Below are 72089 nucleotides of genomic sequence, written 5' to 3'. Positions count from 1 at the left end.
GTGAATCTCACAGTTCCAACTTGCCAACCGTGGGACCGTCAAGTGTTCAGCACTCAAACCGTAACAGAACCACAGTATCTGCTGGTAACATCAATTTTGCGGAATCATTTCACCACTTTTTTAGCCCATCCTTTGCAAGGCCACAGGAGACAAGAAGTCTGACACATAGTCAACGCCTAGAGACGATGGTACAGGAGTATCTCCAAGTAAACATTGAAGCCACGACTGTGTCACTGGACCCTTGCTCTTTTTGGGCTTCCAATCTGGATAAATGGCCGGAGCTAGCCACTTACGCCTTGGAGATCTTGTCATGCCCCGCAGCCAGCGTTCTGTCTGAACGTGTGTTCAGCGCTGCTGGTGGTGTGCTGACAGATAAGCGCACGCGGCTCTCCACTGATAATGTAGACAGACTCACGTTCATAAAGATGAACAAATCATGGATCCGAAACGACTTTTCTACCCCTGTGTCATCCTGGGGAGAGTAAAAGCTTGATGATTGGTTAAAATCACCCTACCAACCGTTTTAAGCTTTCAAATTACTAATCATGTTTATCTGTATCTTGACTGGAAAATAATTTGGGCTTTCTAGCAGTGTGCAGCACTGATCCTATTAGGCCATCTATACTAAAGCTTCACCAGATTTAAAATTAAAAATAATTTTTAGCTGCATCTAGCCTGGAAAATAATTTTGGGGCTCCGAGATGCGCAAGACACATAAGTGCCTTCTTGCTGCACTACCTGCAGCATGACCCTCATATTGTCAGAATTCGAAGTAATCATGACTACTGGGTTGCCACACTCTTAGATCCCCCAAACTTTTCGATCAACCTTTTCATTTTAATAAAGACCAAAAAAATGGTCATTTTTGAAATTATAAGCATTAGCAGGTTGTTAGAAACTGAAATCAAACAGTTTTCAACTCAAAACTTTATTCTAGGTGATGTTACATTTTCACATAGGACCCCTTGTTCGAAAGGAGCTTCTGAACTCTCTCGTCCATTGAATTTGTCAGGTTTTGGATGGTTTCTGCTTCAATTGTTTTGCATGAGGACAGAATACCCTCCCAGAGCTGTTGCTTAGATGTGAACTGCCTCCCGCCATCATAGACACTCCTTTTAATGATGCTCCAAAGGTTCTGAATGGGGTAGAGGTCAGGGGAGCATGGGGGTCACACCATAAGTTTGTCCCCTTTTATGCCCATATCAGCCAGAGATGCAGATGTTTTATGTGCAGCATGAGATGGTGCATTATCATGCAGAAAAATGATCTTGCTGTGAAATACACGGTTCTTCTTCTTGAACCATGGCAGGAAGTGCTGTTTGAGAAAATCCACATACATTATGGAGTTCATCTTTAGCGCCTTCAGGGATCCTAAAGGGGCCGACAATCTCTCTCCCCATGATTCCAGCCCAAAACATTACTCCACCTCCTCCTTGTTGGCGCTGTAGCCGTGTTTGCGTGGGGTGTCCATCAACCAGCCACCCTCCACTCCATCCATCTGGACCATCGAGCGCTGCACGGCACTCATCCGTGAACAAAACAGTTTTGAAATCAGTCTTCATGTAATGTTTGGCCCACTGGAGCCGTTTCTGCTTGTGTGAAGTGGATAGAGGAGGTCGACAGGATGGCGTATGCACAGCTGCAAACCTCTGAAGGACCCTGCATCTTGTTGTTCGGGGGACGTTGGAGGCACAAGCAGCTTCAAAAACTTGTCTGCTGCTATGACAAGGCTTTTTTGCCGCTGCTCTTTCAACCTGACGTAATTGCCTGTAGGAAAGAGTCCTCAATTTGCCCTTATCAGCACGCACACGTGTGTACTGTGAATCAGCTACATACTTCTTGATTGCCAAGACACTTCATCCTGATCATCGCACAATGTTGATTGTAGTCATGCCTTGACCTAAACACTCCACAATTTGTTGCTTCTCAGCAGCCGACACATCCTTTTTCTTTCCCATTTTGGCAGAAAATGTAGGCTGCTTAATAATGTGAGAGAGCCTTCTTAAGTAGTCTTGCCTTTCATTGGACACACCTGCCAAACTAATTAGCACAGGTGTCTGCAATTGCTTACAGTGATATAAAGAGCCCTGACACACATCACCATCAATGAGTTTAACTGACAAACAAACAAATTCTTCCCTTATCACTCCTAAACACTTTTTGCATAATAATTTGGAACGCGGTGTACATGTGCTTTTCCACAAAACACCAGTGGTTCACGTATGGAATTGTTCAATAAAGGGCCCAAAATTAAGATAATATAGATGGGAGAGGTCTCTATGAATAGGAATTCCTAAGTATTTGATACCCTGTGAGGGCCAGGCAAAGGGAAAGTTGGACTGGATGGAATCCTATATGGATTTAGGGAGGGAGACATCGAGGGCCTCAGACTTCGCTGCATTGATTTTAAAATTTTACCATGTAACAAAGTGATCTATTTCAGCCATAACAGCAGGGATGGATATATGTGATTGAGTGATATATACTAGGACATCATCAGCAAATAGAGAGCACTTGTACTCGGTGCCTCCCACCTCAATCCACCTAATATTGGGGTTATGGCGAATTGATGAGAGCAGGTGCTCCGTCACTAGGATGTATAAGAGAGGGGACAGAGGACATCCCTGCCTTGTCCCATTGGTGATTGTGAAAGGTGATGAAAATGTTCTGACGCACCCCTGGGCCTTGGGACTAGAGTTGAGCCACCCCCGTAGTGTTCGAGTTCGGTTCGGTTCGTCGAACACCCGTGTGTTCGCCGAACTGTTCGTCGAACTGTTCGTCGAACACCTTCGAACACCGTTAAAACCAATGGCAGGCAAACAAAAACACATAGAAACACATAGAAAACACCTTCAAAGGTGTCCAAAAGCTGACAAACTGCTCAGAAGACATAACTAACACATGGAAAAGTGACAAGTACATATAGTCATGCGAAAATAAAAGAGGTGGAGGAGTAAAAGGAGGGGGAGACACAGATATAGGCATGTCATGCCCTTCTAAAATCCAAAAAGTGAGAAGCCGACAAGGCCAGTCCGCTCCTGCCCGTGCCACCTCCATGTCGCCGGGTTTGTGCCAGAGCCGCGGTGAACCCTGATGGCCAGCCCCCTCTCCCAATACTGGTGCCTGTCCGCTGGTGGGTCGAGCGAGCCCCCCCTGTGGTGGAGGCAGCTCTAAGCTTTTTAATTTAAATTGTCTCTCTAATTTGAATGAATACACTTTAAATCCATTTACAAGGATCTATTGGAGGGCAAGTCTCATGCCAGCAGCCGCGTAATTCCAGCTCCAGTAGCGTCCACTAAAGCTGCTGCAGTTAAAAAGCTTTTATAAGGATCGAGCTCGGCTGTCCACCGCAAGGCATCCTACTGCCAGTCCCAGCCCCTATGCCTTGGGGTGCCTCCTGATGCTCTTCACTAAGTATCCCATGGTCCCGAAGCATTTCCTTTGAAAAAATTAAGTGTCTATACTACAGGTGGTGTAGCTTGCTTAACAGCCGGGATAATCCGCTGACTAGCAGACACTGCTACTAGGCACAAAGTATTTCCTGGGCTAGATGCAGTTAAAAATTTGTAATTAGATACTCTCGTTGGATGCTGAGAAAGCATTCCATAGAGTCTCCTGGCACGCCATATATGATTCTCTTAAAAAGCTTGGGGTAGGGGTCTAGGGGACCCTTTTATAGCCAAAATCACGGCCCTGTATCACAATACGTCACCTAGGCTGAAGATAAATGGAACTGTAGCACCCTGAGGGCTCGGTTGCTACAGACGTATTGCACCTCACCCAGAGGTGTGATATCTCACTCTCAGGTAAGGATGGAGTGTGGATCAGGACCCGACACCTGCATGCATTACACCACATTGCCATGGGGCAGGGCGACCAATATGCCCCTGAGATGGGCACGACAGTCCCTGTCCCTGGCTGGAGTGGGGGGAGGGAACACTGAGGAAGGGGAACCCTGTAGTGCAGGAGCAGGGAGGAAGCAGTTCCTGGGTGCATTGAGAAGGGAGTATAAAAGGTGGGCACCATCTTAGTTCAGTGCAGAGAAGTCTGAGCAGAAGTGGCAGGGAGCAGGGGCTCTGCATGAGCTCTGCTCCGGAGGCGGGCCCAGTAACAGAGGCCCAGGCCTGGAAGAGGGAGAAGGAAGGAAGAGGAGCGGAGAAGGCTCCAGGAACGAGGAATGAAGGGATCCCAGGGGTGCGGACGGGCGAGTCGCCACCGCACACCCGAATCCACCTGCGTGGAGGGGTCAGGCCAAAGGGGGAGACCGGTCCCCGAACTAGTGGAGGCAGGAAACGACCCTCAGCTAGAAACCGGAGGCTCTGACATTTTATGTGGCGCAGCCCCTCGCTACATCCGCTAGGAAGGCACCACATAGGGTCAGGGAAACTGGCGCCAAGTTTACCAAGAGGAGGCCCGAGGCAGCCGGACAGAAGTGTTGGTAAGAAAGGCCAGACAAAGGACACACAAAGGGGGTCCTGTGAAGTGCTCCAAAGTTATCTGGGAGTTGTCTGAGCCCCTCACCTGGTGAGCACAGTACGACGTGAGCAGCCGTTACCTGCAGACGTGGTCTGGATAATAAGAACTGTGAGTAAAGGCCCTGAACTGCATCATTGACTCCGTGTCGTTACTGCTGCTGCCCTGCACCATCACCCCCATCCTCCGCATACACTGCCCTGAGGCTATACTCCTCCCGTGGGGAGTTATGCTACGCTCTGCTGCACCCACAACACCAGCCTCAGCGGTCTGCCCTGCAGCGGCGGTTCACTCTGACCGCAATCCACGGGTGGCGTAGTCGGACATTTAAACATCAAAACCACATAAATAGTTCCGCCACTGGTTTGACCGCCCTGAGCCACGGAACCGGGTCGCCGCCACGAAGACTACAACCACCAGCATCCACCAAAAAGGGTCCGGCTCCGGGTGTCCCAAGGCCCAGGGGGTGCGTCAGAACATTTTCATCACCTTTCACAATCACCAATGGGACAAGGCAGGGATGTCCTCTGTCCCCTCTCTTATACATCCTAGTGACGGAGCACCTGCTTTCATCAATTCGCCATAACCCCAATATTAGGTGGATTGAGGTGGGAGGCACCGAGTACAAGTGCTCTCTATTTGCTGATGATGTCCTAGTATATATCACTCAATCACATATATCCATGCATGCTGTTATGGCTGAAATAGATCACTTTGTTACATGGTAAAATTTTAAAATCAATGCAGCGAAGTCTGAGGCCCTCGATGTCTCCCTCCCCAAATCCATATAGGATTCCATCCAGTCCAACTTTCCCTTTGCCTGGCCCTCACAGGGTATCAAATACTTAGGAATTCCTATTCATAGAGACCTCTCCCATCTATGTTATCTTAATTTTGGGCCCTTTATTGAACAATTCCATACAGACCACGGTTGGCAAGTTAGAACTGTAAGATTCACTACGTGAACCACTGGTGTTTTGTGGAAAAGCACATGTACACTGCGTTCCAAATTATTATGCAAAAAGTGTTTAGGAGTGATAAGGGAAGAATTTGTTTGTTTGTCAGTTAAACTCATTGATGGTGATGTGTGTCAGGGCTCTTTATATCACTGTAAGCAATTGCAGACACCTGTGCTAATTAGTTTGGCAGGTGTGTCCAATGAAAGGCAAGACTACTTAAGAAGGCTCTCTCACATTATTAAGCAGCCTACATTTTCTGCCAAAATGGGAAAGAAAAAGGATGTGTCGGCTGCTGAGAAGCAACAAATTGTGGAGTGTTTAGGTCAAGGCATGACTACAATCAACATTGTGCGATGATCAGGATGAAGTGTCTTGGCAATCAAGAAGTATGTAGCTGATTCACAGTACACACGTGTGCGTGCTGATAAGGGCAAATTGAGGACTCTTTCCTACAGGCAATTACGTCAAGTTGAAAGAGCAGCGGCAAAAAAGCCTTGTCATAGCAGCAGACAAGTTTTTGAAGCTGCTTGTGCCTCCAACGTCCCCTGAACAACAAGATGCAGGGTCCTTCAGAGGTTTGCAGCTGTGCATACGCCATCCTGTCGACCTCCTCTATCCACTTCACACAAGCAGAAACGGCTCCAGTGGGCCAAACATTACATGAAGACTGATTTCAAAACTGTTTTGTTCACGGATGAGTGCCGTGCAGCGCTCGATGGTCCAGATGGATGGAGTGGAGGATGGCTGGTTGATGGACACCCCACGCAAACACGGCTACAGCGCCAACAAGGAGGAGGTGGAGTAATGTTTTGGGCTGGAATCATGGGGAGAGAGATTGTCGGCCCCTTTAGGATCCCTGAAGGCGCTAAAGATGAACTCCATAGTGTATGTGGATTTTCTCAAACAGCACTTCCTGCCATAGTTCAAGTAGAAGAACCGTGTATTTCACAGCAAGATCATTTTTCTGCATGATAATGCACCATCTCATGCTGCACATAAAACATCTGCATCTCTGGCTGATATGGGCATAAAAGGGGACAAACTTATGGTGTGACCCCCATGCTCCCCTGACCTCTACCCCATTCAGAACCTTTGGAGCATCATTAAAAGGAGTGTCTATGATGGCGGGAGGCAGTTCACATCTAAGCAACAGCTCTGGGAGGGTATTCTGTTCTCATGCCAAACAATTGAAGCAGAAACCATCCAAAACCTGACAAATTCAATGGACGAGAGAGTTCAGAAGCTCCTTTCGAACAAGGGGTCCTATGTGAAAATGTAACATCACCTAGAATAAAGTTTTGAGTTGAAAACTGTTTGATTTCAGTTTCTAACAACCTGCTAATGCTTATAATTTCAAAAATGACCATTTTTTTGGTCTTTATTAAAATGAAAAGGTTGATCGAAAAGTTTGGGGGATCTAAGAGTGTGGCAACCCAGTAGTCATGATTACTTCGAATTCTGACAATATGAGGGTCATGCTGCAGGTAGTGCAGCAAGAAGGCACTTATGTGTCTTGCGCATCTCGGAGCGCCAAAATTATTTTCCGGGCTAGATGCAGCTAAAAATTATTTTTAATTTTAAATCTGGTGAAGCTTTAGTATCGATGGCCTAATAGGATCAGTGCTGCACACTGCTACAAAGCCCAAATTATTTTCCAGTCAAGATACAGATAAACATGATTAGTAATTTGAAAGCTTAAAACGGTTGGTAGGGTGATTTTAATCAATCATCAAGCTTTTACTCTCCCCAGGATGACACAGGGGTAGAAAAGTCGTTTCAGATCCATGATTTGTTCATCTTTATGAACGTGAGTCTGTCTACATTATCAGTGGAGAGCCGCGTGCGCTTATCTGTCAGCACACCACCAGCAGCGCTGAACACACGTTCAGACAGAACGCTGGCTGCGGGGCATGACAAGATCTCCAAGGCGTAAGTGGCTAGCTCCGGCCATTTATCCAGATTGGAAGCCCAAAAAGAGCAAGGGTCCAGTGATACAGTCGTGGCTTCAATGTTTACTTGGAGATACTCCTGTACCATCGTCTCTAGGCGTTGACTATGTGTCAGACTTCTTGTCTCCTGTGGCCTTGCAAAGGATGGGCTAAAAAAGTGGTGAAATGATTCCGCAAAATTGATGTTACCAGCAGATACTGTGGTTCTGTTACGGTTTGAGTGCTGAACACTTGACGGTCCCACGGTTGGCAAGTTGGAACTGTGAGATTCACTACGTGCACCACTGGTATTTTGTGGAAAAGCACATGTAAGATTCTGCAACAGTCTCTGCTGATACTCCTGCATGCGTGCATCCCTTTCTATGGCAGGAATAATTTCTGCAAATTTACTTTTGTACCGGGGATCTAACAGTGTGGCAACCCAGTAGTCAGGATTATTTGTAATTCTCACAATTCGAGGGTCATGTTGCAGGTAGTGCAGCAAGAAGGCACTCATGTGTGTTGCGCATCCAGGAGCACCAAGTCCCTGTTGTGTTGGTGGCGAGGTAACAATCATGCTTCCTTCCTCTGTCCTCTCCCCCCAACCTCGCACAACAGAAATGTGATCAAGGTCTCCCTCATCTGATGAGTCTTCCATCAGTTCGTCCTCCACTTCTTCCTGGGCTCCTGCACCTTCCTCACTAGTTTGGCTGCTACCATGCGCCCTGGTAAAACCATCTCCCCCACCCTCACATGCCTGCCGCCTTGGTGCTGCCGACCGTCTGGACCTTGCAGATGTTAGCCCTTCCGCATACAACTCCTCCTCCTCTACTTCCTCCACCTCCTCTTGTGCCACCACCTGACTCCGAATTCTGTTTAACATGTGCTCCAGCATGTAAATCACCGGAATAGTCATGCTGATAATGGCATCGTCAGCACTAAACATCTTCGTCGCCATTTCAAAACTGTGCAGAAGGGTGCATAGGTCCCTGATCTGAGACCACTCCTCCAGCGTGATTTGCCCCACCTCTGAATCTCGTTGGCCCAGGCTATACGTCAGAACGTATTGCACCAGGGCTTGTCGGTGCTGCCACAGTCGCTGCAACATGTGCAGAGTTGAATTCCACCGGGTAGGCACATCGCATTTTAGCCGGTGAACTGGCAGGCCCAACGACTTCTGTAGAGATGTAAGTCGCTGAGCTGCGGGATGCGAACGGCGGAAGTGAGCACACAGCGACCGTGCCCTCTGCAGAAGGCCATCTAGTCTGGGATAGTGGGCTAAAAATTGCTGGACAACCAGGTTCAACACGTGAGCCATACAAGGCACGTGTGTGACATTGCCCCGGCGAAGGGCCGCACCCAGGTTTGCAGCATTGTCGCACACGGCCTTCCCTGGTTTCAGGTCCAGTGGAGACAACCATTCATGAAATTGGTTCTCCAGAGCTGACCACAACTCCTCAGCTGTGTGACTCACATTTCCCAGACATTTCAATGTAAAAACCGCCTGATGACGTTGAGCCCTACTGCCAGCATAGTAAGGAGGTGTGCAGGATCCCTTCTGCGCAGTTAGAAAGCTTGTGGCATGACCAGACAGGCTTTGGGTGCAGGTGGAAGACCGAGAGGAGGTTGAGGAGGCAGAAGCAGTGGAGGAACTTTGACATAAAGAGGATTGACGCACAACTCGTGGGGACGGCAAGACTTGGACAGCAGCCCCTTGTCCTGCTGTCACCATAGTTACCCAGTGCCCAGTCAGCGACATGTAACGCCCCTGTCCATGCCTACTCGTCCAAGTGTCTGTGGTGAAATGCACCCTGTCACACACAGAGTTTCTCAAAGAAGCGGTGATGTTGTGTGCGACATGCTGGTGGAGCGCAGGCACACCTTTCTTTGAGAAGTAGTGCCGACTGGGCATCTGGTACTGGGGCACTGCGACGGACATAAGGTCTCGAAAATCCTCTGTGTCCACCAGGCGGAAAGGCAGCATTTCTGTAGCCAAGAGCTTGCAGATGGTGAAATTCAACCTCTTAGCTTTCTCATGGCTTGGAGGAAACGTTCTTTTACTTGTCCACATCTGAGGGACCGAGGGCTGGCTATTGTGCTTAGACGGGGTTGATAAGGGTGTCCCCGGCAAACTGGCAGTCTGTGAGGAAGATGCAGGCGGACATGTTAGGTTGCCTTGATCCAAAGGTGGTGCTATCGATGTCGGACAGCGCTCAACACCAGCTGGTGTTACCACCTCCAAAGAAAATGATGACCTGCCAATCACGCTGGCTGTTGCGGGTAAAGAGGTGGCAGGTCTGCGCCCCAAAACAGGTGTGACTGCTGTCCCCCCAGTCACAGAGGATGAAGAGGCCGCGGATGCACAAGATATGGCAGACGGTGGTTGGCCCGGCCGGCTAGGCCGCATTGTAGCACACTAAGCTTCCCACTGCAACTTATGCTTCATGTCCATGTGCCGGTTCATGCATGAAGTACTCAAACTATGTATTTTTTGGCCTCTACTTAGCTTTTGCTGACAAATGATACAGATAACACGAGTTGCGTCATCTTTATCGATCTGAAAAAATGCCCAGGCTATGCAAGGCTTAGCACCCATGCGACCTGAAGAGCCACCACGACTTGTGGTGAGAGGCAGAGTTGTGTTTGAGGATGCAGTTGTTGACGTGCTTCCAGTACTACGTCTCTGCCCAGGAAGGCGCAACCTGACCTCGTCGTCACTAGCATCTTCCTCCACCTCCTCTGATGACCTCATCTCTTGGCCGACTGTGGGTTGACAGTAAGTGGGATCTCCAACCTCATCATCATCACCCTGTGCGTTATCACACCCGTCGTCCTCAGAGCCAACCTGTTCCTGCCCTGACAAAAAACTAAAGTTGTCGCTCCAATCAGGTATTTGAGTCTTATCATCGTCTTCCTCATTGTCTCCACCAACAGGAGTTACAGTTTGGGAATGAGGGTCTACATTATGGTCAGAACCTTCTGCGTCTGGTCCTGGATCCGACTCATAAAGATTCTGGGCATCAGTGCAGATCATTTCCTCGTCTGGATTCACAGAAGCGCTGGAGTCGACTTCTGATTCCCAGGCTATAGTATGAGTAAACAGCTCTGCAGACTCAACCATCTGTTCTACCTCATACTCAGATGGACAGCTGGAGATTTGGGAGCTGTGAGGAAGCAAGTGCGATTGGGGTGACACCTTTGAGGACTGGAGTATTTGTGATGTTGAAGTTGATGTGGAGGAGAGCCCACTTAAAGGAGCACTTGATATCCGTTGAAGCACCTGCTGTTTTTGTGCCTCATCTGGAATTTGTAGCGATTGGCGTGGCCGTAAGAAAGGGATCTTATCACATTGTCTGCTAAAAGAAGTAGACATTTTAGTTTGGCTGGAAGATGGTCTTTCTTCTGCAGATGTTACTGTTGCTTTAACACCTACCCCACGGACACAACCTTTTTTCCCCTTCCCAACACGCCTATTCCCCTTTCCACCAGCAGCAGGCCTTTTTCCACTCATTTTGGTGGTTAACTAATTCACAACTCTGGAGTTGTTTGCACAAAAAAACAATAGATGGTAACCGAGCAGAGCTGAGTGGCCAAACTGTGGTATTAGGCCAAAACTATTGGCTGGGTTAGATGCAGAAAAAAATTATTTTTAATTTGCAACCTGATGGAGGTCAGTATAGATGGACTAATAGACCAAGTCCCACACACCGCTAGAAGCCCAAATATTTTTTCAGAGCTAGATGCAGAAATTTTTTTTATTCAATTTGCAACCTGATGGAGGTCTGTATAGATGGATTAATAGAACAAGACCCACACACAGCTAGAAGCCCAATATTTTTTCAGAGGTAGATGCAGAAAAAAATATATTCAGTTTGCAACCTGATGGAGGTCAGTATAGATGGACTAATACAACAAGTCCCACACACAGCTAGAAGCCCAAATATTTTTTCAGAGGTACTGTAGATGCAGATAAAAATTATTTTTAATTTGCAACCTGATGGAGGTCAGTATAGATGGACTAATAGACCAAGTCCCACACACTGCTAGAAGGCCAAATATTTTTTTCAGAGCTAGATGCAGAAAAAAATTATATTCAGTTTGCAACCTGATGGAGGTCAGTATAGATGGACTAACAGAGAAAGTCCCACACACTACTAGAAGGCCAAATATTTTTTCAGAGCTAGATGCATACAAAAAATTATTTTGAATTTGCAACCTGATGGAGGTCAGTATAGGTGGACTAATAGAACAAGTCCGACACACTGCTAGAAGGCCAAATATTTTTTCAGAGCTAGATGCAGAAAAAAATTATATTCAGTTTGCAACCTGATGGAGGTCTGTATAGATGGATTAATAGAACAAGACCCACACACAGCTAGAAGCCCAATATTTTTTCAGAGGTAGATGCAGAAAAAAATATATTCAGTTTGCAACCTGATGGAGGTCAGTATAGATGGACTAATACAACAAGTCCCACACACAGCTAGAAGCCCAAATATTTTTTCAGAGGTACTGTAGATGCAGATAAAAATTATTTTTAATTTGCAACCTGATGGAGGTCAGTATAGATGGACTAATAGAGAAAGTCCGACACACTGCTAGAAGGCCAAATATTTTTTCAGAGCTAGATGCAGAAAAAAAATATTTTTAATTTGCAACCTGATGGAGGTCAGTATAGATGGACTAATAGACCAAGTCCCACACACTGCTAGAAGGCCAAATATTTTTTCAGAGCTAGATGCAGAAAAAAATTATATTCAGTTTGCAACCTGATGGAGGTCAGTATAGATGGACTAACAGAGAAAGTCCCACACACTACTAGAAGGCCAAATATTTTTTCAGAGGTAGATGCAGAAAAAAATATATTCAGTTTGCAACCTGATGGAGGTCAGTATAGATGGACTAATACAACAAGTCCCACACACAGCTAGAAGCCCAAATATTTTTTCAGAGGTACTGTAGATGCAGATAAAAATTATTTTTAATTTGCAACCTGATGGAGGTCAGTATAGATGGACTAATAGAGAAAGTCCGACACACTGCTAGAAGGCCAAATATTTTTTCAGAGCTAGATGCAGAAAAAAATTATATTCAGTTTGCAACCTGATGGAGGTCAGTATAGATGGACTAATAGAATGATGCTATGCCCAAAAGATTTTACTTCACTAGGTGCAGTAAAAAAATTGGTATTCTATACACAGGTGGTATATCTTGCAACACAGATAGGCTACTCCACTGACTAACACACTCTGCAATAGGCCAAAAAGGATTAGCTTTGCTAGATTCAGCCAAATGCTGTGAAAAAAACTTGCACAGCACTGGCACAGACCTGCCTGGCAAAAACTGATAGGAACTGATGTAACCTAGTCCTGAAAAGGACTCCAATTACAATTAGTCTTTACTCCCACAATCTATCTATTTAAGAGCACAGACCTGCCTGATAAAAGTCGTAGGAAATGCTGTAACCTAGTCCTTAAAAGGACTGCAATCACAACTATTCCCTACTCCCAAGCTATCTGTATATTTGTGCGAAAATTGGCTTGAAATTAACAAGGTATAGCGCACACAGCAACAGCGGTGCCGTCTAACACGCAGCTGCAGCAGTGAGAAAATGGTGGCGACGGGGAAAATGGCTTGGTCTTATAGGGCAAGGACATGTGACATACACTGCCAATGACACATGCCCTTGCTTGTGTGAAAAAAAGCACTTCGCTCCGTGTGTGCGCTGCTGATAGGCTGACAGATTGCACCTCCCCACTGCAAATGCGGGAAAGAGAAAAAAAAATGGAGATCTTCATTGTTCCTGCAGAGATCCATCCCCTGCCCCTCCCCCCGCCCTGCTGTACACTCAAACTGCGTATTAACATTAATTTTCATCATTACTGAGAAAAAATCCAGTTATGATTTTGGTGCACGAACAGTTATCGAACATAACCTCGAACAGCCGAATTTTTCTCAAATTGTTCGTGTTCGCCGAACGACTCGAACACCGCCCAAAACAGCTCGAATTTGAGATTGGCGAACAGTTCGAGTAGAACAACGCTCATCTCTACTTGGGACACCCGGAGCCGGACCCTTTTTGGTGGATGCTGGTGGTTGTAGTCTTCGTGGCGGCGACCCAGTTCCGTGGTTCAGGGCGGTCAAACCAGTGGCGGAACTATTTATGTGGTTTTGATGTTTAAATGTCCGACTACGCCACCCGTGGATTGCGGTCAGAGTGAACCGCCGCTACAGGGCAGACCGCTGAGGCTGGTGTTGTGGGAGGAGTATAGCCTCAGGGCAGTGTATGCGGAGGATGGGGGTGATGGTGCAGGGCAGCAGCAGTAACGACACGGAGTCAGTGATGCAGTTCAGGGCCTTTACTCACAGTTCTTATTATCCAGACCACGTCTGCAGGTAACGGCTGCCCACGTCGTACTGTGCTCACCAGGTGAGGGGCTCAGACAACTCCCAGATAACTTTGGAGCACTTCACAGGACCCCCTTTGTGTGTCCTTTGTCTGGCCTTTCTTACCAACACTTCTGTCCGGCTGCCTCGGGCCTCCTCTTGGTAATCTTGGCGCCAGTTTCCCTGACCCTATGTGGTGCCTTCCTAGCGGGTGTAGCGAGGGGCTGCGCCACATAAAATATCAGAGCCTCCGGTTTCTAGCTGAGGGTCATTTCCTGCCTCCACTAGTTCGGGGACCGGTCTCCCCCTTTGGCCTGACCCCTCCACGCAGGTGGATTCGGGCGTGCGGTGGCGACTCGCCCGTCCGCACCCCTGGGATCCCTTCATTCCTCGTTCCTGGAGCCTTCTCCGCTCCTCTTCCTTCCTTCTCCCTCTTCCAGGCCTGGGCCTCTGTTACTGGGCCCGCCTCCGGAGCAGAGCTCATGCAGAGCCCCTGCTCCCTGCCACTTCTGCTCAGACTTCTCTGCACTGAACTAAGATGGTGCCCACCTTTTATACTCCCTTCTCAATGCACCCAGGAACTGCTTCCTCCCTGCTCCTGCACTACAGGGTTCCCCTTCCTCAGTGTTCCTTCCCCCCACTCCAGCCAGGGACAGGGACTGTCGTGCCCATCTCAGGGGCATATTGGTCGCCCTGCCCCACGGCAATGTGGTGTAATGCATGCAGGTGTCGGGTCCTGATCCACACCCCATCCTTACCTGAGAGTGAGATATCACACCTCTGGGTGAGGTGCAATACGTCTGTAGCAACCGAGCCCTCAGGGTGCTACAGTTCCATTTATCTTCAGCCTAGGTGACGTATTGTGATACAGGGCCGTGATTTTGGCTATAAAAGGGTCCCCTAGACCCCTACCCCAAGATTTTTAAGAGAATCATATATGGCGTGCCAGGAGACTCTATGGAATGCTTTCTCAGCATCCAACGAGAATATCTAATTACAAATTTTTAACTGCATCTAGCCCAGGAAATACTTTGTGCCTAGTAGCAGTGTCTGCTAGTCAGCGGATTATCCCGGCTGTTAAGCAAGCTACACCACCTGTAGTTTGGACACTTAATTTTTTCAAAGGAAATGCTTCGGGACCACGGAATATTCAGTGAAGAGCATCAGGAGGCACCCCAAGGCATAGGGGCTGGGACTGGCAGTAGGATACCTTGCGGTGGACAGCCGAGCTCTATCCTAATAAAAGCTTTTTAACTGCAGCAGCTTTAGTGGACGCTACTGGAGCTGGAATTACGCGGCTGCTGGCATGAGACTTGCCCTCCAATAGATCCTTGTAAATGGATTTAAAGTGTATTCATTCAAATTAGAGAGACAATTTAAATTAAAAAGCTTAGAGCTGCCTCCACCACAGGAGGGCTCGCTTGACCCACCAGCGGACAGGCACCAGTATTGGGAGAGGGGGGCTGGCCATCAGGGTTCACCGCGGCTCTGGCACAAACCCGGCGACACGGAGGTGGCACGGGCAGGAGCGGACTGGCCGTGTCGGCTTCTCACTTTTTGGATTTTAGAAGGGCATGACATGCCTATATCTGTGTCTCCCCCTCCTTTTACTCCTCCACCTCTTTCATTTTCGCATGACTATATGTACTTGTCACTTTTCCATGTGTTAGTTATGTCTTCTGAGCAGTTTGTCAGCTTTTGGACACCTTTGAAGGTGTTTTCTATGTGTTTCTATGTGTTTTGTTTGCCTGCCATTGGTTTTAACGGTGTTCGAAGGTGTTCGACGAACAGTTCGACGAACACACGGCTGTTCGACGAACCGAACCGAACTCGAACACTACGGGGGTGGCTCAACACTAGGCTAGAGTTTCAACCGAAGGCCATTAATAATAAAAAATGGACTGACTGACCACAGCATTCACACTAGTTGTGAACTGCCTGATTATATTTACGGTAGACTGTGGGCCAACCTCTGTCTTGTAAAGTGAGGAACCCCCTATTCTATTTCATAGAATAGCCTTGTAATCAGCAGTGTAACAATCAATACCGCAATTACAAGACACTGACCACACTATTAAGACTACACTGTGGACTGAATGACCACAGCATTTAAAAGGACTGACAGTCCACAGCGTTTGAATTAGTTGTGGACTGACTGACAACAGCATTTACACTAGTCTAAGGATTGACTGGAAGATAGCAATCACTGGAAAAGGACATCATACTTTGAAGTATAGAAGGAAGAAAGCAAAGAGGAAGACCAGCAGCCAATCCAAAGGATTGACACTATCAAGATAACAGTGGAGAAGACCCTAGTGGACCTATGTAGTCTTTCACAAAATTGATCTTCCTAAAGATCGTTAATTCATCAAGTCGTCATAGCTCGAGTTTCAACCGAAGGCCATTAATAATAAAAAATGGGCTGACTGACCACAGCATTCACAATAGGTGTGGACTGCCTGACTACAGCATTCACACTAGGTGTGGACTGCCTGACTACAGCATTCACACTAGGTGTGGACTGCTTGACCACATTTACAGTAGACTAGACTGTGGGCCAACCTCTGTCTTCTAAAGTGAGGTATCCCCTTTCCTATTTCATAGAATAGCCTTGTAATCAGTGGTGCAACAATCAATACCGCAATTACAAGAGATTGACCACACTATTAAAATTACACTGTGGACTGAATGACCACAACATTTAAAAGGACTGACTGTCCACAGCATTTGAATTAGTTGTGGACTGACTGACAACGGCAATTACACTAGTCTAAGGATTGAATGGAAGACAGCAATCAATGGAAAAGGACATCATAGTTTGAAGTATAGAAGAAAGCAAAGAGCAAGACCAGCAACCAATCCAATGGATTGATACTATCAAGATAATGTTGAAGAAGACCCTAGTGGACCTATCTAGTCTTTCACAAAATTGATCTTCCTAAAGATCGTTAATTCATCCAGTAGTCATGGCTCGAATTTCAACCGAAGGCCGTTAATAATAAAAAATGGGCTGACTGACTACAGCATTCACACTAGGTGTGGACTGCTTGACCACATTTCCAGTAGACTAGACTGTGGGCCAACCTCTGTCTTTTAAATGGAGGAATCCCCTATTCTATTTCATAGAATAACCTTGTAATCAGCGGTGTAACAATCAATACCGCGATTACAAGAGACTGACCACACTATTAAAATTACACTGTGGACTGAATGACCACAACATTTAAAAGGACTGACAGTCCACAGCATTTGAATTAGTTGTGGACTGACTGACAACAGCAGTTACAGTAGTCTAAGGATTGAATGGAAGACAGCAATCACTGGAAAAGGACATCATACTTTGAAGTATAGAAGGACCAAAGCAAAGTGCAAGACCAGCAAACAATCCAATGGATTGATACTATCAAGATAATGGTGAAGAAGGCCCTAGTGGACCGATCTAGTCTTGCACAAGATTGATCTTCCTAAAGATCATTAATACATCAAGTCGTCATGGCTCCAGTTTCAACCGAAGGCCATTAATTATAAAGAATGGACTGACTGACCACAGCATATAGACTAGATGTGGACTGCCTGACCACATTTACAGTAGACTGTGAACCGATTGAGCATAAAATAGACTGTGGACTCTCTGACTACAATTTTTATAATAAAATGCAGACCGACTGACCACAATCTTTATATTTGAAATAATTAATTTTGGCCCTAGAGTGTTATACTTTTTGGTGTGTATAGCATGTAGCAGGAACATATTATCACTCTTTTGAATATTTACAGGTGACTGACGCCCTTTGACATGGTGGGATTTGAAATGTTTCCTTGTGGACTCCAAGAAAAGAATGTGGAAAGTCACATAACAGGTAATTAATATTCATATTAATTACTGATAATAGTCATCTAGGCATAAGTTCTAGACCTGCGGAGGTGTGACAACACCTTTCTGATACATGAGAATATACTGTTAGTGGTTTACATATGTTTATTTTCTATACACAATTCCTAGTATAACACAACTTTATCTTAGGCAGAGACATAAGGAACATTTCTTTTCCTTATCTTCTGTATTCTAAAGTGAGGAATCCCTTATTCTGTTATATAGAATAGCCTTGTAATCAGCGGTGTAACAATCAATACCGCGATTACAAGAGACTGACCACAGTATTAAGATTACACTGTGGACCAATTAACCACAAAATTTACAAGGACTGACAGTCCACAGCATTTAAATTAGGCGTGGACTGACTGACAACAGCATTTACACTAGTCTATGGATTGACTGGAAGACAGCAATTACTGGAAAGGGACATCATACTCGGAAGAATAGAAGGAAGAAGGCAAAGAGGAAGACCAGCAACCAATCCACAGGATTGATACTATCAAGATAACGGTGGAGAAGACCCTAGTGGACCGATCTAGTGTTGAACAAGGTTGATCTTCCTAAAGATCGTTATTTCATCCAGTCTTCATGGCAAGAGTTTCAACCGAAGGCCGTTAATAATAAAACATGGACTGACTGACTACAGCATTCACACTAGTTGTGGACTGCCTGATAATATTTACGGTAGACTGTGGGCCAACCTCTGTCTTCTAAAGTGAGGAATCCCCTATTCTATTTCATAGAATATCCTTGTAATCAGCAGTGTAACAATCAATACCGCAATTACAAGACACTGACCACACTATTAAGACTACACTGTGGACCGAATAACCACAGGATTTAATAGGACTGACAGTCCACAGCGTTTGAATTAGTTGTGGACTGACTGACAACAGCATTTACACTAGTTTAAGGATTGACTGGAAGACAGCAATCATTGGAAAAGGACATCATACTTTTAAGTATAGAAGGAAGAAAGCAAAGAGGAAGACCAGCAGCCAATCCAAAGGATTGACACTTTCAAGAAAACAGTGAAGAAGACCCTAGTGGACCTATGTATTCTTTCACAAAATTGATCTTCCTAAAGATTGTTAATTCATCAAGTCGTCATAGCTCGAGTTTCAACCGAAGGCCGTTAATAATAAAAAATGGGCTGACTGACCACAGCATTCACAATAGGTGTGGACTGCCTGACTACAGCATTCACAATAGGTGTGGACTGCTTGACCACATTTACAGTAGACTAGACTGTGGGCCAACCTCTGTATTCTAAAGTGAGGTATCCCCTATCCTATTTCACAGAATAGCCTTGTAATCAGTGGTGTAACAATCAATACCGTGATTACAAGAGACTGACCACACTATTAAAATTACACTGTGGACTGAATGACCACAGCATTTAAAAAGACTGACAGTCCACAGCGTTTGAATTAGTTGTGGACTGACTGACAACAGCATTTACACTAATCTAAGGATTGACTGGAAGACAGCAATCACTGGAAAAGGAACTTCATACTTTGAAGTATAGAAGGAAGAAAGCAAAGAGGAAGACCAGCAGCCAATCCAAAGGATTGACACTATCAAGATTAGGGTGGAGAAGACCCTAGTGGACCTATGAAGTCTTTCACAAAATTGATCTTCTTAAAGATCGTTAATTCATCTAGTCGTCATAGCTCGAGTTTCAACCGAAGGCCGTTAATAATAAAAAATGGGCTGACTGACCACAGCATTCACAATAGGTGTGGACTGCCTGACTACAGCATTCACACTAGGTGTGGACTGCTTGACCACATTTACAGTAGACTAGACTGTGGGCCAACCTCTGTATTTTAAAGTGAGGTATCCCCTATCCTATTTCAAAGAATAGCCTTGTAATCAGTGGTGTAACAATCAATACCGCAATTACAAGACATTGACCACACTATTAAAATTACACTGTGGGCTGAATGACCACAGCATTTAAAAAGACTGACAGTCCACAGCATTTGAATTAGTTGTGGACTGACTAACAACAACATTTACACTAATCTAAGGATTGACTGGAAGACAGCAATCACAGGAAAAGGAACTTCATACTTTGAAGTATAGAAGGAAGAAAGCAAAGAGGAAGACCAGCAGCCAATCCAAAGGATTGACACTATCAAGATAAGGGTGGAGAAGACCCTAGTGGACCTATGAAGTCTTTCACAAAATTGATCTTCCTAAAGATCGTTAATTCATCATGTCATCATAGCTCGAGTATTAAACGAAGGCCGTTAATAATAAAAAATGGGCTGACTGACCACAGCATTCACACTACGTGTGGACTGCTTGACCACATTTATAGTAGACTAGACTGTGGGCCAACCTCTGTCTTTTAAAGGGAGGAATCCCCTATTCTATTTCATAGAATAACCTTGTAATCAGCTGTGTAACAATCAATACCGCGATTACAAGAGATTAACCACACTATTAAAATTACACTGTGGACTGAATGACCACAACATTTAAAAGGACTGACAGTCCACAGCGTTTGAATTAGTTGTGGACTGACTGACAACGGCAATTACACTAGTCTAAGGATTGAATGGAAGACAGCAATCAATGGAAAAGGACATCATAGTTTGAAGTATAGAAGAAAGCAAAGAGCAAGACCAGCAAACAATCCAATGGATTGATACTATCAAGATAATTCTGAAGAAGACCCTAGTGGACCGATCTAATTTTGCACAAGATTGATCTTCCTAAAGATCATTAATTCATCAAGTCGTCATGGATCGAGTTTCAACCGAAGGCCATTAATTATAAAGAATGGACTGACTGACCACAGCATATAGACTAGATGTGGACTGCCTGACAACATTTACAGTAGACTGTGAGCCGATTGAGCATAAAATTTAAAATAGACTGTGGACTCTGTGACTACAATTTTTATAATAAAATGCAGACCGAATGACCACAGTCTTTATCTTTGAAATAAGTAATTTTGGCCCTAGAGTGTTATACTTTTTGGTGTGTATAGCATGTAGCATGAACATATTATCACTATTTTGAATATTTAGAGGTGACTGACGCCCTTTGACATGGTGGGATTTTAAATGTTTCCTTGTGAACTTAAAGAAAAGAATGTGGAAGGTCACATAACAGGTAATTAATATTCATACTAATTACTGATAATAGTCAGTCTAGGCATAAGTTCTAGACCTGCGGAGGTGTGACAACACCTTTCTGATACATGAGAATATACTGTTAGTGGTTTACATATGTTTATTTTCTATACACAATTCCTAGTATAACACAACTATATCTTAGGTAGAGACATAAGGAACATTTCTTTTCCTTATCTTCTGTATTCTAAAGTGAGGAATCCCTTATTCTGTTTCATAGAATAGCCTTGTAATCAGCGGTGTAACAATCAATACCGCGATTACAAGAGACTGACCACAGTATTAAGACTACACTGTGGACCAATTAACCACAAAATTTACAAGGACTGACAGTCCACAGCTTTTAAATTAGGCGTGGACTGATTAACAACAGCATTTACACTAGTCTATGGATTGACTGGAAGACAGCAATTACTGGAAAGGGACATCATACTCGGAAGAATAGAAGGAAGAAGGCAAAGAGGAAGACCAGCAACCAATCCAAAGGATTGATACTATCAAGATAATGGTGGAGAAGACCCTAGTGGACCGATCTAGTCTTGAACAAGATGGATCTTCCTAAATATCGTTAATTCATCCAGTCGTCATGGCTAGAGTTTCAACCGAAGGCCGTTAATAATAAAAAATGGACTGACTGACCACAGCATTCACACTAGTTGTGGACTGCCTGATCATATTTACGGTACACTGTGGGCCAACCTCTGACTTCTAAAGTGAGGTATCCCCTTTCCTATTTCATAGAATAGCCTTGTAATCAGTGGTGTAACAATCAATACCGCAATTACAAGAGATTGACCACACTATTAAAATTACCCTGTGGACTGAATGACCACAACATTTAAAAGGACTGACAGTCCACAGCTATGAATTAGTTGTGGACTGACTAACAACAGCATTTACACTAATCTAAGGATTGACTGGAAGACAGCAATCATGGGAAAAGGAACTTCATACTTTGAAGTATAGAAGGAAGAAAGCAAAGAGGAAGACCAGCAGCCAAACCAAAGTATTGACACTATCAAGATAAGGGTGGAGAAGACCCTAGTGGACCTATGAAGTCTTTCACAAAATTGATCTTCCTAAAGATCGTTAATTCATCCAGTCATCATAGCTCGAGTTTCAACCGAAGGCCGCTAATAATAAAAAATGGGCTGACGGACCACAGCATTCACACTAGGTGTGGACTGCTTGATCACATTTATAGTAGACTGTGGGCCAACCTCTGTCTTCTAAAGTGTGGAATCCCCTATCCTATTTCATAGAATAGCCTTGTAATCAGCGGTGTAACAATCAATACCGCGATTCCAAGAGATTGACCACACTATTAAGAATACACTGTGGACTGAATGACCACAACATTTAAAAGGACTGACAGTCCACAGCGTTTGAATTAGTTGTGGACTGACTGACAACGGCAATTACATTAGTCTAAGGATTGAATGGAAGACAGCAATCAATAGAAAAAGACATCATAGTTAGAAGTATAGAAGAAAGCAAAGAGCAAGACCAGCAACCAATCCAATGGATTGATACTATCAAGATAATGGTGAAGAAGGCCCTAGTGGACCTATGTAGTCTTTCACAAAATTGATCTTCCTAAAGATCTTTAATTCAAACAGTCATCATAGCTCGAGTTTCAACCGAAGGTCATTAATAATAAAAAATGGGCTGACTGACCACAGCATTCACAATAGGTGTGGACTGCTTGACCACATTTATAGTAGACTAGACTGTGGGCCAACCTCTGTCTTTTAAAGGGAGGAATCCCCTATTCTTTTTCATAGAATAGCCTTGTAATTAGCAGTGAAACAATCAATACTACAATTACAAGACACTGACCACACTTTTAAGACTACACTGTGGACTGAATGACCACAGCATTTAAAAGGACTGACAGTCCACAGCGTTTGAATTAGTTGTGGACTGACTGACAACAGCATTTACACTAGTCTAAGGATTGACTGGAAGACAGCAATCACTGGAAAAGGATATCATACTTTGAAGTATAGAAGGAAGAAACCAAAGAGGAAGACCAGCAGCCAATCCAAAGGATTGACACTATCAAGATAAGGGTGGAGAAGACCCTAGTGGACCTATGTAGTCTTTCACGAAATTGATCTTCCTAAAGATCTTTAATTCAAACAGTCATCATAGCTCGAGTTTCAACCGAAGGTCATTAATAATAAAAAATGGACTGACTGACCACAGCATTCACGCTAGTTGTGGACTGCCTGATCATATTTACAGTAGACTGTGGGCCAACCTCTGTCTTCTAAAGTTTGGAACCCCCTATACTATTTCATAGAATAGCCTTGTAATCAGCAGTGTAACAATCAATACCGCAATTACAAGACACTGACCACACTATTAAGACTACACTGTGGACTGAATGACCACAGCATTTAAAAGGACTGACAGTCCACAGCTTTTGAATTAGTTGTGGACTGACTGACAACAGCATTTACACTAGTCTAAGGATTAACTGGAAGACATCAATCACTGGAAAAGGACATCATACTTTGAAGAATAGAAGGAAGAAAGCAAAGAGGAAGACCAGTAGCCAATCCAATGGATTGATACTATCAAGATAACAGTGGAGAAGACCCTAGTGGACCTATCTAGTCTTTCACAAAATTGATTTTCCTAAAGATCGTTAATTCATCCAGTAGTCATGGCTCGAATTTCAACCGAAGGCCGTTAATAATAAAAAATGGGCTGACTGACTACAGCATTCACACTAGGTGTGGACTGCTTGACCACATTTATAGTAGACTAGACTGTGGGCCAACCTCTGTCTTTTAAAGGGAGGAATCCCCTATTCTATTTCATAGAATAACCTTGTAATCAGCTGTGTAACAATCAATACCGCGATTACAAGAGACTGACCACACTATTAAAATTACACTGTGGACTGAATGACCACAACATTTAAAAGGACTGACAGTCCACAGCATTTGAATTAGTTGTGGACTGACTGACAACAGCATTTACAGTAGTTTAAGGATTGAATGGAAGACAGCAATCACTGGAAAAGGACATCATACTTTGAAGTATAGAAGGACCAAAGCAAAGTGCAAGACCAGCAAACAATCCAATGGATTGATACTATCAAGATAATGGTGAAGAAGGCCCTAGTGGACCGATCCAGTCTTTCACAAAATTGATCTTCCTATAGATTGTTAATTCATCCAGTCGTCATGGCTAGAGTTTCAACCGAAGGCCGTTAATAATAAAAAATGGACTGACTGACCACAGCATTCACACTAGTTGTGGACTGCCTGATCATATTTACGGTAGACTGTGTGCCAACCTCTGTCTTCTAAAGTGAGGAACCCCCTATCCTATTTCATAGAATAGCCTTGTAATCAGCAGTGAAACAATCAATACCGCAATTGCAAGACACTGACTACACTATTAAGACTACACTGTGGACTGAATGACCACAGCATTTAAAAGGACTGACAATCCACAGCGTTTGAATTAGTTGTGGACTGACTGACAACAGCATTTACACTAGTCTAAGAATTGACTGGAAGACAGCAATCACTGGAAAAGGACATCATACTTTGAAGTATAGAAGGAAGAAAGCAAAGAGGAAGACCAGCAGCCAATCCAAAGGATTGACACTATCAAGATAACAGTGGAGAAGACCCTAGTGGACCTATGTAGTCTTTCACAATATTGATCTTCCTAAAGATCGTTAATTCATCAAGTCGTCAAAGCTCGAGTTTCAACCGAAGGTCATTAATAATAAAAAATGGGCTGACTGACCACAGCATTCACAGGTGTGGACTGTCTGACAACAGCATTCACACTAGGTGTGGACTGCTTGACCACATTTACAGTAGACTAGACTGTGGGCCAACCTCTGTCTTCTAAAGTGAGGTATCCCCTTTCCTATTTCATAGAATAGCCTTGTAATCAGTGGTGTAACAATCAATACCGCAATTACAAGAGATTGACCACACTATTAAAATTACACTGTGGACTGAATGACCACAACATTTAAAAGGACTGACAGTCCACAGCGTTTGAATTAGTTGTGGACTGACTGACAACAGCATTTACACTAATCTAAGGATTGACTGGAAGACAGCAATCACTGGAAAAGGACATCATACTTTGAAGTATAGAAGGAAGAAAGCAAAGAAGAAGACCAGCAGCCAATCCAAAGGATTGACACTATCAAGATAACAGTGGAGAAGACCCTAGTAGACTTATGAAATCTTTCACAAAATTGATCTTCCTAAAGATCATTAATTCATCCAGTCATCATAGCTCGAGTTTCAACCGAAGGCCGTTAATAATAAAAATGGGCTGACTGACCACAGCATTCACACTACGTGTGGACTGCTTGATCACAATTATAGTAGACTGTGGGCCAACCTCTGTCTTCTAAAGTGAGGAATCCCCTATTCTGTTTCATAGAATAGCCTTGTAATCAGCGGTGTAACAATCAATACCGCGATTCCAAGAGATTGACCACACTATTAAGAATACACTGTGGACGGAATGACCACAACATTTAAAAGGACTGACACTCCACAGCATTTGAATTAGTTGTGGACTGACTGACAACGGCAATAACACTAGTCTAAGGATTGAATGGAAGACAGCAATCAATGGAAAAGGACATCATAGTTTGAAGTATAGAAAAAAGCAAAGAGCAAGACCAGCAACCAATCCAATGGATTGATACTATCAAGATAATGGTGAAGAAGACCCTAGTGGACCTATCTAGTCTTTCACAAAATTGATCTTCCTAAAGATCGTTAATTCATCCAGTAGTCATGGCTCGAGTTTCAACCGAAGGCCATTAATTATAAAGAATGGACTGACTGACCACAGCATATAGACTAGATGTGGACTGCCTGACAACATTTACAGTAGACTGTGAGCCGATTGAGCATAAAATTTAAAATAGACTGTGGACTCTGTGACTACAATTTTTATAATAAAATGCAGACCGAATGACCACAGTCTTTATCTTTGAAATAAGTAATTTTGGCCCTAGAGTGTTATACTTTTTGGTGTGTATAGCATGTAGCATGAACATATTATCACTATTTTGAATATTTAGAGGTGACTGACGCCCTTTGACATGGTGGGATTTTAAATGTTTCCTTGTGAACTTAAAGAAAAGAATGTGGAAGGTCACATAACAGGTAATTAATATTCATATTAATTACTGATAATAGTCAGTCTAGGCATAAGTTCTAGACCTGCGGAGGTGTGACAACACCTTTCTGATACATGAGAATATACTGTTAGTGGTTTACATATGTTTATTTTCTATACACAATTCCTAGTATAACACAACTATATCTTAGGTAGAGACATAAGGAACATTTCTTTTCCTTATCTTCTGTATTCTAAAGTGAGGAATCCCTTATTCTGTTTCATAGAATAGCCTTGTAATCAGCGGTGTAACAATCAATACCGCGATTACAAGAGACTGACCACAGTATTAAGACTACACTGTGGACCAATTAACCACAAAATTTACAAGGACTGACAGTCCACAGCATTTAAATTAGGCGTGGACTGACTGACAACAGCATTTACACTAGTCTATGGATTGACTGGAAGATAGCAATTACTGGAAAGGGACATCATACTTGGAAGAATAGAAGGAAGAAGGCAAAGAGGAAGACCAGCAGCCAATCCAAAGGATTGATACTATCAAGATAACGGTGGAGAAGACCCTAGTGGACCGATCTAGTCTTGAAAAGATTGATCTTTCTAAAGATCGTTAATTAATCAAGTCATCATGGCTAGAGTTTCAACCGAAGGCCGTTAATAATAAAAAATGGACTGACTGACCACAGCATTCACACTAGTTGTGGACTGCCTGATCATATTTACGGTAGACTGTGGGCCAACCTCTGTCTTCTAAAGTGAGGAATCCCCTATTCTATTTCATAGAATAGCCTTGTAATCAGCAGTGTAACAATCAATACCGCAATTACAAGACACTGACCACACTATTAAGACTACACTGTGGACTGAATGACCACAGCATTTAAAAGGACTGACAGGTCACAGCGTTTGAATTAGTTGTGGACTGACTGACCACAGCATTTACACTAGTCTAAGGATTGACTGGAAGACAGCAAACACTGGAAAAGGACATCATACTTTGAAGTATAGAAGGAAGAAAGCAAAGGGGAAGACCAGCAGCCGTTCCAAAGGATTGACACTATCAAGATAACAGTGGAGAAGACCCTAGTGGACCTATGTAGTCTTTCACAAAATTGATCTTTCTAAAGATCGTTAATTCATCAAGTCGTCATAGCTCGAGTTTCAACCGAAGGCCATTAATAATAAAAAATGGGCTGACTGACCACAGCATTCACAATAGGTGTGGACTGCCTGACTACAGCGTTTACACTAGGTGTGGACTGCTTGACCACATTTACAGTAGACTAGACTGTGGGCCAACCTCTGTCTTCTAAAGTGAGGTATCCCCTTTCCTATTTTATAGAATAGCCTTGTAATCAGTGGTGTAACAATCAATACCGCAATTACAAGAGATTGTCCACACTATTAAAATTACACTGTGGACTGAATGACCACAACATTTAAAAGGAATGACAGTCTACAGCGTTTGAATTAGTTGTGGACTGACTAACAACAGCATTTACACTATTCTAAGGATTGACTGGAAGACAGCAATCACGGGAAAAGGAACTTCATACTTTGAAGTATAGAAGGAAGAAAGCAAAGAGGAAGACCAGCAGCCAATCCAAAGGATTGACACTATCAAGATAACAGTGGAAAACACCCTAGTGGACCTATGAAGTCTTTCACAAAACTGATCTTCATAAAGATCGTTAATTCATCTAGTCATCATAGCTTGAGTTTCAACCGAAGGCCGTTAATAATAAAAAATGGGCTGACTGACCACAGCATTCACAATAGGTGTGGACTGTCTGACTACAGCATTCACACTAGGTGTGGACTGCTTGACCACATTTACAGTAGACTAGACTGTGGGCCAACCTCTGTATTCTAAAGTGAAGTATCCCCTATCCTATTTCAAAGAATAGCCTTGTAATCAGTGGTGTAACAATCAATACCGCAATTACAAGACATTGACCACACTATTAAAATTACACTGTGGGCTGAATGACCACAGCATTTAAAAAGACTGACAGTCCACAGCGTTTGAATTAGTTGTGGACTGACTAACAACAGCATTTACACTAATCTAAGGATTGACTGGAAGACAGCAATCACAGGAAAAGGAACTTCAAACTTTGAAGTATAGAAGGAAGAAAGCAAAGAGGAAGACCAGCAGCCAATCCAAAGGATTGACACTATCAAGATAAGGGTGGAGAAGACCCTAGTGGACCTATGAAGTCTTTCACAAAATTGATCTTCCTAAAGATCGTTAATTCATCAAGTCATCATAGCTCGAGTTTTAAACGAAGGCCGTTAATAATAAAAAATGGGCTGACTGACCACAGCATTCACACTACGTGTGGACTGCTTGACCACATTTATAGTAGACTGTGGGCCAACCTCTGTCTTTTAAAGGGAGGAATCCCCTATTCTATTTCATAGAATAACCTTGTAATCAGCTGTGTAACAATCAATACCGCGATTACAAGAGACTGACCACACTATTAAAATTACACTGTGGACTGAATGACCACAACATTTAAAAGGACTGACAGTCCACAGCATTTGAATTAGTTGTGGACTGACTGACAACGGCAATTACACTAGTCTAAGGATTGAATGGAAGACAGCAATCAATGGAAAAGGACATCATAGTTTGAAGTATAGAAGAAAGCAAAGAGCAAGACCAGCAAACAATCCAATGGATTGATACTATCAAGATAATTCTGAAGAAGACCATAGTGGACCGATCTAATCTTGCACAAGATTGATCTTCCTAAAGATCATTAATTCATCAAGTCGTCATGGCTCGAGTTTCAACTGAAGGCCATTAATTATAAAGGATGGACTGACTGAAAACAGCATATACAGTAGATGTGTACTGCCTGACCACATTTACAGTAGACTGTGAACCGATTGATTATAAAATTTAAAATAGACTGTGGACTGTCTGACTACAATTTTTATAATAAAATACAGACCGACTGACCACAGTCTTTATCTTTGAAATATGTAATTTTGGCCCTAGAGTGTTATACCTTTTGGTGTGTATAGCATGTAGCAGGAACATATTATCACTCTTTTGAATATTTACAGGTGACTGACGCCCTTTGACATGGTGGGATTTGAAATGTTTCCTTGTGGACTCCAAGAAAAGAATGTGGAAAGTTACATAACAGGTAATTAATATTCATATTACTTACTGATAATAGTCAGTCTAGGCATAAGTTCTAGACCTGCGGAGGTGTGACAACACCTTTCTGATACATGAGAATATACTGTTAGTGGTTTACATATGTATATTTTCTATACACAATTCCTAGTATAACACAACCATATCTTAGGTAGAGACATAAGGAACACTTCTGTTCCTTATCTTATGTATTCTAAAGTGAGGAATCCCTTATTCTGTTTCATAGAATAGCCTTGTAATCAGCGGTGTAACAATCAATAGCGCGATTACAAGAGACTGACCACAGTATTAAGACTACACTGTGGACCAATTAACCACAAAATTTACAAGGACTCACAGTCCACAGCTTTTAAATTAGGCGTGGACTGATTAACAACAGCATTTACACTAGTCTATGGATTGACTGGAAGACAGCAATTACTGGAAAGAGACATCATACTCGGAAGAATAGAAGGAAGAAAGCAAAGAGGAAGACCAGCAGCCAATCCAAAGGATTGACATTATCAAAATAAAGGTGGAAAAGACCCTATTGGACCTATGTTGTCTTTCACAAAATTGATCTTCCTAAAGATATTTAATTCATCCAGTCGTCATGGCTCGAGTTTCAACCGAAGGTCGTTAATAAAAAAAATGGGCTGACTGACCACAGCATTCACAGTAGGTGTGGACTGCCTGATCATATTCACAGTAGACTAGACTGTGGGCCAACCTCTGTCTTTTAAAGGGAGGAATCCCCTATTCTATTTAATAGAATAGTCTTGTAATCAGCGGTGTAACAATAAATACCGCGATTACAAGAGATTGACAACACTATTAAAATTACACTGTGGACTGAATGACCACAACATTTAAAAGGACTGACAGTCCACAGCGTTTGAATTAGTTGTGGACTGACTGACAACGGCAATTACACTAGTCTAAGGATTGACTGGAAGATAGCAATCACTGGAAAAGGACATCATACTTTGAAGTATAGAAGGACCAAAGCAAAGTGCAAGACCAGCAAACAATCCAATGGATTGATACTATCAAGATAATGGTGAAGAAGGCCCTAGTCGATCGATCTAGTCTTGCACAAGATTGATCTTCCTAAAGATCATTAATACATCAAGTCGTCATAGCTCGAGTTTCAACCGAAGGCCATTAATTATAAAGAATGGACTGACTGACCACAGCATATAAACTAGATGTGGACTGCCTGACCACATTTACAGTAGACTGTGGACCGATTGAGCATAAAATTTAAAATAGACTGTGGACTCTCTGACTACAATTTTTATAATAAAATGCAGACCGACTGACCACAGTCTTTATCTTTGAAATAAGTAATTTTGGCCCTAGAGTGTTATACTTTTTGGTGTGTATAGCATGTAGCAGGAACATATTATCACTCTTTTGAATATTTGCAGGTGACTGACGCCCTTTGACATCGTGGGATTTGAAATGTTTCCTTGTGAACTCCAAGAAAAGAATGTGGAAAGTCACATAACAGGTAATTAATATTCATATTAATTACTGATAATAGTCAGTCTAGGCATAAGTTCTAGACCTGCGGAGGTGTGACAACACCTTTCTGATACATGAGAATATACTGTTTGTGGTTTACATATGTTTATTTTCTATACACAATTCCTAGTATAACACAACTATATCTTAGGTAGAGACATAAGGAACATTTCTTTTCCTTATCTTCTGTATTCTAAAGTGAGGAATCCCTTATTCTGTTTCATAGAATAGCCTTGTAATCAGCGGTGTAACAATCAATACCGCGATTACAAGAGACTGACCACAGTATCAAGACTACACTGTGGACCAATTAACCACAAAATTTACAAGAACTGACAGTCCACAGCATTTAAATTAGGCGTGGACTGACTACAGCATTTACACTAGTCTATGGATTGACTGGAAGACAGCAATCACTGGAAAGGGACATCATACTCGGAAGAATAGAAGGAAGAAGGCAAAGAGGAAGATGAGCAACCAATCCAAAGGATTAATACCATCAAGATAACGGTGGAGAAGACCCTAGTGGACCGATCTAGTCTTGAACAAAATTGATCTTCCTAAAGATCATTAATTCATCCAGTCGTCATAGCTTGAGTTTCAACCGAAGGCCATTAATAATAAAAAATGGGCTGACTGACGACAGCATTCACAATAGGTGTGGACTGCCTGACTACAGCATTTACACTAGGTGTGGACTGCTTGACCACATTTACAGTAGACTAGACTGTGGGCCAACCTCTGTATTCTAAAGTGAGGTATCCCCTTTCCTATTTCATAGAATAGCCTTGTAATCAGTGGTGTAACAATCAATACCGCAATTACAAGAGATTGTACACACTATTAAAATTACACTGTGGACTGAATGACCACAATATTTAGAAGGAATGACAGTCACAGCGTCTGAATTAGTTGTGGACTGACTAACAACAGCATTTACACTAATCTAAGGATTGACTGGAAGACAGCAATCACGGGAAAAAGAACTTCATACTTTGAAGCATAGAAGGAAGAAAGCAAAGAGGAAGACCAGCAGCCAATCCAAAGGATTGAAACTATCAAGATAAGGGTGGAGAAGACCCTAGTGGACTGATCTAGTCTTGCACAAGATTGATCTTCCTAAATATCGTTAATTCATCCAGTCGTCATAGTTCGAGTTTCAACCGAAGGCCGTTAATAATAAAAATGGGCTGACTGACCAAAGCATTCACACTAGGTGTGGACTGCTTGATCACATTTATAGTAGACTGTGGGCCAACCTCTGTCTTCTAAAGTGTGGAATCCCCTATCGTATTTCATAGAATAGCCTTGTAATCAGCGGTGTAACAATCAATACCGCGATTCCAAGAGATTGACAACACTACTAAGAATACACTGTGGACTGAATGACCACAACATTTAAAAGGACTGACAGTCCAAAGTGTTTGAATTAGTTGTGGACTGACTGACAACGGCAATTACACTAGTCTAAGGATTGAATGGAAGACAGCAATTAATGGAAAAGGACATCATAGTTTGAAGTATAGAAGAAAGCAAAGAGCAAGACCAGCAACCAATCCAATGGATTGATACTATCAAGATAATGGTGAAGAAGATCCTAGTGGACCTATCTAGTTTTTCACAAAATTGATCTTCCTAAAGATCGTTAATTCATCCAGTAGTCATGGCTCGAATTTCAACCGAAGGCCGCTAATAATAAAAAATGCGCTGACTGGCTACAGCATTCACACTAGGTGTGGACTGCTTGACCACATTTATAGTAGACTAGACTGTGGGCGAACCTCTGTCTTTTAAAGGGAGGAATCCCCTATTCTATTTCATAGAATAACCTTGTAATCAGCTGTGTTACAATCAATACCACGATTACAAGAGATTGACCACACTATTAAAATTACACTGTGGACTGAATGACCACAACATTTAAAAGGACTGACAGTCCACAGCGTTTGAATTAGTTGTGGACTGACTGACAACAGCATTTACAGTTATCTAAGGATTGAATGGAAGACAGCAATCACTGGAAAAGGACATCATACTTTGAAGTATAGAAGGACCAAAGCAAAGTGCAAGACCAGCAAACAATCCGTTGGATTGTTACTATCAAGATAATGATGAAGAAGGCCCTAGTGGACTGATCTAGTCTTGCACAAGATTGATCTTCCTAAATATCGTTAATTCATCCAGTCGTCATAGTTCGAGTTTCAACCGAAGGCCGTTAATAATAAAAAATGGGCTGACTGACCAAAGCATTCACACTAGGTGTGGACTGCTTGATCACATTTATAGTAGACTGTGGGCCAACCTCTGTCTTCTAAAGTGTGGAATCCCCTATCGTATTTCATAGAATAGCCTTGTAATCAGCGGTGTAACAATCAATACCGCGATTCCAAGAGATTGACAACACTACTAAGAATACACTGTGGACTGAATGACCACAACATTTAAAAGGACTGACAGTCCACAGCGTTTGAATTAGTTGTGGACTGACTGACAACAGCATTTACAGTTATCTAAGGATTGAATGGAAGACAGCAATCACTGGAAAAGGACATCATACTTTGAAGTATAGAAGGACCAAAGCAAAGTGCAAGACCAGCAAACAATCCAATGGATTGATACTATCAAGATAATGGTGAAGAAGGCCCTAGTGGACCGATCTAGTCTTGCACAAGATTGATCTTCCTAAAGATCATTAATACATCAAGTCATCATGGTTCGAGTTTCAACCGAAGGCCATTAATTATAAAGAATGGACTGACTGACCACAGCATATAGACTAGATGTGGACTGCCTGACCACATTTACAGTAGACTGTGGACCGATTGAGAATAAAATTTAAAATAGACTGTGGACTCTCTGACTACAATTTTTATAATAAAATGCAGACCGACTGACCACAGTCTTTATCTTTGAAATAAGTATTTTTGGCCCTAGAGTGTTATACTTTTTGGTGAGTATAGCATGTAGCAGGAACATATTATCACTCTTTTGAATATTTACAGGTGACTGACGCCCTTTGACATCGTGGGATTTGAAATGTTTCCTTGTGAACTCCAAAAAAAGAATGTGGAAAGTCACATAACAGGTAATTAATATTCATACTAATTACTGATAATAGTCAGTCTAGGCATAAGTTCTAGACCTGTGGAGGTGTGACAACACCTTTCTGATACATGAGAATATACTGTTTGTGGTTTACATATGTTTATTTTCTATACACAATTCCTAGTATAACACAACTATATCTTAGGTAGAGACATAAGGAACATTTCTTTTCCTTATCTTCTGTATTCTAAAGTGAGGAATCCCTTATTCTGTTTCATAGAATAGCCTTGTAATCAGCGGTGTAACAATCAATACCGCGATTACAAGAGACTGACCACAGTATTAAGACTACACTGTGGACCAATTAACCACAAAATTTACAAGGACTGACAGTCCACATCATTTAAATTAGGCGTGGACTGACTGACAACAGCATTTACACTAGTCTATGGATTGACTGGAAGACAGCAATTACTGGAAAGGGACATCATACTCGGAAGAATAGAAGTAAGAAGGCAAAGAGGAAGACGAGCAACCAATCCAAAGGATTGATACTATCAAGATAACGGTGGAGAAGACCCTAGTGGACCGATCTAGTCTTGAACAAGATTGATCTTCCTAAAGATCGGTAATTCATCCAGTCGTCATGGCTAGAGTTTCAACCGAAGGCCGTTAACAATAAAAAATGGACTGACTGACCACAACATTCACACTAGTTGTGGACTGCCTGATCGTATTTACGGTAGACTGTGGGCCAACCTCTGTCTTCTAAAGTGAGGAATCCCCTATTCTATTTCATAGAATAGCCTTGTAATTAGCAGTGTAACAATCAATACTGCAATTACAAGACACTGACCACACTATTAAGACTACACTGTGGACTGAATGACCACAGCATTTAAAAGGACTGACAGTCCACAGCGTTTGAATTAGTTGTGGACTGACTGACAACAGCATTTACACTAGTCTAAGGATTGACTGGAAGACAGCAATCACTGGAAAAGGACATCATAATTTGAAGTATAGAAGGAAGAAAGCAAAGAGGAAGACCAGCAGCCAATCCAAAGGATTGACACTATCAAGATAACAGTGGAAAAGACCTTAGTGGACCTATGTAGTCTTTCACAAAATTGATCTTCCTAAAGATCGTTAATTCATCAAGTCGTCATAGCTCGAATTTCAACCGAAGGCCATTAATAATAAAAAATGGGCTGACTGACCACAGAATTCACAATAGGTGTGGACTGCCTGACCACATTTACAGTAGACTAGACTGTGGGCCAACCTCTGTCTTCTAAAATGATGTATCCCCTATCCTATTTCATAGAATAGCCTTGTAATCAGTGGTGTAACAATCAATACCGCGATTACAAGAGATTGACCACACTATTAAAATTAAACTGTGGACTGAATGACCACAACATTTAAAAGGACTGACAGTCCACAGCGTTTGAATTAGTTGTGGACTGACTAACAACAGCATTTACACTAATCTAAGGATTGACTGGAAGACAGCAATCACAGGAAAAGGACATCATAATTTGAAGTATAGAAGGAAGAAAGCAAAGAGGAAGACCAGCAGCTAATCCAAAGGATTGACACTATCAAGATAAGGGTGGAGAAGACCCTAGTGGACCTATGAAGTCTTTCACAAAATTGATCTTCCTAAGGATCGTTAATTCAAACAGTCATCATAGCTCGAGTTTCAACCGAAGGCCGTTAATAATAAAAAATGGGCTGACTGACCACAGCATTCACACTAGGTGTGGACTGCTTGGTCACATTTATAGTAGAGTGTGGGCCAACCTCTGTCTTCTAAAGTGAGGAATCCCCTATTCTATTTCATAGAATAGCCTTGTAATCAGCGGTGTAACAATAAATACCGCGATACCAAGAGATTGACCACACTATTAAGAATACACTGTGGACTGAATGACCACAACATTTAAAAGGACTGACAGTCCACAGCATTTGAATTAGTTGTGGACTGACTGACAACGGCAATTACACTAGTCTAAGGCTTGAATGGAAGACAGCAATCAATGGAAAAGGACATCATAGTTTGAAGTATAGAAGAAAGCAAAGAGCAAGACCAGCAACCAATCCAATGGATTGATACCATCAAGATAATGGTGAAGAAGACCCTTGTGGACCTATCTATTCTTTCACAAAATTGATCTTCCTAAAGATCGTTAATTCATCCAGTAGTCATGGCTCGAATTTCAACCGAAGGCCGTAATAATAAAAAATGGGCTGACTGACTACAGCATTCACATTAGGTGTGGACTGCTTGACCACATTTATAGTAGACTAGACTGTGGGCCAACCTCTGTCTTTTAAAGGGAGGAATCCCCTATTCTATTTCATAGAATAGCCTTGTAATTAGCAGTGTAACAATCAATACTGCAATTACAAGACACTGACCACACTATTAAGACTACACTGTGGACTGAATGACCGCAGCATTTAAAAGGATTGACAGTCCACAGCGTTTGAATTAGTTGTGGACTGACTGACAACAGCATTTACACTAGTCTAAGGATTGAATGGAAGACAGCAATCACTGGAAAAGGACATCATACTTTGAAGTATAGAAGGACCAAAGCAAATTGCAAGACCAGCAAACAATCCAATGGATTGATACTATCAAGATAATGGTGAAGAAGGCCCTAGTGGACCGATCTAGTCTTGCACAAGATTGATCTTCCTAAAGATCATTAATACATCAAGTCGTCATGGCTCGAGTTTCAACCGAAGGCCATTAATTATAAAGAATGGACTGACTGACCACAGCATATAGACTAGATGTGGACTGCCTGACCACATTTACAGTAGACTGTGAACCGATTGAGCATAAAATTTAAAATAGACTGTGGACTCTCTGACTACAATTTTTATAATAAAATGCAGACCGAATGACCACAGTCTTTATCTTTGAAATAAGTAATTTTGGCCCTAGAGTGTTATACTTTTTGGTGTGTATAGCATGTAGCAGGAACTTATTATCACTCTTTTGAATATTTACAGGTGACTGACGCCCTTTGACATGGTGGGATTTGAAATGTTTCCTTGTGAACTCCAAGAAAAGAATGTCTAAAGTCACATAACAGGTAATTAATATTCATATTAATTACTGATAATAGTCAGTCTAGGTATAAGTTCTAGACCTGCGGAGGTGTGACAACACCTTTCTGATACATGAGAATATACGGTTAGTGGTTTACATATGTTTGTTTTCTATACACAACTCCTAGTATAACACAACTATATCTTAGGTAGAGTCATAAGGAACATTTCTTTTCCTTATCTTCTGTATTCTAAAGTGAGGAATCCCTTATTCTGTTTCATAGAATAGCCTTGTATTCAGCGGTGTAACAATCAATACCGCGATTACAAGAGACTGACCACAGTATTAAGACTACACTGTGGACCAATTAACCACAAAATTTACAAGGACTGACAGTCCACAGCATTTAAATTAGGCGTGGACTGACTGACAACAGCATTTACACTAGTCTATGGATTGACTGGAAGACAGCAATTACTGGAAAGGGACATCATACTCGGAAGAATAGAAGGAAGAAGGCAAAGAGGAAGACCAGCAACCAATCCAAAGGATAGATACTATCAAGATAACGGTGGAGAAGACCCTAGTGGACCGATCTAGTCTTGAAAAGATTGATCTTCCTAAAGATCGTTAATTCATCCAGTCGTCATGGCTAGAGTTTCAACCGAAGGCCGTTAATAATAAAAGATGGACTGACTGACCACAGCATTCACACTAGTTGTGGACTGCCTGATCATATTTACGGTAGACTGTGGGCCAACCTCTGTCTTCTAAAGTGAGGAATCCCCTATTCTATTTCATAGAATAGCCTTGTAATCAGCAGTGTAACAATCAATACCGCAATTACAAGACACTGACCACACTATTAAGACTACACTGTGGACTGAATGACCACAGCATTTAAAAGGACTGACAGTCTACAGCGTTTGAATTAGTTGTGGACTGACTGACAACAGCATTTACACTAGTTTAAGGATTGACTGGAAGACAGCAATCACTGGAAAAGGACATCATACTTTGAAGTATAGAAGGAAGAAAGCAAAGGGGAAGACCAGCAGCCGTTCCAAAGGATTGACACTATCAAGATAACAGTGGAAAAGACCCTAGTGGATCTATGTAGTCTTTCACAAAATTGATCTTTCTAAAGATCGTTAATTCTTCAAGTCGTCATAGCTCGAGTTTCAACCGAAGGCCATTAATAATAAAAAAATGGGCTGACTGACCACAGCATTCACACTAGGTGTGGACTGCCTGAATACAGAATTCACACTAGGTGTGGACTGCTTGACCACATTTACAGTAGACTAGACTGTGGGCCAACCTCTGTCTACTAAAGTGAGGTATCCCCTATCCTATTTCATAGAATAGCCTTGTAATCAGTGGTGTAACAATCAATACCGCAATTACAAGAGATTGACCACACTATTAAAATTACACTGTGGACTGAATGACCACAACATTTAAAAGGACTGACAGTCCACAGCGTTTGAATTAGTTGTGGACTGACTGACAACAGCATTTACACTAGTCTAAGGATTGACTGGAAGATAGCAATCACAGGAAAAGGAACTTCATACTTTGAAGTATAGAAGGAAGAAAGCAAAGACGAAGACCAGCAGCCAATCCAAAGGATTGACACTATCAAGATAAGGGTGGAGAAGACCCTAGTGGACCTATGAAGTCTTTCACAAAATTGATCTTCCTAAAGATCTTTAATTCAAACAGTCATCATAGCTCGAGTTTCAACCGAAGGCCGTTAATAATAAAAAATGGGCTGACTGTCCACAGCATTCACACTAGGTGTGGACTGCTTGATTTCATTTATAGTAGACTGTGGGCCAACCTCTGTCTTCTAAAGTGAGGAATCCCCTATTCTATTTCATAGAATAGACTTGTAATCAACGGTGTAACAATCAATACCGCGATTCCAAGAGATTGACCACACTATTAAGAAAACACTGTGGACTGAATGACCACAACATTTAAAAGGACTGACAGTCCACAGCATTTGAATTAGTTGTGGACTGACTGACAACGCAATTACACTAGTCTAAGGATTGAATGGAATACAGCAATCAATGGAAAAGGACATCATAGTTTGAAGTATAGAAGAAAGCAAAGAGCAAGACCAGCAACCAATCCAATGGATTGATACTATCAAGATAATGGTGAAGAAGACCCTAGTGGACCTATCTAGTCTTTCACAAAATTGATCTTCTTAAAGAACGTTAATTCATCCAGTAGTCATGGCTCGAATTTCAACCGAAGGCCGTTAATAATAAAAAATGGTCTGACTGACTACAGCCTTCACACTAGGTGTGGACTGCTTGACCACATTTATAGTAGACTAGACTGTGGGCCAACCTCTGTCTTTTAAAGGGAGGAATCCCCTATTCTATTTCATAGAATAACCTTGTAATCAGCTGTGTAACAATCAATACCGCGATTACAAGAGACTGACCACACTATTAAAATTACACTGTGGACTGAATGACCACAACATTTAAAAGGACTGACAGTCCACAGCATTTGAATTAGTTGTGGACTGACTGACAACAGCATTTACAGTAGTTTAAGGTTTGAATGGAAGACAGCAATCACTGGAAAAGGACATCATACTTTGAAGTATAGAAGGACCAAAGCAAAGTGCAAGACCAGCAAACAATCCAATGGATTGATACTATCAAGATAATGGTGAAGAAGGCCCTAGTGGACCGATCTAGTCTTGAACAAGATTGATCTTCCTAAAGATCATTAATACATCAAGTCGTCATGGCTCGAGTTTCAACCGAAGGCCGTTAATAATAAAAGATGGACTGACTGACAACAGCATTCACACTAGTTGTGGACTGCCTGATCATATTTACGGTAGACTGTGGGCCAACCTCTGTCTTCTAAAGTGAGGAATCCCCTATTCTATTTCATAGAATAGCCTTGTAATCAGCAGTGTAACAATCAATACCGCAATTACAAGACACTGACCACACTATTAAGACTACACTGTGGACTGAATGACCACAGCATTTAAAAGGACTGACAGTCTACAGCGTTTGAATTAGTTGTGGACTGACTGACAACAGCATTTACACTAATTTAAGGATTGACTGGAAGACAGCAATCACTGGAAAAGGACATCATACTTTGAAGTATAGAAGGAAGAAAGCAAAGGGGAAGACCAGCAGCCGTTCCAAAGGATTGACACTATCAAGATAACAGTGGAAAAGACCCTAGTGGACCTATGTAGTCTTTCACAAAATTGATCTTTCTAAAGATCGTTAATTCATCAAGTCGTCATAGCTCGAGTTTCAACCGAAGGCCATTAATAATAAAAAAATGGGCTGACTGACCACAGCATTCACAATAGGTGTGGACTGCCTGAATACAGAATTCACACTAGGTGTGGACTGCTTGACCACATTTACAGTAGACTAGACTGTGGGCCAACCTCTGTCTTCTAAAGTGAGGAATCCCCTATTCTATTTCATAGAATAGCCTTGTAATTAGCAGTGTAACAATCAATACTGCAATTACAAGACACTGACCACACTATTAAGACTACACTGTGGACTGACTGACCACAGCATTTAAAAGGACTGACAGTCCACAGCGTTTGAATTAGATGTGGACTGACTGACAACAGCATTTACAGTAGTCTAAGGATTGACTGGAAGACAGCAATCACTGGAAAAGGACATCATACTTTGAAGTATAGAAGGAAGAAAGCAAAGAGGAAGAACAGCAGCCAATCCAAAGGATTGACACTATCAAGATAACAGTGGAAAAGACCCTAGTGGACCTATGTAGTCTTTCACAAAATTGATCTTCCTAAAGATCGTTAATTCATCAAGTCGTCAGAGCTCGAGTTTCAACCGAAGGCCATTAATAATAAAAAAATGGGCTGACTGACCACAGCATTCACAATAGGTGTGGACTGCCTGACTACAGAATTCACACTAGGTGTGGACTGCTTGACCACATTTACAGTAGACTAGACTGTGGGCCAACATCTGTCTTCTAAAGTGAGGTATCCCCTATCCTATTTCATAGAATAGCCTTGTAATCAGTGGTGTAACCATCAATACCGCAATTACAAGAGATTGACCACACTATTAAAATTACACTGTGGACTGAATGACCGCAACATTTAAAAGGACTGACAGTCCACAGCGTTTGAATTAGTTGTGGACTGACTAACAACAGCATTTACACTAATCTAAGGATTGACTGGAAGACAGCAATCACAAGAAAAGGAACTTCATACTTTGAAGTATAGAAGGAAGGAAGCAAAGAGGAAGACCAGCAGCCAATCCAAAGGATTGACACTATCAAGATAAGGGTGGAGAAGACCCTAGTGGACCTATGAAGTCTTTCACAAAATTGATCTTCCTAAAGATCTTTAATTCAAACAGTCATCATAGCTCGAGTTTCAACCGAAGGCCGTTAATAATAAAAAATGGGCTGACTGACCACAGCATTCACAATAGGTGTGGACTGCTTGACCACATTTATAGTAGACTGTGGGCCAACCTCTGTCTTCTAAATGGAGGAATCCCCTATTCTATTTCATAGAATAACCTTGTAATCAGCTGTGTAACAATCAATACCGCGATTACAAGAGACTGACCACACTATTAAAATTACACTGTGGACTGAATGACCACAACATTTAAAAGGACTGACAGTCCACAGCGTTTGAATTAGTTGTGGACTGACTAACAACAGCATTTACACTAGTCTAAGGATTGAATGGAAGACAGGAATCAATGGAAAAGGACAACATAGTTTGAAGTATAGAAGAAAGCTTAGAGCAAGACCAGCAGCCAATCCAATGGATTGATACTATCAAGATAATTCTGAAGAAGACCCTAGTGGACCGATCTAATCTTGCACAAGATTGATCTTCCTAAAGATCATTAATTCATCAAGTCGTCATGGCTCGAGTTTCAACCGAAGGCCATTAATTATAAAGGATGGACTGACTGAAAACAGCATATACAGTAGATGTGGACTGCCTGACCACATTTACAGTAGACTGTGAACCGATTGATTATAAAATTTAAAATAGACTGTGGACTGTCTGAGGTATCCCCTTTCCTATTTCATAGAATAGCCTTGTAATCAGTGGTGTAACCATCAATACCGCAATTACAAAAGATTGACCACACTTTTAAAATTACACTGTGGACTGAATGACCACAACATTTAAAAGGACTGACAGTCCACAGCGTTTGAATTAGTTGTGGACTGACTAACAACAGCATTTACACTAATCTAAGGATTGACTGGAAGACAGCAATCATGGGAAAAGGAACTTCATACTTTGAAGTATAGAAGGACCAATGCAAAGTGCAAGAGCAGCAAACAATCCAATGGATTGATACTATCAAGATAATGGTGAAGAAGGCACTAGTGGACCGATCTAGTCTTGCACAAGATTGATCTTCCTAAAGATCATTAAGACATCAAGTCGTCATGGCTCGAGTTTCAACCGAAGACCATTAATTATAAAGAATGGACTGACTGACCACAGCATATACACTAGATGTGGGCTGCCTGACCTCATTTACAGTAGACTGTGAACCGATTGAGCATAAAATTTAAAATAGACTGTGGACTGTCTGACTACAATTTTTACAATAAAATGCAGACCGACTGACCACAGTCTTTATCTTTGAAATAAGTAATTTTGGCCCTAGAGTGTTATACTTTTTGGTGTGTATAGCATGTAGCAGGAACATATTATCACTCTTTTGAATATTTACAGGTGACTGACGCCCTTTGACATGGTGGGATTTGAAATGTTTCCTTGTGAACTCCAAAAAAAGAATGTGGAAAGTCACATAACAGGTAATTAATATTCATATTAATTACTGATAATAGTCAGTCTAGGCATAAGTTCTAGACCTGCGGAGGTGTGACAACACCTTTCTGATACATGAGAATATACTGTTAGTGGTTTACATATGTTTATTTTCTATACACAATTCCTAGTATAACACAACTATATCTTAGGTAGAGACATAAGGAACACTTCTTTTCCTTATCTTCTGTATTCTAAAGTGAGGAATCCCTTATTCTGTTTCATAGAATAGCCTTGTAATCAGCGGTGTAACAATCAATACCGCGATTACAAGAGACTGACCACAGTATTAAGACTACACTGTGGACCAATTAACCACAAATTTTACAAGGACTGACAGTCCGCAGCATTCAAATTAGGCGTGGACTGACTGACAACAGCATTTACACTATGGATTGACTGGACGACAGCAATTACTGGAAAGGGACATCATACTCGGAAAAATAGAAGGAAGAAAGCAAAAAGGAAGACCAGCAATCAATCCAAAGGATTGATACTATCAAGATAACAGTGGAGAAGACCCTAGTGGACCGATCTAGTCTTGAACAAGATTGATCTTCCTAAAGATCGTTAATTCATCCAGTCGTCATGGCTAGAGTTTCAACCGAAGGCTGTTAATAATAGAAAATGGACTGACTGACCACAGCATTCACACTAGCAAACAGACAAAAGCCCTATGTAAATACATAGAAACATAGCTGATAAACCGTGTGCAATAATATACGGTCAGCATAAATTCCACTCCAAACACAATATAACAACAAAAGAGGAAAAAGAGTGATTCATATCAAGAGTATTATTTTATTACATATCGAAACTTTGCATGATTATGTCAAAGTAATCATAGCAATTAATAGCACTAGAAAATGGGGAACACACAAAGAATCCAGGGGATAGTAGCACTAGATAATATGCAGAGACACAATAATGACCCCACATGGGGATGTCAGGTATCAAAATAATGCAGTGGGGACCTTTAAGGCAAGAGGCTGACTCAAGGAACAGTTGTAGCAGAACAGACAGTATGTAGAATCACATCATCATAGACAATAAGACCAGCCAAATGTTCCCTTCGCTCAATATTATAAGAGGAGCCATCTTACCAAGGATGCAGAGGTTTAAAGTGCTCAGTGCCAAATGCCCATGTGGACAAAAAACGCCTTGACGCGCGTTTCGCCCTCAACCGTAAGGCCTTCTCAAGAGGCGGATCACTGGATGTGCATGAGGACCTTAAATATGGAGAACTGGAGGATCACGTGACATGTCACGTGATCGTCCACATAACACGACTTCCGCATGTTGGCGCATGCGCCGTGGGCCACCTGTCGTGAGCGCGTGACCAGGCCGTCACGCCCCCTAGCACGTGTGGACAACACAATGCCGGAGACGACAGATAGCGGGGCACGCGCTCCAGAGGGAAGCCACACGGCGCGCATGCGCGCAGCGTATATCGATGTTACAAAAGACCAGCCCTATAAGCGGGATTAGGAATGGCTCACAGATATCATTATGGCCACAGATAAATCACCATTATACAAGACAATCAAATCCCTTTTATGTCAATCGCCCATCACATGGTAGATATAACAATATGAATCACCACATATGATATTAAGGGATAACAATAATACCCCCAGAGGACTACATAGTAAATATGTGCGTAAAGCAAAGGAAATAGATATGTATATAATGCCTGCTAAAATACAAAGTATACCACATCATCCATATAATTATTCATAATCCAGTGCTCATGGGAGGTTATGATGTTACATTTTCATACAGATGTCCAGATGGTGACAATTGTTGGAAACAGCGGAAGTGGTCCCCAGAAAAAGGGGGATATTCAACGGTTGTACGGCACATCAATACTAAATAAGAGGACAATAAAAAAATATTAAAAATGAGCAATATAAACAAAGTTAAAAGAAGGAGACTCACACATGGGAACAAGATTCCAGAGATAACCAGAAAAACAGGAGAATAGAGCCAAGGAACATAAAAAAATATAATAATAGTATAATATATATGCCTTCTTATTTAAAGAAACGCAGCAAAAGTTAAGGCCTCATTCAGACCATGTGGGCTCACGGTGTCCAGATTCACGATCCATCGTGCCTCCCTCTGAGCCAGGCGCTGTTTCATGTTACCACCCCGAGAGCGAAGGCGCACCGCCTCAATGCCGCGTATCTGCAATGTTTTCGGATCGCATCCATGGGCGGCCTTGAAGTGTCTAGGAAGCGTCTTCAGCTCCCGGGGGTCGGCCACTGTCTTGGCCGCGCCAATGTCCCGCACGTGCTCACGTACCCTGACCCGAAGCTCGCGGGAGGTCAAACCAATATAAATCAAATTGCATCCACAAGTGGCATAGTATATTACGTTACTAGTGCCACATGAGATGTACTGTAAGATTTTAAATTCCCGGGAGCTGTCAGAGGACGTGAAAATAGCACTACGTAGGACATTGGCGCAGGCAAGACAGTGGCCGCACGGAAAACATCCCACAGTGGGACCGCGAGAGCCAAACGGGTTAGATACAGGGGGGACATAGTGGCTTGAGACGAGCAGGTCCCTCAAATTCCTCCCTCGACGAGCGGTCATAGACGGGAAGGGTGCGAGATGGTCACAAAGTAGAGGTTCGGTCCCAAGAACCGCCCAATGGCGGCTCAGAATCTGACGCATCCCTTCCCATTCATGATTGAAGGATGAGATAAACCTGATCATCCCAGACCCGTCCCCGCCTCGCATCTGGCCAGCGCGATTCGAATATAGTAAACCACTGCGAGATGCGCTCCGTGCCCTATCATAGCCACGTCTAATGCTTCAGTTACTGTAGCCGCGATTTCGAAACCGTCTAGTGAGGTCGGCAGCCTGGGCTTCAAACCTAGAGTCTGTAGAACAGATACGCCTCATCCTCAGTAACTGTCCGATCGGGACAGCCCGGATCACGGGTAAATGATGGGCAGACTTCGCGTGGATCAAAGAGTTAACCGACGTAGATTTCCTGAAGACGCCAGTCTGGATAGCCGAAAATGCATCAATCTCCAAACTCACGTCCAGGAAATCAATACGCTTGGTATGGTAGGTATAAGTAAGTCCACTAGTTGTGGACTGCCTGATCATATTTACGGTAGACTGTGGGACAACCTCTGTCTTCTAAAGTGAAGAATCCCCTATTCTATTTCATAGAATAGCCTTGTAATTAGCAGTGTAACAATCAATACTGCAATTACAAGACACTGACCACAGTATTAAGACTACACTGTGGACTGAATGACCCCAGCATTTAAAAGGACTGACAGTCCACAGCGTTTGAATTAGTTGTGGACTGACTGACAACAGCATTTACACTTGTCTAAGGATTGACTGGAAGACAGCAATCACTGGAAAAGGACATCATACTTTGAAGTATAGAAGGAAGAAAGCAAAGAGGAAGACCAGCAGCCAATCCAAAGGATTGACACTATCAAGATAACAGTGGAAAAGACCCTAGTGGACCTATGTAGTCTTTCACAAAATTGATCTTCCTAAAGATCGTTAATTCATCAAGTCGTCAGAGCTCGAGTTTCAACCGAAGTCCGTTAATAATAAAAAAATGGGCTGACTGACCACAGCATTCGCAATAGGTGTGGACTGCTTGATCACATTTATAGTAGACTGTGGGCCAACCTCTGTCTTCTAAAGTGAGGAATCCCCTATTCTATTTCATAGAATAGCCTTGTAATCAGCGGTGTAACAATCAATACCGCGATTCCAAGCGATTGACCACACTATTAAGAATACACTGTGGACTGAATGACCACAACATTTAAAAGGACTGACAGTCCACAGCATTTGAATTAGTTGTGGACTGACTGACAACGGCAATTACACTAGTCTAAGGATTGAATGGAAGACAGCAATCAATGGAAAAGGACATCATAGTTTGAAGTATAGAAGAAAGCAAAGAGCAAGACCAGCAACCAATCCAATGGATTGATACTATCAAGATAATGGTGAAGAAGACCCTAGTGGACCTATCTAGTCTTTCACAAAATTGATCTTCCTAAAGATCGTTAATTCATTCAGTAGTCATGGCTCGAATTTCAACCGAAGGCCATTAATAGTAAAAAGTGGGCTGACTGACTACAGCATTCACAATAGGTGTGGACTGCCTGACTACAGAATTCACACTAGGTGTGGACTGCTTGACCACATTTACAGTAGACTAGACTGTGGGCCAACCTCTGTCTTCTAAAGTCAGGTATCCCCTATCCTATTTCATAGAATAGCCTTGTAATCAGCGATGTAACCATCAATACCGCAATTACAAGAGATTGACCACACTATTAAAATTACACTGTGGACTCAATGACCACAACATTTAAAAGGACTGACAGTCCCCAGCGTTTGAATTAGTTGTGGACTGACTAACAACAGCATTTACACTAATCTAAGGATTGACTGGAAGACAGCAATCACTGGAAAAGGAACTTCATACTTTGAAGTTTAGAAGGAAGAAAGCAAAGAGGAAGACCAGCAGCCAATCCAAAGGATTGACACTATCAAGATAAGGGTGGAGAAGACCCTAGTGGACCTATGTAGTCTTTCACAAAATTGATCTTCCTAAAGATCTTTAATTCAAACAGTCATCATAGGTCGAGTTTCAACCGAAGGCCGTTAATAATAAAAAATGGGCTGACTGACCACAGCATTCACACTAGGTGTGGACTGCTTGATCACATTTATAGTAAACTGTGGGCCAACCTCTGTCTTCTAAAGTGAGGAATCCCCTATTCTATTTCATAGAGTAGCCTTGTAATCAGCGGTGTAAAAATCAATACCGCGATTCCAAGAGATTGACCACACTATTAAGAATACACTGTGGACTGAATGACCACAACATTTAAAAGGACTGACAGTCCACAGCATTTGAATTAGTTGTGGACTGACTGACAACGGCAATTACACTTGTCTAAGGATTGAATGGAAGACAGCAATCAATGGAAAAGGACATCATAGTTTGAAGTATAGAAGAAAGCAAAGAGCAAGACCAGCAACCAATCCAATGGATTGATACTATCAAGATTATGGTGAAGAAGACCCTAGTGGACCCATCTAGTCTTTCACAAAATTGATCTTCCTAAAGATCGTTAATTCATCCAGTAGTCATGGCTCGAATTTCAACCGAAGGCCGTTAATAATAAAAAATGGGCTGACTGACTACAGCATTCACACTAGGTGTGGACTGCTTGACCACATTTATAGTAGACTAGACTGTGGGCCAACCTCTGTCTTTTAAAGGGAGGAATCCCCTATTCTATTTCATAGAATAACCTTGTAATCAACTGTGTAACAATCAATACCGTGATTACAAGAGACTGACCAAACTATTAAAATTACACTGTGGACTGAATGACCACAACATTTAAAAGGACTGACAGTCCACAGCATTTGAATTAGTTGTGGACTGACTGACAACAGCATTTACAGTAGTTTAAGGATTGAATGGAAGACAGCAATCACTGGAAAAGGACATCATACTTTGAAGTATAGAAGGACCAAAGCAAAGTGCAAGACCAGCAAACAATCCAATGGATTGATACCATCAAGATAATGGTGAAGAAGGCCCTAGTGTACCGATCTAGTCTTGAACAAGATTGATCTTCCTAAAGATCATTAATACATTAAGTCGTCATGGCTCAAGTTTCAACCGAAGGCCATTAATTATAAAGAATGGACTGACTGACTGACCACAGCATATAGACTAGATTTGGACTGCCTGACCACATTTACAGTAGACTGTGAACCGATTGAGCATAAAATTTAAAATAGACTGTGGACTGTCTGACTACAATTTTTATAATAAAATGCAGACCGACTGACCACAGTCTTTATCTTTGAAATAAGTAATTTTGGCCCTAGAGTGTTATACTTTTTGGTGTGTATAGCTTGTAGCAGGAACATATTATCACTCTTTTGAATATTTACAGGTGACTGACGCCCTTTGACATCGTGGGATTTGAAATGTTTCCTTGTGAACTCCAAGAAAGGAATGTGGAAAGTCACATAACAGGTAATTAATATTCATATTAATTACTGATAATAGTCAGTCTAGGCATAAGTTCTAGACCTGCGGAGGTGTGACAACACCTTTCTGATACATGAGAATATACTGTTAGTGGTTTACATATGTTTATTTTCTATACACAATTCCTAGTATAACACAACTATATCTTAGGTAGAGACATAAGGAACATTTCTTTTCCTTATCTTCTGTATTGTAAAGTGAGGAATCCCTTATTCTGTTTCATAGAATAGCCTTGTAATCAGCAGTGTAACAATCAATACCGCAATTACAAGACACTGACCACACTATTAAGACTACACTGTGGACTGAATGACCACAGCATTTAAAAGGACTGACAACAGCATTTACATTAGTCTAAGGATTGCCTGGAAGACAGCAATCACTGGAAAAGGACAACATACTTTGAAGTATAGTAGGAGGAAAGCAAAGAGGAAGACCAGCAGCCAATCCAAAGGATTGACACTATCAAGATAACAGTGGAGAAGACCCTAGTGGACCTATGTAGTCTTTCACAAAATTGATCTTCCTAAAGATCGTTAATTCATCAAGTCGTCATAGCTCGAGTTTCAACCGAAGGCCATTAATGATAAAAAATGGACTGACTGACCACAACATTCACAATAGGTGTGGACTGCCTGACTACAGCATTCACACTAGGTGTGGACTGCTTGACCACATTTACATTAGACTAGACTGTGGGCCAACCTCTGTCTTCTAAAGTGAGGTATCCCCTTTCCTATTTCATAGAATAGCCTTGTAATCAGTGGTGTAACAATCAATACCGCAATTACAAGAGATTGAACACACTATTAAAATTACACTGTGGACTGAATGACCACAACATTTAAAAGGACTGACAGTCCACAGCGTTTGAATTATTTGTGGACTGACTAACAACAACATTTACACTAATCTAAGGATTGACTGGAAGACAGCAATCCCTGGAAAAGGAACTTCATACTTTGAAGTATAAAAGGAAGAAAGCAAAGAGGAAGACCAGCAGCCAATCCAAAGGATTGACACTATCAAGATAAGGGTGGAGAAGACCCTAGTGGACCTATGAAGTCTTTCACAAAATTGATCTTCCTAAAGATCGTTAATTCATCCAGTCGTCATAGCTCGAGTTTCAACCGAAGGCCGTCAATAATAAAAAATGGGCTGACTGACCACAGCATTCACACTAGGTGTGGATTGCTTGATCACATTTATAGTAGACTGTGGGTGAACCTCTGTCTTCTAAAGTGAGGAATCCCCTATTCTATTTCATAGAATAGCCTTGTAATCAGTGGTGTAACAATCAATACCGCGATTCCAAGAGATTGACCACACTATTAAGAATACACTGTGGACTGAATGACCACAGCATTTAAAAGGACTGACAGTCCACAGCATTTGAATTAGTTGTGGACTGACTGACAACGGCAATTACACTAGTCTAAGCATTGTATGGAAGACAGCAATCAATGGAAAAGGACATCATAGTTTGAAGTATAGAAGAAAGCAAAGAGCAAGACCAGCAACCAATCCAATGGATTGATATCAAGATAATGGTGAAGAAGACCCTAGTGGACCTATCTAGTCTTTCACAAAATTGATCTTCCTAAAGATCGTTAATTCATCCAGTAGTCATGGCTCGAATTTCAACCGAAGGCCGTTAATAATAAAAAATGGGCTGACTGACTACAGCATTCACACTAGGTGTGGACTGCTTGACCACATTTATAGTAGACTAGACTGTGGGCCAACCTCTGTCTTTTAAAGGGAGGAATCCCCTATTCTATTTCATAGAATAACCTTGTAATCAGCTGTGTAACAATCAATACCGCGATTAGAAGAGACTGACCACACTATTAAAATTACACTGTGGACTGAATGACCACAGCATTTAAAAGGACTGACAGTCCACAGCGTTTGAATTAGTTGTGGACTGACTGACAACAGCATTTACAGTAGTCTAAGGATTGAATGGAAGACAGCAATCACTGGAAAAGGACATCATTCTTTGAAGTATAGAAGGACCAAAGCAAAGTGCAAGACCAGCAAACAATCCAATGGATTGATACTATCAAGATAATGGTGAAGAAGGCCCTAGTGGACCGATCTAGTCTTGCACAAGATTGATCTTCCTAAAGATCATTAATACATCAAGTCGTCATGGCTCGAGTTTCAACCGAAGGCCATTAATTATAAAGGATGGACTGACTGACCACAGCATATAGACTAGATGTGGACTGCTTGATCACATTTTCAGTAGAGTGTGAACCGATTGAGCATAAAATTTAAAATAGAGTGTGGACTGTCTGACTGCAATTATTATAATAAAATGCAGACCGACTGACCACAGTCTTTATCTTTGAAATAAGTAATTTTGGCCCTAGAGTGTTATACTTTTTGGTGTGTATAGCATGTAGCAGGAACATATTATCACTCTTTTGAATATTTACAGGTGACTGACGCCCTTTGACATGGTGGGATTTGAAATGTTTCCATGTGAACTCAAAGAAAAGAATGTGGAAAGTCACATAACAGGTAATTAATATTCATATTAATTACTGATAATAGTCAGTCTAGGTATAAGTTCTAGACCTGCGGAGGTGTGACAACACCTTTCTGATACATGAGAATATACTGTTAGTGGTTTACATATGTTTATTTTCTATACACAATTCCTAGTATAACACAACTATATCTTAGGTAGAGACATAAGGAACATTTCTTTTCCTTATCTTCTGTATTCTAAAGTGAGGAATCTCTTATTCTGTTTCATAGGATAGCCTTGTAATCAGCGGTGTAACAATCAATACCGCGATTACAAGAGACTGACCACAGTATTAAGACTACACTGTGGACCAATTAACCACAAAATTTACAATTACTGACAGTCCACAGCATTTAAATTAGGCGTGGACTGACTGACAACAGCATTTACACTAGTCTATGGATTGACTGGAAGACAGCAATTACTGGAAAGGGACATCATACTCGGAAGAATAGAAGGAAGAAGGCAAAGAGGAAGACCAGCAACCAATCCAAAGGATTGATACTATCAAGATAACGGTGGAGAAGACCCTAGTGGACAGATCTAGTCTTGAACAAGATTGATCTTCCTAAAGATCATTAATTCATCCAGTCGTCATGGCTAGAGTAGAGATGAGCGTTTTTCTACTCGAACTGTTCGCCAATCTCAAATTCGAGCTGTTTTGGGCGGTGTTCGAGCCATTCGGCGAACACGAACAATTTGAGAAAAATTCGGCTGTTCGAGGTTATGTTCGATAACTGTTCGTGCACCAAAATCATAACTGGATTTTTTCTCAGTAATGATGAAAATTAATGTTAATACGCAGTTTGAGTGTACAGCGGGGTGAGGGGAGGGGCAGGGGATGGATCTCTGCAGGAACAATGAAGATCTCCATTTTTTTTTCTCTTTCCTGCATTTGCAGTGGGGAGGTGCAATCTGTCAGCCTATCAGCAGCGCACACACGGAGCGAAGTGCTTTTTTTCACACAAGCAAGGGCATGTGTGATTGGCAGTGTATGTCACATGTCCTTGCCCTATAAGACCAAGCCATTTTCCCCGTCGCCACCATTTTCTCACTGCTGCAGCTGCGTGTTAGACGGCACCGCTGTTGCTGTGTGCGCTATACCTTGTTAATTTCAAGCTAATTTTCGCACAAATCTACAGATAGCTTGGGAGTAGGGAATAGTTGTGATTGCAGTCCTTTTAAGGACTAGGTTACAGCATTTCCTACGACTTTTATCAGGGAGGTCTGTGCTCTTAAATAGATAGATTGTGGGAGTAAAGACTAATTGTAATTGGAGTCCTTTTCAGGACTAGGTTACATCAGTTCCTATCAGTTTTTGCCAGGCAGGTCTGTGCCAGTGCTGTGCAAGTTTTTTTCACAGCATTTGGCTGAATCTAGCAAAGCTAATCCTTTTTGGCCTATTGCAGAGTGTGTTAGTCAGTGGAGTAGCCTATCTGTGTTGCAAGATATACCACCTGTGTATAGAATACCAATTTTTTTACTGCACCTAGTGAAGTAAAATCTTTTGGGCATAGCATCACTCTATTAGTCCATCTATACTGACCTCCATCAGGTTGCAAATTGAATATAATTTTTTTCAGCATCTAGCTCTGAAAAAATATTGGGCTTCTACCTGTGTGTGGGACTTGTTCTATTAATCCATCTATACAGACCTCCATCAGGTTGCAAACTGAATATATTTTTTTCTGCATCTACCTCTGAAAAAATATTGGGCTTCTAGCTGTGTGTGGGACTTGTTGTATTAGTCCATCTATACTGACCTCCATCAGGTTGCAAACTGAATATATTTTTTTCTGCATCTACCTCTGAAAAAATATTGGGCTTGTAGCTGTGTGTGGGTCTTGTTCTATTAATCCATCTATACAGACCTCCATCAGGTTGCAAACTGAATATAATTTTTTTCTGCATCTAGCTCTGAAAAAATATTTGGCCTTCTAGCAGTGTGTGGGACTTGTTGTATTAGTCCATCTATACTGACCTCCATCAGGTTGCAAATTGAATATAATTTTTTTCTGCATCTAACCCAGCCAATAGTTTTGGCCTAATACCACAGTTTGGCCACTCAGCTCTGCTCGGTTACCATCCATTGTTTTTTTGTGCAAACAACTCCAGAGTTGTGAATTAGTTAACCACCAAAATGAGTGGAAAAAGGCCTGCTGCTGGTGGAAAGGGGAATAGGCGTGTTGGGAAGGGGAAAAAAGGTTGTGTCCGTGGGGTAGGTGTTAAAGCAACAGTAACATCTGCAGAAGAAAGACCATCTTCCAGCCAAACTAAAATGTCTACTTCTTTTAGCGGACAATGTGATAAGATCCCTTTCTTACGGCCACGCCAATCGCTACAAATTCCAGATGAGGCACAAAAACAGCAGGTGCTTCAACGGATATCAAGTGCTCCTTTAAGTGGGCTCTCCTCCACATCAACTTCAACATCACAAATACTCCAGTCCTCAAAGGTGTCACCCCAATCGCACTTGCTTCCTCACAGCTCCCAAATCTCCAGCTGCCCGTCTGAGTATGAGGTAGAACAGATGGTTGAGTCTGCAGAGCTGTTTACTCATACTATAGCCTGGGAATCAGAGGTCGACTCCAGCGCTTCTGTGAATCCAGACGAGGAAATGATCTGCACTGATGCCCAGAATCTTTATGAGTCGGATCCAGGACCAGACGCAGAAGGTTCTGACCATAATGTAGACCCTCATTCCCAAACTGTAACTCCTGTTGGTGGAGACAATGAGGAAGACGATGATAAGACTCAAATACCTGATTGGAGCGACAACTTTAGTTTTTTGTCAGGGCAGGAACAGGTTGGCTCTGAGGACGACGGGTGTGATAACGCACAGGGTGATGATGATGAGGTTGGAGATCCCACTTACAGTCAACCCACAGTCAGCCAAGAGATGAGGTCAGCAGAGGAGGTGGAGGAAGATGCTAGTGACGACGAGGTCAGGTTGCGCCTTCCTGGACAGAGACGTAGTACTGGAAGCACGTCAACAACTGCATCCTCAAACACAACTCTGCCTCTCACCACAAGTCGTGGTGGCTCTTCAGGTCGCATGGGTGCTAAGCCTTGCATAGCCTGGGCATTTTTTCAGATCGATAAAGATGACCCAACTCGTGTTATCTGTAACATTTGTCAGCAAAAGCTAAGTAGAGGCCAAAAAATACATAGTTTGAGTACTTCATGCATGAACCGGCACATGGACATGAAGCATAAGTTGCAGTGGGAAGCTCAGTGTGCTACAATGCGGCCTAGCCGGCCGGGCCAACCACCGTCTGCCATATCTTGTGCATCCGCGGCCTCTTCATCCTCTGTGACTGGGGAGACAGCAGTCACACCTGTTTTGGGGCGCAGACCTGCCACCTCTTTACTAGTGTTGAGCCACCCCCGTAGTGTTCGAGTTCGTTTCGGTTCGTCGAACACCCGTGTGTTCGCCGAACTGTTCGTCCAACACCTTCGAACACCGTTAAAACCAATGGCAGGCAAACAAAAACACATAGAAACACATAGAAAACACCTTCAAAGGTGTCCAAAAGCTGACAAACTGCTCAGAAGACATAACTAACACATGGAAAAGTGACAAGTACATATAGTCATGCGAAAATAAAAGAGGTGGAGGAGTAAAAGGAGGGGGAGACACAGATATAGGCATGTCATGCCCTTCTAAAATCCAAAAAGTGAGAAGCCGACACGGCCAGTCCGCTCCTGCCCGTGCCACCTCCGTGTCGCCGGGTTTGTGCCAGAGCCGCGGTGAACCCTGACGGCCAGCCCCCCTCTCCCAATACTGGTGCCTGTCCGCTGGTGGGTCGAGCGAGCCCCCCTGTGGTGGAGGCAGCTCTAAGCTTTTTAATTTAAATTGTCTCTCTAATTTGAATGAATACACTTTAAATCCATTTACAAGGATCTATTGGAAGGCAAGTCTCATGCCAGCAGCCGCGGTAATTCCAGCTCCAGTAGCGTCCACTAAAGCTGCTGCAGTTAAAAAGCTTTTATAAGGATCGAGCTCGGCTGTCCACCGCAAGGCATCCTACTGCCAGTCCCAGCCCCTATGCCTTGGGGTGCCTCCTGATGCTCTTCACTAAGTATCCCATGGTCCCGAAGCATTTCCTTTGAAAAAATTAAGTGTCTAAACTACAGGTGGTGCAGCTTGCTTAACAGCCGGGATAATCCGCTCACTAGCAGACACTGCTACTAGGCACAAAGTATTTCCTGGGCTAGATGCAGTTAAAAATTTGTAATTAGATACTCTCGTTGGATGCTGAGAAAGCATTCCATAGAGTCTCCTGGCACGCCATATATGATTCTCTTAAAAAGCTTGGGGTAGGGGTCTAGGGGACCCTTTTATAGCCAAAATCACGGCCCTGTATCGCAATACGTCACCTAGGCTGAAGATAAATGGAACTGTAGCACCCTGAGGGCTCGGTTGCTACAGACGTATTGAACCTCACCCAGAGGTGTGATATCTCACTCTCAGGTAAGGATGGAGTGTGGATCAGGACCCGACACCTGCATGCATTACACCACATTGCCGTGGGGCAGGGCGACCAATATGCCCCTGAGATGGGCACGACAGTCCCTGTCCCTGGCTGGAGTGGGGGGAGGGAACACTGAGGAAGGGGAACCCTGTAGTGCAGGAGCAGGGAGGAAGCAGTTCCTGGGTGCATTTAGAAGGGAGTATAAAAGGTGGGCACCATCTTAGTTCAGTGCAGAGAAGTCTGAGCAGAAGTGGCAGGGAGCAGGGGCTCTGCATGAGCTCTGCTCCGGAGGCGGGCCTAGTAACAGAGGCCCAGGCCTGGAAGAGGGAGAAGGAAGGAAGAGGAGCGGAGAAGGCTCCAGTAACGAGGAATGAAGGGATCCCAGGGGTGCGGACGGGCGAGTCGCCACCGCACGCCCGAATCCACCTGCGTGGAGGGGTCAGGCCAAAGGGGGAGACCGGTCCCCGAACTAGTGGAGGCAGGAAACGACCCTCAGCTAGAAACCGGAGGCTCTGACATTTTATGTGGCGCAGCCCCTCGCTACACCCGCTAGGAAGGCACCACATAGGGTCAGGGAAACTGGCGCCAAGTTTACCAAGAGGAGGCCCGAGGCAGCCGGACAGAAGTGTTGGTAAGAAAGGCCAGACAAAGGACACACAAAGGGGGTCCTGTGAAGTGCTCCAAAGTTATCTGGGAGTTGTCTGAGCCCCTCACCTGGTGAGCACAGTACGACGTGGGCAGCCGTTACCTGCAGACGTGGTCTGGATAATAAGAACTGTGAGTAAAGGCCCTGAACTGCATCACTGACTCCGTGTCGTTACTGCTGCTGCCCTGTACCATCACCCCCATCCTCCGCATACACTGCCCTGAGGCTATACTCCTCCCGTGGGGAGTTATGCTACGCTCTGCTGCACCCACAACACCAGCCTCAGTGGTCTGCCCTGTAGCGGCGGTTCACTCTGACCGCAATCCACGGGTGGCGTAGTCGGACATTTAAACATGAAAACCACATAAATAGTTCCGCCACTGGTTTGACCGCCCTGAGCCACGGAACTGGGTCGCCGCCACGAAGACTACAACCACCAGCATCCACCAAAAAGGGTCCGGCTCCGGGTGTCCCAAGGCCCAGGGGGTGCGTCAGAACATTTTCATCACCTTTCACAATCACCAATGGGACAAGGCAGTGATGTCCTCTGTCCCCTCTCTTATACATCCTAGTGACGGAGCACCTGCTCTCATCAATTCGCCATAACCCCAATATTAGGTGGATTGAGGTGGGAGGCACCGAGTACAAGTGCTCTCTATTTGCTGATGATGTCCTAGTATATATCACTCAATCACATATATCCATCCATGCTGTTATGGCTGAAATAGATCACTTTGTTACATGGTAAAATTTTAAAATCAATGCAGCGAAGTCTGAGGCCCTCGATGTCTCCCTCCCCAAATCCATATAGGATTCCATCCAGTCCAACTTTCCCTTTGCCTGGCCCTCACAGGGTATCAAATACTTAGGAATTCCTATTCATAGAGACCTCTCCCATCTATGTTATCTTAATTTTGGGCCCTTTATTGAACAACTCCATACAGACCACGGTTGGCAAGTTAGAACTGTAAGATTCACTACGTGAACCACTGGTGTTTTGTGGAAAATGCACATGTACACTGCGTTCCAAATTATTATACAAAAAGTGTTTAGGAGTGATAAGGGAAGAATTTGTTTGTTTGTCAGTTAAACTCATTGATGGTGATGTGTGTCAGGGCTCTTTATATCACTGTAAGCAATTGCAGACACCTGTGCTAATTAGTTTGGCAGGTGTGTCCAATGAAAGGCAAGACTACTTAAGAAGGCTCTCTCACATTATTAAGCAGCCTACATTTTCTGCCAAAATGGGAAAGAAAAAGGATGTGTCGGCTGCTGAGAAGCAACAAATTGTGGAGTGTTTAGGTCAAGGCATGACTACAATCAACATTGTGCGATGATCAGGATGAAGTGTCTTGGCAATCAAGAAGTATGTAGCTGATTCACAGTACACACGTGTGCGTGCTGATAAGGGCAAATTGAGGACTCTTTCCTACAGGCAATTACGTCAGGTTGAAAGAGCAGCGGCAAAAAAGCCTTGTCATAGCAGCAGACAAGTTTTTGAAGCTGCTTGTGCCTCCAATGTCCCCCGAACAACAAGATGCAGGGTCCTTCAGAGGTTTGCAGCTGTGCATGCGCCATCCTATCGACCTCCTCTATCCACTTCACACAAGCAGAAACGGCTCCAGTGGGCCAAACATTACATGAAGACTGATTTCAAAACTGTTTTGTTCACGGATGAGTGCCGTGCAGCGCTCGATGGTCCAGATGGATGGAGTGGAGGATGGCTGGTTGATGGACACCCCACGCAAACACGGCTACAGCGCCAACAAGGAGGAGGTGGAGTAATGTTTTGGGCTGGAATCATGGGGAGAGAGATTGTCGGCCCCTTTAGGATCCCTGAAGGCGCTAAAGATGAACTCCATAATGTATGTGGATTTTCTCAAACAGCACTTCCTGCCATGGTTCAAGAAGAAGAACCGTGTATTTCACAGCAAGATCATTTTTCTGCATGATAATGCACCATCTCATGCTGCACATAAAACATCTGCATCTCTGGCTGATATGGGCATAAAAGGGGACAAACTTATGGTGTGACCCCCATGCTCCCCTGACCTCTACCCCATTCAGAACCTTTGGAGCATCATTAAAAGGAGTGTCTATGATGGCGGGAGGCAGTTCACATCTAAGCAACAGCTCTGGGAGGGTATTCTGTCCTCATGCAAAACAATTGAAGCAGAAACCATCCAAAACCTGACAAATTCAATGGACGAGAGAGTTCAGAAGCTCCTTTCGAACAAGGGGTCCTATGTGAAAATGTAACATCACCTAGAATAAAGTTTTGAGTTGAAAACTGTTTGATTTCAGTTTCTAACAACCTGCTAATGCTTATAATTTCAAAAATGACCATTTTTTTGGTCTTTATTAAAATGAAAAGGTTGATCGAAAAGTTTGGGGGATCTAAGAGTGTGGCAACCCAGTAGTCATGATTACTTCGAATTCTGACAATATGAGGGTCATGCTGCAGGTAGTGCAGCAAGAAGGCACTTATGTGCCTTGCGCATCTCGGAGCCCCAAAATTATTTTCCGGGCTAGATGCAGCTAAAAATTATTTTTAATTTTAAATCTGGTGAAGCTTTAGTATACATGGCCTAATAGGATCAGTGCTGCACACTGCTACAAAGCCCAAATTATTTTCCAGTCAAGATACAGATAAACATGATTAGTAATTTGAAAGCTTAAAACGGTTGGTAGGGTGATTTTAACCAATCATCAAGCTTTTACTCTCCCCAGGATGACACAGGGGTAGAAAAGTCGTTTCGGATCCATGATTTGTTCATCTTTATGAACGTGAGTCTGTCTACATTATCAGTGGAGAGCCGCGTGCGCTTATCTGTCAGCACACCACCAGCAGCGCTGAACACACGTTCAGACAGAACGCTGGCTGCGGGGCATGACCAGATCTCCAAGGCGTAAGTGGCTAGCTCCGGCCATTTATCCAGATTGGAAGCCCAAAAAGAGCAAGGGTCCAGTGACACAGTCGTGGCTTCAATGTTTACTTGGAGATACTCCTGTACCATCGTCTCTAGGCGTTGACTATGTGTCAGACTTCTTGTCTCCTGTGGCCTTGCAAAGGATGGGCTAAAAAAGTGGTGAAATGATTCCGCAAAATTGATGTTACCAGCAGATACTGTGGTTCTGTTACGGTTTGAGTGCTGAACACTTGACGGTCCCACGGTTGGCAAGTTGGAACTGTGAGATTCACTACGTGCACCACTGGTATTTTGTGGAAAAGCACATGTAAGATTCTGCAACAGTCTCTGCTGATACTCCTGCATGCGTGCATCCCTTTCTATGGCAGGAATAATTTCTGCAAATTTACTTTTGTACCGGGGATCTAACAGTGTGGCAACCCAGTAGTCAGGATTATTTCTAATTCTCACAATTCGAGGGTCATGTTGCAGGTAGTGCAGCAAGAAGGCACTCATGTGTGTTGCGCATCCAGGAGCACCAAGTCCCTGTTGTGTTGGTGGCGAGGTAACAATCATGCTTCCTTCCTCTGTCCTCTCCCCCCAACCTCGCACAACAGAAATGTGATCAAGGTCTCCCTCATCTGATGAGTCTTCCATCAGTTCGTCCTCCACTTCTTCCTGGGCTCCTGCACCTTCCTCACTAGTTTGGCTGCTACCATGCGCCCTGGTAAAACCATCTCCCCCACCCTCACATGCCTGCCGCCTTGGTGCTGCCGACCGTCTGGACCTTGCAGATGTTAGCCCTTCCGCATACAACTCCTCCTCCTCTACTTCCTCCACCTCCTCTTGTGCCACCACCTGACTCCGAATTCTGTTTAACATGTGCTCCAGCATGTAAATCACCGGAATAGTCATGCTGATAATGGCATCGTCAGCACTAAACATCTTCGTCGCCATTTCAAAACTGTGCAGAAGGGTGCATAGGTCCCTGATCTGAGACCACTCCTCCAGCGTGATTTGCCCCACCTCTGAATCTCGTTGGCCCAGGCTATACGTCAGAACGTATTGCACCAGGGCTTGTCGGTGCTGCCACAGTCGCTGCAACATGTGCAGAGTTGAATTCCACCGGGTAGGCACATCGCATTTTAGCCGGTGAAGTGGCAGGCCCAACGACTTCTGTAGAGATGTAAGTCGCCGAGCTGCGGGATGCGAACGGCGGAAGTGAGCACACAGCGACCGTGCCCTCTGCAGAAGGCCATCTAGTCTGGGATAGTGGGCTAAAAATTGCTGGACAACCAGGTTCAACACGTGAGCCATACAAGGCACGTGTGTGACATTGCCCCGGCGAAGGGCCGCACCCAGGTTTGCAGCATTGTCGCACACGGCCTTCCCTGGTTTCAGGTCCAGTGGAGACAACCATTCATGAAATTGGTTCTCCAGAGCTGACCACAACTCCTCAGCTGTGTGACTCACATTTCCCAGACATTTCAATGTAAAAACCGCCTGATGACGTTGAGCCCTACTGCCAGCATAGTAAGGAGGTGTGCAGGATCCCTTCTGCGCAGTTAGAAAGCTTGTGGCATGACCAGACAGGCTTTGGGTGCAGGTGGAAGACCGAGAGGAGGTTGAGGAGGCAGAAGCAGTGGAGGAACTTTGACATAAAGAGGATTGACGCACAACTCGTGGGGACGGCAAGACTTGGACAGCAGCCCCTTGTCCTGCTGTCACCATAGTTACCCAGTGCCCAGTCAGCGACATGTAACGCCCCTGTCCATGCCTACTCGTCCAAGTGTCTGTGGTGAAATGCACCCTGTCACACACAGAGTTTCTCAAAGAAGCGGTGATGTTGTGTGCGACATGCTGGTGGAGCGCAGGCACACCTTTCTTTGAGAAGTAGTGCCGACTGGGCATCTGGTACTGGGGCACTGCGACGGACATAAGGTCTCGAAAATCCTCTGTGTCCACCAGGCGGAAAGGCAGCATTTCTGTAGCCAAGAGCTTGCAGATGGTGAAATTCAACCTCTTAGCTTTCTCATGGCTAGGAGGAAATGGTCTTTTACTTGTCCACATCTGAGGGACCGAGGGCTGGCTATTGTGCTTAGACGGGGTTGATAAGGGTGTCCCCGGCAAACTGCCGGTCTGTGAGGAAGATGCAGGCGGACATGTTAGGTTGCCTTGATCCAAAGGTGGTGCTATCGATGTCGGACAGCGCTCAACACCAGCTGGTGTTACCACCTCCAAAGAAAATGATGACCTGCCAATCACGCTGGCTGTTGCGGGTAAAGAGGTGGCAGGTCTGCGCCCCAAAACAGGTGTGACTGCTGTCCCCCCAGTCACAGAGGATGAAGAGGCCGCGGATGCACAAGATATGGCAGACGGTGATTGGCCCGGCCGGCTAGGCCGCATTGTAGCACACTGAGCTTCCCACTGCAACTTATGCTTCATGTCCATGTGCCGGTTCATGCATGAAGTACTCAAACTATGTATTTTTTGGCCTCTACTTAGCTTTTGCTGACAAATGTTACAGATAACACGAGTTGGGTCATCTTTATCGATCTGAAAAAATGCCCAGGCTATGCAAGGCTTAGCACCCATGCGACCTGAAGAGCCACCACGACTTGTGGTGAGAGGCAGAGTTGTGTTTGAGGATGCAGTTGTTGACATGCTTCCAGTACTACGTCTCTGTCCAGGAAGGCGCAACCTGACCTCGTCGTCACTAGCATCTTCCTCCACCTCCTCTGCTGACCTCATCTCTTGGCTGACTGTGGGTTGACAGTAAGTGGGATCTCCGACCTCATCATCATCACCCTGTGCGTTATCACACCCGTCGTCCTCAGAGCCAACCTGTTCCTGCCCTGACAAAAAACTAAAGTTGTCGCTCCAATCAGGTATTTGAGTCTTATCATCGTCTTCCTCATTGTCTCCACCAACAGGAGTTACAGTTTGGGAATGAGGGTCTACATTATGGTCAGAACCTTCTGCGTCTGGTCCTGGATCCGACTCATAAAGATTCTGGGCATCAGTGCAGATCATTTCCTCGTCTGGATTCACAGAAGCGCTGGAGTCGACCTCTGATTCCCAGGCTATAGTATGAGTAAACAGCTCTGCAGACTCAACCATCTGTTCTACCTCATACTCAGACGGGCAGCTGGAGATTTGGGAGCTGTGAGGAAGCAAGTGCGATTTGGGTGACACCTTTGAGGACTGGAGTATTTGTGATGTTGAAGTTGATGTGGAGGAGAGCCCACTTAAAGGAGCACTTGATATCCGTTGAAGCACCTGCTGTTTTTGTGCCTCATCTGGAATTTGTAGCGATTGGCGTGGCCGTAAGAAAGGGATCTTATCACATTGTCCGCTAAAAGAAGTAGACATTTTAGTTTGGCTGGAAGATGGTCTTTCTTCTGCAGATGTTACTGTTGCTTTAACACCTACCCCACGGACACAACCTTTTTTCCCCTTCCCAACACGCCTATTCCCCTTTCCACCAGCAGCAGGCCTTTTTCCACTCATTTTGGTGGTTAACTAATTCACAACTCTGGAGTTGTTTGCACAAAAAAACAATGGATGGTAACCGAGCAGAGCTGAGTGGCCAAACTGTGGTATTAGGCCAAAACTATTGGCTGGGTTAGATGCAGAAAAAAATTATTTTGAATTTGCAACCTGATGGAGGTCAGTATAGATGGACTAATACAAATAGTCCCACACATTGCTAGAAGCCCAAATATTTTTTCAGAGGTACTGTAGATGCAGATAAAAATTATTTTTAATTTGCAACCTGATGGAGGTCAATATAGATGGACTAATAGACCAAGTCCCACACACTGCTAGAAGCCCAAATATTTTTTCAGAGCTAGATGCAGAAAAAAAATATTTTTAATTTGCAACCTGATGGAGGTCAGTATAGAAGGACTAATAGAACAAGTCCCACACACTGCTAGAAGCCCAAATATTTTTTCAGCGCTAAATGAAGAAAAAAATTATTTTTAATTTGCAACCTGATGGAGGTCAGTATAGATGGACTAATAGACCAAGTCCCACACACTGCTAGAAGCCCAAATATTTTTTCAGAGCTAGATGCAGAAAAAAATTATTTTTAATTTGCAACCTGATGGAGGTCAGTATAGATGGACTAATAGAGAAAGTCCCACACACCGCTAGAAGCCCAAATATTTTTTCAGAGCTAGATGCAGAAAAAAATTATTTTTAATTTGCAACCTGATGAGGTCAGTATAGATGGACTAATAGACCAAGTCCCACACACCGCTAGAAGCCCAAATATTTTTTCAGAGCTAGATGCAGAAAAAAATTATTTTTAATTTGCAACCTGATGGAGGTCAGTATAGATGGACTAATAGAACAAGACCCACACACTGCTAGAAGCCCAAATATTTTTTCAGAGCTAAATGAAGAAAAAAATTATTTTTAATTTGCAACCTGATGGAGGTCAGTATAGATGGACTAATAGACCAAGTCCCACACACTGCTAGAAGCCCAAATATTTTTTCAGAGCTAGATGCAGAAAAAAATTATTTTTAATTTGCAACCTGATGGAGGTCAGTATAGATGGACTAATAGACCAAGTCCCACACACTGCTAGAAGCCAAATATTTTTTCAGAGCTAGATGCAGAAAAAAATTATTTTTAATTTGCAACCTGATGGAGGTCAGTATAGATGGACTAATAGAATGATGCTATGCCCAAAAGATTTTACTTCACTAGGTGCAGTAAAAAAATTGGTATTCTATACACAGGTGGTATATCTTGCAACACAGATAGGTTACTCCACTGACTAACACACTCTGCATTAGGCCAAAAAGGATTAGCTTTGCTAGATTCAGCCAAATGCTGTGAAAAAAACTTGCACAGCACTGGCACAGACCTGCCTGGCAAAAACTGATAGGAACTCATGTAACCTAGTCCTGAAAAGGACTCCAATTACAATTAGTCTTTACTCCCACAACCTATCTATTTAAGAGCACAGACCTCCCTGATAAAAGTCGTAGGAAATGCTGTAACCTAGTCCTTAAAAGGACTGCAATCACAACTATTCCCTACTCCCAAGCTATCTGTATATTTGTGCGAAAATTGGCTTGAAATTAACAAGGTATAGCGCACACAGCAACAGCGGTGCCGTCTAACACGCAGCTGCAGCAGTGAGAAAATGGTGGCGACAGGGAAAATGGCTTGGTCTTATAGGGCAAGGACATGTGACATACACTGCCAATGACACATGCCCTTGCTTGTGTGAAAAAAAGCACTTCGCTCCGTGTGTGCGCTGCTGATAGGCTGACAGATTGCACCTCCCCACTGCAAATGAGGGAAAGAGAAAAAAAAATGGAGATCTTCATTGTTCCTGCAGAGATCCATCCCCTGCCCCTCCCCCCGCCCCGCTGTACACTCAAACTGCGTATTAACATTAATTTTCATCATTACTGAGAAAAAATCCAGTTATGATTTTGGTGCACGACCAGTTATCGAACATAACCTCGAACAGCCGAATTTTTCTCAAATTGTTCGTGTTCGCCGAACGGCTCGAACACCGCCCAAAACAGCTCGAATTTGAGATTGGCGAACAGTTCGAGTAGAACAACGCTCATCTCTACTCTTTACCCGCAACAGCCAGCGTGATTGGCAGGTCATCATTTTCTTTGGAGGTGGTAACACCAGCTGGTGTTGAGCGCTGTCCGACATCGATAGCACCACCTTTGGATCAAGGCAACCTAACATGTCCGCCTGCATCTTCTTCACAGACCGGCAGTTTGCCGGGGACACCTTTATCAACCCCGTCTAAGCACAATAGCCAGCCCTCGGTCCCTCAGATGTGGACAAGTAAAAGACCATTTCCTCCAAGCCATGAGAAAGCTAAGAGGTTGAATTTCACCATCTGCAAGCTCTTGGCTACAGAAATGCTGCCTTTCCGCCTGGTGGACACAGAGGATTTTCGAGACCTTATGTCCGTCGCAGTGCCCCAGTACCAGATGCCCAGTCGGCACTACTTCTCAAAGAAAGGTGTGCCTGCCCTCCACCAGCATGTCGCACACAACATCACCGCTTCTTTGAGAAACTGTGTGTGTGACAGGGTGCATTTCACCACAGACACTTGGACGAGTAGGCATGGACAGGGGCGTTACATGTCGCTGACTGGGCACTGGGTAACTATGGTGACAGCAGGACAAGGGGCTGCTGTCCAAGTCTTGCCGTCCCCACGAGTTGTGCGTCAATCCTCTTTATCTCAAAGTTCCTCCACTGCTTCTGTCTCCTCAACCTCCTCTCGGTCTTCCACCTGCACCCAAAACCTGTCTGGTCATGCCACAAGCTTTCTAACTGCGCAGAAGGGATCCTGCACACCTCCTTACTATGCTGGCAGTAGGGCTCAACGTCATCAGGCGGTTTTTACATTGAAATGTCTGGGAAATGTGAGTCACACAGCTGAGGAGTTGTGGTCAGCTCTGGAGAACCAATTTCATGAATGGTTGTCTCCACTGGACCTGAAACCAGGGAAGGCCGTGTGCGACAATGCTGCAAACCTGGGTGCGGCCCTTCGCCGGGGCAATGTCACACACGTGCCTTGTATGGCTCACGTGTTGAACCTGGTTGTCCAGCAATTTTTAGCCCACTATCCCAGACTAGATGGCCTTCTGCAGAGGGCACGGTCGCTGTGTGCTCACTTCCGCCATTCGCATCCCGCAGCTCAGCGACTTACATCTCTACAGAAGTCGTTGGGCCTGCCACTTCACCGGCTAAAATGCGATGTGCCTACCCGGTGGAATTCAACTCTGCACATGTTGCAGCGACTGTGGCAGCACCGACAAGCCCTGGTGCAATACGTTCTGACGTATAGCCTGGGCGAAAGAGATTCAGAGGTGGGGCAAATCACGCTGGAGGAGTGGTCTCAGATCAGGGACCTATGCACCCTTCTGCACAGTTTTGAAATGGCGACGAAGATGTTTAGTGCTGACGATGCCATTATCAGCATGACTATTCCGGTGATTTACATGCTGGAGCACATGTTAAACAGAATTCGGAGTCAGGTGGTGGCACAAGAGGAGGTGGAGGAAGTAGAGGAGGAGGAGTTGTATGCGGAAGGGCTAACATCTGCAAGGTCCAGACGGTCGGCAGCACCAAGGCGGCAGGCATGTGAGGGTGGGGGAGATGGTTTTACCTGGGCGCATGGTAGCAGCCAAACTAGTGAGGAAGGTGCAGGAGCCCAGGAAGAAGTGGAGGACGAACTGATGGAAGACTCATCAGATGAGGGAGACCTTGATCACATTTCTGTTGTGCGAGGTTGGGGGGAGAGGACAGAGGAAGGAAGCATGATTGTTACCTCGCCACCAACACAACAGGGACTTGGTGCTCCTGGATGCGCAACACACATGAGTGCCTTCTTGCTGCACTACCTGCAACATGACACTTGAATTGTGAGAATTAGAAATAATCCTGACTACTGGGTTGCCACACTGTTAGATCCCCGGTACAAAAGTAAATTTGCAGAAATTATTCCTGCCATAAAAAGGGATGCACGCATGCAGGAGTATCAGCAGAGACTGTTGCAGAATCTTACATGTGCTTTTCCACAAAATACCAGTGGTGCACGTAGTGAATCTCACAGTTCCAACTTGCCAACCGTGGGACCGTCAAGTGTTCAGCACTCAAACCGTAACAGAACCACAGTATCTGCTGGTAACATCAATTTTGCGGAATCATTTCACCACTTTTTTAGCCCATCCTTTGCAAGGCCACAGGAGACAAGAAGTCTGACACATAGTCAACGCCTAGAGACGATGGTACAGGAGTATCTCCAAGTAAACATTAAAGCCACGACTGTGTCACTGGACCCTTGCTCTTTTTGGGCTTCCAATCTGGATAAATGGCCGGAGCTAGCCACTTACGCCTTGGAGATCTTGTCATGCCCCGCAGCCAGCGTTCTGTCTGAACGTGTGTTCAGCGCTGCTGGTGGTGTGCTGACTAGTGTTGAGCCACCCCCGTAGTGTTCGAGTTCGGTTCGGTTCGTCGAACACCCGTGTGTTCGTCGAACTGTTCGTCGAACACCTTCGAACACCGTTAAAACCAATGGCAGGCAAACAAAAACACATAGAAACACATAGAAAACACCTTCAAAGGTGTCCAAAAGCTGACAAACTGCTCAGAAGACACAACTAACACATGGAAAAGTGACAAGTACATATAGTCATGCGAAAAGAAAAGAGGTGGAGGAGTAAAAGGAGGGGGAGACACAGATATAGGCATGTCATGCCCTTCTAAAATCCAAAAAGTGAGAAGCCGAGACGGCCAGTCCGCTCCTGCCCGTGCCACCTCCGTGTCGCCGGGTTTGTGCCAGAGCCGCGGTGAACCCTGACGGCCAGCCCCCCTCTCCCAATACTGGTGCCTGTCCGCTGGTGGGTCGAGAGAGCCCCCCTGTGGTGGAGGCAGCTCTAAGCTTTTTAATTTAAATTGTCCCTCTAATTTGAATGAATACACTTTAAATCCATTTACAAGGATCTATTGGAGGGCAAGTCTCATGCAAGCAGCCGCGTAATTCCAGCTCCAGTAGCGTCCACTAAAGCTGCTGCAGTTAAAAAGCTTTTATAAGGATCGAGCTCGGCTGTCCACCGCAAGGCATCCTAGTGCCAGTCCCAGCCCCTATGCCTTGGGGTGCCTCCTGATGCTCTTCACTAAGTATCCCGTGGTCCCGAAGCATTTCCTTTGAAAAAATTAAGTGTCCAAACTACAGGTGGTGTAGCTTGCTTAACAGCCGGGATAATCCGCTGACTAGCAGACACTGCTACTAGGCACAAAGTATTTCCTGGGCTAGATGCAGTTAAAAATTTGTAAGTAGATACTCTCGTTGGATGCTGAGAAAGCATTCCATAGAGTCTCCTGGCACGCCATATATGATTCTCTTAAAAAGCTTGGGGTAGGGGTCTAGGGGACCCTTTTATAGCCAAAATCACGGCCCTGTATCACAATACGTCACCTAGGCTGAAGATAAATGGAACTGTAGCACCGAGGGCTCGGTTGCTACAGACGTATTGCACCTCACCCAGAGGTGTGATATCTCACTCTCAGATAAGGATGGAGTGTGGATCAGGACCCGACACCTGCATGCATTACACCACATTGCCGTGGGGCAGGGCGACGAATATGCCCCTGAGATGGGCACGACAGTCCCTGTCCCTGGCTGGAGTGGGGGGAGGGAACACTGAGGAAGGGGAACCCTGCAGTGCAGGAGCAGGGAGGAAGCAGTTCCTGGGTGCATTGAGAAGGGAGTATAAAAGGTGGGCACCATCTTAGTTCAGTGCAGAGAAGTCTGAGCAGAAGTGGCAGGGAGCAGGGGCTCTGCATGCGCTCTGCTCCGGAGGCGGGCCTAGTAACAGAGGCCCAGGCCTGCAAGAGGGAGAAGGAAGGAAGAGGAGCGGAGAAGGCTCCAGGAACGAGGAATGAAGGGATCTATGTTATCTTAATTTTGGGCCCTTTATTGAACAATTCCATACAGACCACGGTTGGCAAGTTAGAACTGTAAGATTCACTACGTGAACCACTGGTGTTTTGTGGAAAAGCACATGTACACTGCGTTCCAAATTATTATGCAAAAAGTGTTTAGGAGTGATAAGGGAAGAATTTGTTTGTTTGTCAGTTAAACTCATTGATGGTGATGTGTGTCAGGGCTCTTTATATCACTGTAAGCAATTGCAGACACCTGTGCTAATTAGTTTGGCAGGTGTGTCCAATGAAAGGCAAGACTACTTAAGAAGGCTCTCTCACATTATTAAGCAGCCTACATTTTCTGCCAAAATGGGAAAGAAAAAGGATGTGTCGGCTGCTGAGAAGCAACAAATTGTGGAGTGTTTAGGTCAAGGCATGACTACAATCAACATTGTGCGATGATCAGGATGAAGTGTCTTGGCAATCAAGAAGTATGTAGCTGATTCACAGTACGCATGTGTGCGTGCTGATAAGGGCAAATTGAGGACTCTTTCCTACAGGCAATTACGTCAGGTTGAAAGAGCAGCGGCAAAAAAGCCTTGTCATAGCAGCAGACAAGTTTTTGAAGCTGCTTGTGCCTCCAACGTCCCCCGAACAACAAGATGCAGGGTCCTTCAGAGGTTTGCAGCTGTGCATACGCCATCCTGTCGACCTCCTCTATCCACTTCACACAAGCAGAAACGGCTCCAGTGGGCCAAACATTACATGAAGACTGATTTCAAAACTGTTTTGTTCACGGATGAGTGCCGTGCAGCGCTCGATGGTCCAGATGAATGGAGTGGAGGATGGCTGGTTGATGGACACCCCACGCAAACACGGCTACAGCGCCAACAAGGAGGAGGTGGAGTAATGTTTTGGGCTGGAATCATGGGGAGAGAGATTGTCGGCCCCTTTAGGATCCCTGAAGGCGCTAAAGATGAACTCCATAATGTATGTGGATTTTCTCAAACAGCACTTCCTGCCATGGTTCAAGAAGAAGAACAGTGTATTTCACAGCAAGATAATTTTTCTGCATGATAATGCACCATCTCATGCTGCACATAAAACATCTGCATCTCTGGCTGATATGGGCATAAAAGGGGACAAACTTATGGTGTGACCCCCATGCTCCCCTGACCTCTACCCCATTCAGAACCTTTGGAGCATCATTAAAAGGAGTGTCTATGATGGCGGGAGGCAGTTCACATCTAAGCAACAGCTCTGGGAGGGTATTCTGTCCTCATGCAAAACAATTGAAGCAGAAACCATCCAAAACCTGACAAATTCAATGGACGAGAAAGTTCAGAAGCTCCTTTCGAACAAGGGGTCCTATGTGAAAATGTAACATCACCTAGAATAAAGTTTTGAGTTGAAAACTGTTTGATTTCAGTTTCTAACAACCTGCTAATGCTTATAATTTCAAAAATGACCATTTTTTTGGTCTTTATTAAAATGAAAAGGTTGATCGAAAAGTTTGGGGGATCTAAGAGTGTGGCAACCCAGTAGTCATGATTACTTCGAATTCTGACAATATGAGGGTCATGCTGCAGGTAGTGCAGCAAGAAGGCACTTATGTGTCTTGCACATCTCGGAGCCCCAAAATTATTTTCCGGGCTAGATGCAGCTAAAAATTATTTTTAATTTTAAATCTGGTGAAGCTTATTATAGATGGCCTAATAGGATCAGTGCTGCACACTGCTACAAAGCCCAAATTATTTTCCAGTCAAGATACAGATAAACATGATTAGTAATTTGAAAGCTTAAAACGGTTGGTAGGGTGATTTTAACCAATCATCAAGCTTTTACTCTCCCCAGGATGACACAGGGGTAGAAAAGTGGTTTCGGATCCATGATTTGCTCATCTTTATGAACGTGAGTCTGTCTACATTATCAGTGGAGAGCCGCGTGCGCTTATCTGTCAGCACACCACCAGCAGCGCTGAACACACGTTCAGACAGAACGCTGGCTGTGGGGCATGACAAGATCTCCAAGGCGTAAGTGGCTAGCTCCGGCCATTTATCCAGATTGGAAGCCCAAAAAGAGCAAGGGTCCAGTGACACAGTCGTGGCTTCAATGTTTACTTGGAGATACTCCTGTACCATCGTCTCTAGGCGTTGACTATGTGTCAGACTTCTTGTCTCCTGTGGCCTTGCAAAGGATGGGCTAAAAAAGTGGTGAAATGATTCCGCAAAATTGATGTTACAAGCAGATACTGTGGTTCTGTTACGGTTTGAGTGCTGAACACTTGACGGTCCCACGGTTGGCAAGTTGGAACTGTGAGATTCACTACGTGCACCACTGGTATTTTGTGGGAAAGCACATGTAAGATTCTGCAACAGTCTCTGCTGATACTCCTGCATGCGTGCATCCCTTTCTATGGCAGGAATAATTTCTGCAAATTTACTTTTGTACCGGGGATCTAACAGTGTGGCAACCCAGTAGTCAGGATTATTTCTAATTCTCACAATTCGAGGGTCATGTTGCAGGTAGTGCAGCAAGAAGGCACTCATGTGTGTTGCGCATCCAGGAGCACCAAGTCCCTGTTGTGTTGGTGGCGAGGTAACAATCATGCTTCCTTCCTCTGTCCTCTCCCCCCAACCTCGCACAACAGAAATGTGATCAAGGTCTCCCTCATCTGATGAGTCTTCCATCAGTTCATCCTCCACTTCTTCCTGGGCTCCTGCACCTTCCTCACTAGTTTGGCTGCTACCATGCACCCTGGTAAAATCATCTCCCCCACCCTCACATGCCTGCCGCCCTGGTGCTGCCGACCGTCTGGACCTTGCAGATGTTAGCCCTTCCGCATACAACTCCTCCTCCTCTACTTCCTCCACCTCCTCTTGTGCCACCACCTGACTCCGAATTCTGTTTAACATGTGCTCCAGCATGTAAATCACCGGAATAGTCATGCTGATAATGGCATCGTCAGCACTAAACATCTTCGTCGCCATTTCAAAACTGTGCAGAAGGGTGCATAGGTCCCTGATCTGAGACCACTCCTCCAGCGTGATTTGCCCCACCTCTGAATCTCGTTGGCCCAGGCTATACGTCAGAACGTATTGCACCAGGGCTTGTCGGTGCTGCCACAGTCGCTGCAACATGTGCAGAGTTGAATTCCACCGGGTAGGCACATCGCATTTTAGCCGGTGAAGTGGCAGGCCCAACGACTTCTGTAGAGATGTAAGTCGCTGAGCTGCGGGATGCGAACGGCGGAAGTGAGCACACAGCGACCGTGCTCTCTGCAGAAGGCCATCTAGTCTGGGATAGTGGGCTAAAAATTGCTGGACAACCAGGTTCAACACGTGAGCCATACAAGGCACGTGTGTGACATTGCCCCGGCGAAGGGCCGCACCCAGGTTTGCAGCATTGTCGCACACGGCCTTCCCTGGTTTCAGGTCCAGTGGAGACAACCATTCATGAAATTGG

Source organism: Phyllobates terribilis, unplaced genomic scaffold, assembly GCF_046119375.1.
Source record: "Phyllobates terribilis strain yellow unplaced genomic scaffold, ASM4611937v1 Scaffold_518__1_contigs__length_1237376, whole genome shotgun sequence".
NCBI classification, from domain to species: Eukaryota; Metazoa; Chordata; class Amphibia; order Anura; family Dendrobatidae; genus Phyllobates; species Phyllobates terribilis.
Note: the sequence above shows the minus strand (reverse complement) of the source record.